Here is a 72,089-nt window from a genome sequence, read left to right as displayed (position 1 = left end):
TTTTTTTGACTAGCAACTCATAATTTTTTGTATACAAGTCTTTCACTTATTTTGTTAGGTTTATTCCTAGATATTTATTGATTTTGTTGCAATAGTAAAAGGGGTTGATTCCGGATTTCTTCTTCTAACTTAGTGTTTTCATAGAGGAATGCCACTGATTTTTGGTTGTTAATTTTGCAATCTGAAGAGAAACCAGACTATTTGGATGTTAATTTTGTAGCCTGACACCTTACTATATTGCCTGATAATATTCTTGGGTTTCCTGCTGTATTCTTTAGGTTTTTGTATGTATACTATCATATCTGCAAATAGGGAGAGTTTGACTTATTCTCCTCCAGTCTGTATCCCCTTACTTCCTTGCTCCTGCCTGATTGCTATGGCAAGAATGTCCAATACTATATTGAAGAGTATTGGTGATAGTGGGTAGCCCTGTGTACTCCCTGATCTGAGGGGGGATGCTTTAAGCTTCTCCCTATTGCAGAGGATGTTGGCTGTAAGTTTGTTGTACAAGGACTCCACAGTCTTAAGACATTTTTTTTTTTGTGTTCTTTGGCTAAATCCCTAAAAGAGGACTTCCTGATTCAGAGGACAAATAAAGAAAACAAAAACACAGGGTGAAACTTGGACTGGGTGAGGCATATCAGAGCAGAGCAAAATAATCCAAATTACATGGAGATGGGAGTAGAAGAAAGGGAGTCAGGTATCAGTGACGCAATGAAGAAGGACTTGAGTTGGTAGCAGGAGTAGTGTGAAGACACCTATGACAGAAAATAATAAACTGCGCTCATGTACTAATACAGGTATTAATTAATACCTGCCTTGTAAAAATGATTTGGAAGGGGAGTCGGGCGGTAGAGCAGCTGGTTAAGCGCACATGGATCGAAGTGCAAGGGCCGGCATAAGTATCCCACTGGAGCCCCTGGCTCCCCACCTGTAGGGGATTAGCTTCACAGGCAGTGAATCAGATCTACAGGTGTCTCTCTCCCCCTCTCTGTCTTCCCCTCCTCTCTCCATTTCTTTCTGTCCTATCTAGCAATGGCGACATCAACAACAACAATAATAACTGCAACAACAATACAAACAACAAGGGCAACAAAAGGGAAAATAAATAATTTTTTAAACAATTTAAAATTATTTGGAAGAAAACAGGTAAGGAGGAAATAAAGGAAAAAGAGAGAAAGGAAGGAAGGAAGGAAGGAAGGAAGGAAGGAAGGAAGGAAGGAAGGAAGTCATGATTGGTCAACAATTTGTTTGGCTTTGTATGTTAGCTCTCTTTTCAACCACCAGGTTCCAGATGCTAGTATGATGCTAACCAGACTTCCCTGGACAAACAACCCCACCATTGTGTCCTAGAGCTCCGCTTCTCTAGAGCCCTACCCCACTAGGGAAAGAGAGAGGCAGACTGGGAGTATGGATTGACCTGTCAATGTCCACGTTCGGCAAGGAAGCAATTACAGAAGCTAGACCTAGTCTAAGTAGACACTATTTAATTATGAACTTTATGGTGTCTTAGACTTAAGTCTAAGTAGACACTATTTCATTATGAACTTTATGGTGTCTTTTTAGGTCTTTCTACTTGCTTGCTGCATATACTGACTCACTGCAGACTATTGTGCACTTTTGCTTTCAGGTATATATTTTGGCCTAATTTGTGGATACATGTGAACATATGCCCTATCTCATGGGACTTGTTTTATATCTAGGTTTTGGGACTTTGTTAGGAATTCCACCTGGAATGGAATTAGAAAATCCTATGAAAGGAAAGGTCTCACCCGAGTAATGAGGCTGAAGGGTTGACCTGTGAGCTCAGATATACAGGGATGCAGAGGTCATATGGGCTCCTAAGCTGAATATGAGTCTCAGATCAGATCAGATCAATGGATTTTACAGTCAACAATATTTACACATCTTTTCCATATTTGGGAGTTACTCTCTTCCCTGATCCAGCTTTCTGGTCCTTTTTGCAGCCATGACATTATCTCCCCAGATAATAACTTGGATCTATCTGCATATCAGATGTCTAGTGTAATCATGGGCCCTTTGGAATATAACTAAAATAGGACTACTATCTACAAAATGGAGACCCCCCAACTCTTCATCTGAACTATTCCAGCCTTTAGGTTCATGATTAGTTAAAAATTTGTTTGGATTTATATGTTAACTCTTTTTTCAGCCACCAGGTTCCAGATGCTAATATGATGCCAACCGGACTTACCTGGGCAGACGACCCCACCAGTGTGTCTTGGAGCCCTGTTTCCCAGAGCCCCGCCCCACTAGAGAAAGAGAGAGACAGGCTGGAAGTATGGATTGACCTGTCAATGCCCATGTTCAGTAGGGAAGCAATTACGGAAGCCAGACCTTCCACCTTCTGCACCCCATAATGACCCTGGACCCATACTCCCAGAGGGACAAAGAATAAGGAAGCTATCAGGGGAGGGGATGGGATACAGAGTTCTGGTGGTGGGAACTGTGTGGAGTTCTACCCCTCTTACCCTATGGCTTTTGTCAGTGTTTCCTGTTCATAAGTAAAAATTTAAAAAGAGAAAGTAAGTAAGTAAGAAAGAAAGAAAGAGAGAGAAAAAGAAAGAAAGAAAGTTTTCTCCTCTAACACCTGGGAACTTAACCAGAAACATGGGTGAGTTTGGAAGAAACTCTTCCCCAGAGCCTCTGGATAGTAACAAAATCTACCACTAGGGACTGGGATGTTGTGCAACTGGTTGAGCACACACTTCACAATGCACAAGGACCAGGTTCAAGCCCCCAGTCCCATCTTCAGGGCAAAAGCTTCTCTAGTGGTGAAGCGGTGCTACAGGTATCTCTCTCTCTCTCTCTCATCTATCATTTCCCACTTCCTCTTGATTTCTGGCTGCCTCTATCCAATAAAGATGATAAAAATTAAAAGAGAGAGATAGAGACAGAGACAGGTAAGCTGGGAGTATGGATCAACCTGCCAACACCCATGTTCAGCAGAGAAGCAATTACAGAAGCCAGACCTTCCACCTTCTGCACCCCACAATGATCCTGGGTCCATACTTCCAGAAAGATAAATAGTAGGGAAGCTATCAAGGGAGGGGATTGGATAGGGAGCTCTGAGATTAGGCACTGTGTGGAAATGTACCCCTCCTATCCTATATTCTTGTCTATATTTTCATTTTATAAATAAGAAAAAAAAACAGAAAGAAAGAAAATCCACTACTATATCACAAGGTGAGTGTCTGAGCAGAAAAAAACAGATACAGGAGGCACATACATCTGACCTGTACAATACAAAAAATTGAATGTAGCTCACATTAACTAATAATAGGGATGGTTGGAAGATGTATAAGAGTGTATCAGTTATTTCTACACCAATGGAAAACTGATATAGATGTTTGTACCTGCTGTGCGATGCTTCCATTGCAAATACCTAAAAATGTGGATATAGCTTCAGTATGCTAACCCCTTTATACCATCCATTTCTCCTCATATTCCCTACCCCTGCCACCATATTAAAACTATAAAGTATAAAGCTATTGCTTTATGCTTGTTCTACTGTTGTCTGTTAGATGGAGATAGCTTGTTACTTTAATGTAAATGATCCACAGATTAACTGTGCTTCAGGAATTGTACTGAATAGATTGCACCCAGAAACCTCATGCATAACATTTCATGTTTAAAAAATGTATTAAAGTAATACTCATTTGGTCTTTTAGTCTAATTGTTTATTTTGTTTTATTTAGCTTTTATTTTGCTTCTTTATGTGCCACATATCCCTGAAATAACAGTATTTTTCTTTCTCTAACTTGCTTTATTTAGCATGATGACTTCTTAGTCTACCCATGTTTTTGCAACTGATGGCATCTCATCTTTCTGTGTAATAGTTGACTAGTAGTCCATTATGTATAGCAAATAATGGTTGTTTAGGATTCTTTTTCTTGAATAGAGACAGAGAGGCAGAGATATAGAGAATGAGTGAAAGAAAACAAAGCCCTTCCCCACCCCAAAGCTTTCTTCAATGTAGTGGGGGCCATGCTCAAACATGGGTCACACACATGGCAAATTAGCACACTGTCCAAGTGAGCTATTTTGATGGCTCTTTTTATACCTCTTAGATTCATGCTTGACTTTGATGATTGAGGTGGTGGATTTTTTTAAAACTTTTAGCTGATGCAGATTTAATAAGAATTCGGAATTAAGCTGATGCTGTACTAGTATGATAAATGAGAAACTGTGGACTGGAGTGGATGAATTTTGTATGTGGGCCAGTGGTAGTAGGTAGAACTCTAAGATGACTGCTTATAAACCTGGAACTTATAGAATCCTTTCCCATTGAATGTGAGAGAATTTTGTGTGATTGATGACATATCATTCCTGTGGTTGTGTGGGAAAATGGAGTTTGCAGATGTATTATGTTCCACAGTCTGCTCACTTAATGATGACCCTTCTGCTCATTGACAGGCAGAACACCCCATCATGTGGGTCCCTAGTCAAGGAAATCCTTAATTTCCCTATAGATACAGTGAGCCTAAACCTCTAATAGACCCCTTTCTCCACCCACACTGGTCATTGCCATCAAAAACATGATTATAAGTCCTCTTGTGGTCTTCTTCAGGACTATACCCTCACTATGAAATAGTAATGGTAAAGACTGCCCCACTCTCCAATGGGAGGCTGGGTCATACTACTCTGCAACTTGAGAAAGACTAGTCCTGAAATTATTTCAGCCTAGAATGTTCCTAGCTGTGACCATGGACTGCAAATACATATTAACAGGAACTTAGAGGTTATACAGATTCCTGTACTAAATATGAATATATGTATGCCCTGGATCAGATTGATTTTGTAAACAGTTAATTGCATTTATGTATTTTCTTCAAGTTTGGAAGTTACTTTCTGACCAAATTCAGCTTTATAGACCTATTCTCAAGTCTGAAATCATCTTCCCAGACAATATTTTTAGAACTCCTCCATGTTAGATTATCAAGTCAGGCAAAATTTATCAAAGTCATGGGCCCCTAGGAATATATTTAGAATACACTTCCTCACTTCTTTCCACACTAAAATCCCTATTCTAATATGTTATACTCCTACTTTTTGGCTCCTGTTTATTAAACATTTTGTCATGTATACATATTACTGCTTTTCAGCCACCAAGTTGCAGATCCTGACTCCCCAGGGCAGATGACCCACCAATGTGTCCCAGAACCTCACCTCTCCAGAGCCCTACACTACTAGGGAAAGTTAGGAACAGGCTGGGGGTATGGGTCAACCAACCAATGCCCATATCCAGAGGTGAAACAATCACAGAAGTCAGACCTTCCACCTTCTGACCTCCATAAAGATTTTGGTCCATATTCCCAGAGTGGTACATGTTAGGGGAAGATGACTAGAGTGCTCTGATCTGCAATTCCATCAGGGACCTGAGAGAGAAAGGGGAAGACAGAAGGAAAAGGAAGGTCACTTGGAAGTAGTAGTTGTGACTTAGAAAGGAGGAGAACGCAGGACCATAGGAAAAATGGGCAAATATCAAATATATATAGATAGATAGATAGTTAGTTATAGAAATAATAGTCAAACCATATTGTGATCTTGGGAGAGCTAATGTAGTTTCCAGTGGAGGAAATGGGGACACAGAATTCCAGTGGTGAGAAAGGTATAGAATTGTGCCCCCTCACTATTAGGGGAGTCCTGAGATTCCCATACAAACATGATGAGTCCAGACCTCGAATAGATCCCTCTCTCCATTATCACTGGTCATCTCCATCAGGAACAACATAATGGACCCCTTTGGGAGCCCCCAATGGACCTTGCCCTCAATGTGGATCAACAATGGTAGAGAATGTTCCATCCTCTGAAGGGGGGTTGGATAACATACTCTATCTACCACCTGAAGAAGATGGGTCCTGAAATCGGTGCAACTCAGAATGTTCCTACTGATGACCACAGAAGGCAAGTTTGAACCTACAGGGATGTAGAGGTTACATAGGCTCCTAAACATATGAGCATATGAGCCCCAGATCACATCAAATCTATGGGGTTTACAGTCAACATTATTTATACACTTTTCCCATACATGGGAGCGACTCTCTTCCCTGCTCCAGCTTTCTAGCCCTTTTTCTAGCCATGACATCATCTCCCCAGACAATAATTTAGATCCACCTGCATATCAGATGTCAGGCTCAGAAAAAAAAGAAACTAATATACTCATGGGCCCTTTGGAATATAACTAATATAGGCATACTATCTACAAAATGGAGACCCTCAACTCTTCATCTGAACTATTCCAGCCTTTAGGTTCATTGATTAGTCAACAATTTATTTGGCTTTATATGTTGATCCTTTTTTTCAACCACTAGTTCCCAGATGCTACAATGATGTCGACAGGCTGGAGGTCTATTTGAGTGACAAAATATCTGAACAATCAGAACAACTGTTGGCATAGCTATATACAAATAATGTCAAAGTACATAAAATGTGGTGATGGTGTGTATGAAACAGCAAATCCTAACAAAGGAATTTTTCAAAGTTAACCCAATTGCCAAACAATGTGATTATAGCAATAACTATCTATTGCCTTCTTAAAACCTACGACAACAGGAACCTCCTGCTTCCTCTATAGAGCCTAAATTTCCCCCAATCCTGGAACCTCTGGGTTGGGGCACACTTTCCTGCATGCTTCTCTCAAATCATACCAAATGATATTGCATCCGCTGATCCCAACCTAATCAATGCACAAGTACCACCTCAGCATGCTTCATGTCAGACTGTGTACAGAGACATCACGCATGAAATGCCAACCCTTCACCCTCATCACTTGTGTGAGACCTTTCCATTCATGGTATTCTCTAATTCCACTCCAGGAGGTTCACTTCCTAACAAAGTCCCCAAACCAAGATATAGACCAGATTCCGTGAGATTGAGCATATGTCCACACACATCCATAAATTAGGGCAAAATATATACCTGAAAGCAAAAATATACAATAGTCTGTAGTGAGTCAGTATCAGGTTCATAATGAAATAGTGTCTAGCTAGACTTAGATACCCTCCTCACCTACTTCCTATTACTGTTATCTCACTCACTCCAAAGCTAACCTCAACAAAGCAAGGACAGCAAAAGCTGAATAAGGGCAAGAGACTGGCATACTTTAACGATGACTCTTTAGTCACTCTCAGGCCATTCCATTAGATGGGGCCCTAATCAGGAAGTCCTGAGATTCCCAAACAGACTTGATGGGCTTAGAACTCAAATACATCCCTCTCTTCATTGATACCAGTCATTTCTATCAGGAACAACAAAATAGACCCTTTTGTGGGCCCCCATAGGACCTTGCCCTCAACTTGGATCAACAATGGTAGAGAACATTCCATCCTCCAATGAGAGGATTGACAACATACTCTATGCTGCACCTGAGGAAGATGGGTCAATACTAGGGCAGCATGGAATGTTCCTACTCATGACCACAGATGTGAGCTCAGATCTAGAGGGATGCAGATATCGCACAGGCTCCTAACGTAATTATGAGCCCCAGATCACATCAAATCAATGGGGTTTACAGTCAACAATATTTATACCGCTTTCCCATATTAGGGAGCTACTCTCTTTCCTGATCCAGCTTTCTCGTTCTTTTCCAGCCATGACATCATCTCCCCAGACAATAACTTGGATCCACTGGCATATCAGATTTCAGGAACAGGGGCAAAAAGAAAAAGGAAAAAGAAAAAAAAAAAAACTAGAATAGCCACAGGCCCTTTGGAATATAACTAAAATAGGCCTACTAGCTATCTATAAAATGGAGGACCCCCAACTCTTCATCTGCACTATTCTAGCCCTTAGGTCTATGATTGGCCAACAGTTTGTTTGGCTTTGTATGTTACTCTTGAGTTGACAACCACCAGGCTCCAGATGGTAGCGTGATGCCGACCAGACTTCCCTGGACAGACGACCCCACCAATATGTCCTGGAGTTCCGCTTCCCCACTAGGGAAAGAGAGAGACAGGCTGGGAGTATAGATCAACCTGTCAACGCCCATGTTCATCAGGGAAGCAATTATAGAAGCCAGACTTTCAACTCTCTGCATCCCACAATGACCTTGGGTCCATATTTCCAGAGGGTTAAAGAATAGGAAAGCTATCAGGGGAGGGGATGGGATATGTAGTTCTGGTGGTGGGAATTGTGTGAAGTTGTCCCCCTCTTATCCTATGATTTTGTCAGTTTCCTTTTTATAAATAAAAAAATTTAAAAAAATAGGAAAGCTTTCAAGGGAGGGAATGGGATATGAAATACCGGTGGTGGAAATTGTGTGAAGTTGTACCCCTCTTATCCTATGATTCTGTCAGTTTCCTTTTTATGAATAAAAAATTTTTTAAAAAATAGGAAAGCTTTCAAGGGAGGGAATGGGATATGAAATACCGGTGGTGGAAATTGTGTGGAATTGCACCCCTCTTACCCTATGATTTTTGTCTCTGTTTCCATTTTATAAATAAGTAAATTAAAAATATAAACATTTTTAAAAAATGATGTGCCCCTTGTTATCTTAAAATTTTGTAAATCAATATTAAATAATAAATAAATAAGATAAAAAATAAATTCCCCAGTTTGTGGGCTTTTTTTCTTTTTTTTATTTTTCCTCCTCCAGGGTTATTGCTGGGCTCGGTGCCTGCACCATGAATCCACCGCTCCTGGAGGCCATTTTTTTTCCCCTTTTGTTTCCCTTGTTGTAGCTTCGTTGTGGTTATTATTATTGCCCTTGTTGACGCAATTCGTTGTTAGATAGGACAGAGAGAAATGGAGAGAGGAGGGGAAGACAGAGAAGGGGAGAGAAAGATAGACACCTGCAGACCTGCTTCACCACCTGTGAAGCGACTCCCCTGCAGGTGGGGAGCCGGGGGCTCGAACCGGGATCCTTACACTGGTCCCTGCGCTTTGCGCCACATGCGCTTAACCCACTGCGCCACCGCCCGACCCCCAAGACAGACATCTGCAGACCTGCTTCACTGCCTGTGAAGCAACTCCCCTGCAGGTGGGGAGTCAGGGGCTCAAACAGGGATCCTTATGCTGGTCCTTGTGCTTTGCGCCACGTGCGCTTAACCCGCTGCGCTACGGCCCGACCCCGCTTTTTTTCTTAATTTATTTTTATCTTATTTTTTGTGGGCTTTCAAATAAGGAGATACCCTGTGTGAGTCAGCATTAATGAAGTGAACTCTTAAGATCACTTGTGCACTTCCTAATAGATTTAAATGTAACAGGGTGCATGGAAGAATAGATGTGGCAAGAAACTGTTGGAACTCTCTATTTACTAAATTAAACTAAATTCTGTCATAAATTCTGTCTCAGGGTCCCCAGAAAGATGGCCTGTCACAACTTGGGGTACAATATTAAATCCAAGACTTGTTGGCTTGGACAGCATTTTATTTCTCACAGTTCTAGAGTCTGAGAATTACAAGATCAAGGTATCAGCATATTCTGCGACAAGTGAAGTTCTCTTTCTTGGTTTGCAGATGTTTGTGTTCTCACATGACAGGAAAAAAAGCTCTGATATTTATTTATTTATTTATTTATTATAAAGACAAAGAGAAACAGAGAGGCAGAGAGATTATTAGAAAGAGACCTGAAACGTTCCAGGCAGTAGTGCAGCAGTTAAGCGCACAAGGCGCGGAGCGTGGAGACCAATGTATGGACCCCGGTTGGATCCCCTGGCTCCCCATGCGCATGGGGGTCACTTTTCAGGTAATGAAGCAGGTCTGCAGCTGTCTATCTTTCTCTCCCCCTGTCTTCACCTACTCTCTCAATTTCTCTCTGTCCTAGGCAACAAACAACAGCAGCAATGGCAACAAGGGCAGTAACAAGGGCAACCAAATGGGAAAAATAGCCTCCAGGAGCAGCAGATTCATAGTGCAGGCACCGAGCCCAGCAATAACCCTGGAGGTAAAAAAATATATATAGTGAGAAAACAAAGGAAAAAAATAAAATAGACCTGCAGCACTATTCCACCACTTGTGAAGCTTCCCTGGTCTCCTACTCTATTTTATAAAGGTTCCAATTCCATAATGATGAGCCCACCCAATGACCTCATTCTAACCCATCTATCTCCAAAAGACTCTACCTACAAATATCATTATATAAGCAGTTACATTCAGTCTATACCACTGACTGCTTGATATTTAGGTTGATTTTACTTTGTGAAATCATTGCCCTGAGAACTGGGCCATGCCATGCATAAACTTATTTTTTATTTTTGCCTCCAGGGTTATTGAAGGTACTCCAAGCTGAAGCTAGGAATCTAGTGCTTGTGGTGGCCATTTTGTCCTTCTTTCTTTCTTTCTTTCTTTCTTTCTTTCTTTCTTTCTTTCTTTCTTTCTTCTTTCCTTCCTTCCTTCCTTCCTTTCTTTAATAGGACAGAGAGAAATTGAGAGGAGAGGAGGGGGAGGTGGAGATAGGGAGAGAGAAAGACAACCTGCCTAAGTGCTTCATTGCTCATGAGGTGTCCTGTTGTAGGTGAGGTGCAGGGACTTGAACCCGGATACTTCCATATGGCACTATGTGTGCTTAATCGGGAGCACTACCACCAGCCTCTGCCCCCCCCCCCTTTTAGATAGAGAGACAGATAAATATAGAAAGAGACCAGAGCACCAAAGCTTGGTCCAAATCGGTGGAAGCTGGGCTCAAACCTGGGTCACATACTAGGCAAAGCAGTGCACCATTCAAGTGAGCTATTTTACTGGCCCTACCTGCATGACTTCTGAACCTACAAGCTATGCACTAGTAAATGGACATTGCTTTAATTCATGAACATTTTAATGTGGGAATAGAAAACTAAACAGACTGAATTATTAGGTTATAGAAAATGTGGGAGCTGGGGGTGGCGCACCCTGTTAAGCCACGTTACCATGTATAAGGACCCAGGTTCGAGCCCCAGCTCCCCACCAGTGAAGAAAGTCTGAAGGTGTCTATATTTCTCTCCTCTCTCAATTTCTCTGTCCTACCTAATAAAAGAAAAAGAAAATAAAAAATAAAAAGGTAATGTGGCCTCTGGGAGCAGTGAGTTTGTAGTTCCCCCACTAAGCCCCAGCAATATAACTCTGGTGGCAATAATTTTTTTTTAAAAAAAGAAAGATAGATAGAAGAAATGAGAAGAAGACAAAAGAAAAAGACATTGTGGGAGTCGGGTGGTAGCACAGTGGGTTAAGCGCACATGGCGCTAAGCGCAAGGACCAGTGTGATGATCCCGGTTCAAGCCCCTGGCTCCCCACCTGCAGGGGGGTTGCTTCACAGGTGGTGAAGCAGGTCTGCAGGTGTCTTTCTCTCCCCCTATTTGTCTTCCCCTCCTCTCTCCAATTCTCTCTGTCCTATCTAACTGACAACAACAATAGTAATAACTATAACAACAACAAAAAGACAACAAGGGCAACAAAAGGGAAAAAATAAATATAAAAAAAAGACATTGTATAATTCAGATTGCTTGTTTATTTACTGCCACCAGGGTTGTCTCAGATTTGGTGTCTGCATGATGAATATACCATTCCAAGTGCCTTTTTTATAGTAGAGAGAGAAATTGAGAGGCAAGGGGGATAGAGAGGAAGAGGGAAATAAGAGAGAGAGAGAGAGAGACCCACAGTACTGCTTCACCACTCGTTAAGCTTCACCCCAGTAGGTGGGGACCCAGGTTTGAACCCAAGTGCTTGCACATAATGGGTACACCACTGCTTGTTCCCATACATTTAGGTGGGCTTCTTTTTTTTTTTTTGCCTCTAGGCATTGGGGCTCAGTGCCTGCCCTATGAATCCACTGCTTCTAGTGGCTTGTTTTTCTTTCTTTTCATTTGATACAACAGAAAGAAGAGACATTGAGAGGGGAGGAGGAGATAGAGAGAGGGATAGAAAGATAGACATCTACAGACCTACTTCACAACTTAAGCATCCCCACTGCAGGTGGGGGGTGGGGGCTTGAACCCAGGTCTTTGCAAGTAGTATTTTGTGTGTGTAACAAGGTATGACACCCCCTCCCAGCTCCTACATTCAGGTTATTATTTATTTATTTATTTATTTATTTATTTATTTATTTTTGCCTCCAGGGTTATCACTGGGGCTCAGTACCTGCACTACAAACCTAGTGCTCTTGGTGGTCAATGTTTTCCATTGTTTTTTGTTGCTGCTGCTGTTACTATTGTTGGATAGGACAAAGAAAAATTGACAAGAGGGGAAGACAGAGAGGGGGAGAGAAAGATAGACACCTATAGACCTGCTTCACCGTTTGGTAAGTGACCCCCTGCAGGTGGGGAGCCAGGGGCTTGAACTGGGATCCTTGTGCACCTTCATTCAGTTTTTTTTTTTCCCTCCAAGGTTATTGCTGGGGCTCAGTGCCTGCACTATGAATCCACTGCTCCTTGGAGGCCATTTTTTTCTCCCTTTTTGTTGCCCTTGTTGTAGCCTTGTTGTGGTTATTGTTATTGTTGATGTCGTTCGTTGTTGGGTAGGACAGAGAGAAATGGAGAAAGAAGGGGAAGACAGAGAGGGGGAAAGACAGACACCTGCAGACCTGCTTCACCGCCTGTGAAGCGACTCACCTGCAGGTGGGGAGGCGGGGGCTCCAACCGGGATCCTTCCACAGGTCCTTGTGCTTAATCTGCTGTACTACCGCCCAACCCCCTTCATTCAGTTTTATAGATACTACCCAACTTTTTTCCAACTGTTAATGACAATTTGCATTCCCATTAGTAACTAAGAGATCAGTTCCTTTAAGTCTTCAACTTTGATATTACAGTCATTTGGGCAATACTGGTAGATGTTTACTGCTATCTCATCATAATTTTAATTTGTATATCCATAATGACTGTTTCAACAATATTTAGTTTATTATTCAGTTGAATGCACATTTTGTGAAGAAGCTGTATAATGTACTGATGTTTAATTAAATTCCCTTCTCATTTCTATATATAGACATTTGTTGAATATCTCTATTATTTCATCAACATTTTCTTTTAATGTTAGTGCTCTCCGTAATGTGTTTCAGATATCATAATTTACTCTAACATCATGAAGATATGTTTATATGTTACTTTCTAGCTTCCTATTCAGGGATTAATTTCTGTCATGTAAGTTAGAGATCAAAGTCATTTCTTCTCTATTAATGAATATTCCATTAGTCAAACTCCATTTACTAAAGCAACTGTACTTGTAATGAACAGCATTGGTACCTTTGTTGTAAAGTATCAATGTATGTCTTTAGACTTTTCTTTATTTCATTGATCTATTTGTATATTTTTGCACAAGTCACATTATATTTTCATTATTATTATTATTTAAGAAAGGAGACATTAAAAAAATCATAGGACAGGAGGGGTACAACTCCACACAATTCCCACCACCCAGTCTCCATATCCTATCCCCTCCCCTGATAGCTTTCCCACTCTCTATCTCTCTGGGAGTATGGACCCAGGGTTGTTGTGGGTTGCAGAGGATGGAAGGTCTGGCTTCTGTAATTGCTTCCCCGCTAAACATGGGCTTTGACTGGTCATCCATACTCCCAGTCTGCCTCTCTCTTTCCCTAGTAGGGTGGGTCTCTGGGGAATCAGGGCTCTAGGACACATTGGTGGGGACTTTTCAAAGTTAACCCAATTACCAAATAATGTGATAACAATAACTATCCATTGTCTTCTTGAACCCTAAGACAGCAGGACCCTCACATTTCCACAATAGAGCTTATTATTATTTTTTTAACCGGAGCACTGCTCAGCTCTGATTTATGGTGCTGTGGGGGACTGAACCTGGGACTTTGGAGCCTTAGGCAGGAGAGCCTCTTTGCGTAACTATTATGCTATCTACCCCCCCCATATTATCTTAATTTTTATAGTTGACCTGAAGTATAAAACTCCTTCATATTTCTTCTTATTTTTTTTTGTCTTTTCAGCTTTTCTCAGACCCTTTATAGGCACATATATCTTAGAATCAGTTTGCCAGGGCAGTCGGGCAGTAGCGCAGTGGGTTTAGCGCACATAGCGCAAAAGCAAGGACCGGCATCCCTGTTCGAGCCCCCAGCTCCTCACCTGCAGGGGAGTCCCTTCACATGTGGTGAAGCAGGTCTGCAGGTTTCTATTTTCCTCTCCCCCACTTTCTTCCCCTCCACTATCCATTTCTATCTGTCCTAACAACGACATTTTTGGATAGGGTCGGTCTTTGTTTGTTTGTTTTTGTATTTGTTGTTGTTGCTGTGGAGTCTGGTGAATAACTGAGATTTCAATTTCAATTTGATTGAATCTATGATATTTTTGATAAGGACTCTCCATTCATTTTGTCAGTAGCATGATGTACATCTGTTTTATCTTTTAAAATTTCTCTCAGAAATGTTATGTAAATGTCTCAGCAGAGGTTTTGTGAATCTTACTAGATTTGGTCCTAAATATTTGATGTTTTCTGATGGTATAGTATATAAAATTCAAAGGTATTTTCTTTGTGAATTTTGATAATACTATATGAAAATACAATGGATTTTTCTTTTCTGTCTCATTTTAATAGAGACAGAGAGGTAGAAATGCAGAAAGAGAGAGAGAGAGAGAGGGAGAGGGAGAGAGAGAGATGGAGAGAGATAGAGAGATGTCAGAGCACTGAAGATTCTTTCAATGAGGTGGAGGAATTTGAAGCTTGATGGTGCATGCACATGGCAAAGCAGCAAACTATCCAAGCTATTTCACCAGCTCCAACTATATTTTCTGATATTGACCTAATTGTAGCAATAGTGCTATATTAATTTATCAAATTTAATATTTGACATATACATCCTTTAGATTATTTGATGAAAACAATCTATTGTCTCCTTTATCTTTAAAAAGTGATAAACCTTTCACAAAAGACCCATTAACTTCATTTATATTTTATTAACTACAACTGAGAGGTAGGTGATCATTCACAACCAGGCACTGATATGGTAATGAGATTACTCTAACTTAGTCAATTATTCTTTCTATATCAGATGTACTGTATTATAATCATGATAAAAATTCTGTATTTCATTCCAAATTTGACTCTACTTAAGTATATTAACATTTGCAGTGCATATTCCATAATCTGTTTATTCCAAGCTATTGCATATTCTATTCCATCTTATAGTTGTTTCTACTTAAATTTTGACTTCATTTTTTACTATTTTTACACTATGCTTCATCTCATTCATACACCAGATTTTCCTCTGGTTCCATAGGTCATTTCATTTTTCTTCCCATTTTTCATACTATTCTTTCTTTATATTTAAATTTCCATCAGGATTTCAGCCCATATCTTGTTCAAGCCCACACTCCAGTATCCACTTTAGTCCACTTTCCACTACAATCTTCAACTTCATCAAATTCTGCATTCCATTTCAAATCCATTTTATACATAAAATATTTTATTCTATTTTTGAATTGTGTTTCAGTCTAAATGGAACATCCACTAACTATCCTATTTTATTTGGTGAAAAGCAGTACTAATTTCTTTCTTGACACTGCTAGGACTTTACTGTTACACGTCAACTTTTTCAGATAGAAAGATAGATATATGGAGAGAGGGAAAGATGTCACAACACTGAAGCTTCTTCCAGTTTATGTGAGGGTTGGGTAGAACCTAGGTTCGTGCATGATCAAAGTAGGCACATTATCCAGGTGAGATATCTAGTTGAACTAATAGAAACTTTCAAAAGAACCATTTGCTAATTATTTGTTTTCCTGCCAGCAGGGTTATAGCTGGGGTTCTGTGTTGGCACTATGAATCCACTGCTCCCAAGAAGCCATTCCCCCCCTTTTAAAATTTAATTGGATAGAACAGAGAGAAATTGAAAAAGAGGGAGAGAGACACCTGCAGGTGGGGAGCATGGACTTGAAGCTGAGTCCTTGCTCATGGTAGTATGCATGCTTAACCAGGTGCACCACTGCCCGTCCCCTGTTTTTAATCACAAAGGAATCACAAATAAACATGGTCTGTATCAAGAATTTCCACTTCTGGGAATTCACCCATAACAATGTCACATTTAAGGGTATGAATAATTTTTTAACTAAAATAATGCTATAGGGTAAAACGTCGGAGACAACAATAAGTATTAAGTAACATAGCAATGTCTGAAATGTAAACTTTATCTATCTTTACCATAAAAGTATTTTGGAAATTATACATAGGCCTTGTGGAAATCTGTTGATGTGGAGTGTGTTTTATGAACCCCAAAATTAGGCTACAAGATAATATGCAGCCATAACTAATTCAGTTTTCATAAAATAAATGTGAATTCTTTTAGATAGCCATTTCTTCAAACAAAGAAAAAGTATTTCTAGGATTTTCTTGGAGGAATTTAGGCTCCAGTTGCCCTGTATTTGCTTTATTTTTATTTTTTATTGTTGTTGTAGTTATTATTGTTGTTATTGATGTTGTCACTGTTGGATAGGACAGAGAGAAATGGAGAGAAGAGGGGAAGAGAAAGATAAGACACCTGCAGACCTGCTTCACTGCCTGTGAAGCGACGCCCCTGCAGGTGGGGGGCCAGGGGCTCGAACCGAGATCCTTATGCTGGTCCTTGTGCTTCACACCATGTGCGCTTAACTCACTGTGCTATCACCCGACTCCCCATTTTTTTTAAAGGTTGGAAAGCATTCTTGAATTTTTCACCCAACCCCTGAATTCTCTAGTTGTCTTCAAACTAATGTTTACTTTTTTTTTTTCCTCCTTTTGCCGCCAGGGTTATAGCTAGGGCTTGGTGCCTGCACTAGGAATACACTGCTCCTGGAGGTTATCCCCCACCCTTGTTGTCCTTGTTTAAATCGAGAGAGGAAGGGAACACAGGAGGAGAGGAAGACAGACACCTGCAGACCTGCTTCACTGCCAGTGCAGCGACCCCCATGCAGGTTGGAAGTCCCGGGTTCGAACCAGGGTCCTTATGCCGATCCTTGCGCTTTGTGCCTCATGTGCTTAACCCACAGTGCTACCACCTGACCCCCTCCCTCCCCCCGATTTGCTTTTCTATCCGAGGTGCTCAACATTCAGCCTTCTTGTAATAATGACTAAAAGCCAGTATAAAGCAGTTTAAGAACTAGTATGAAACTTCAAGACTTTGCACTGCAGCATATTTAGAGCAACATTAAATATAGAACTGTAGGCATGAATGGATATTAAGTCAAATTATTATTGTGAATTTATCAGCAACTTAGTATGAAACCTTTTCAAATGACGACGGGTATTTCTCAGCGGTGTTACTCTTAATTTCAAGCAGTTCTGAAATTAACCTTACGTGAACACATCTTAGAAGAAAATTCAAAATCTCACCTTCTCCGAACTTCCATGGTGACAACAGTGATAAATATCCCTGACCAGACAGCGTGGTCCTTATTGTTTTAGCCCTCTTCAAAACAATATAACTCTACAGCCCACCAGACATCAGTGTAGGGTCGCCCAGTTGTATAGTCGATGTTCTTCTGGAATCACAAGAGGCCCACTGTCCTACTAGATTGATTCCAGAAGGGACACCTGGCTCTGAGATAAACTTTTTGTTCACCATGGTGTTTTCAAGCCGCTATTTGTGGTGAAGCACCAGGTCAGTGCTGATTGGCTAAACTAAACTGGAGTGACTCCAAGTATTTACGAACAGGCTTCCAATTACCACCCTTCAATATCCCTCCCCCACAAGAACCCTGTTAACGCTGGAAAATTCACACGTAGGACCGGATCTACAAACGCCCAAAGGCGGAGTAAACCACACCCACCAGTTTGGCGCCATTTGGAACCGGGTTGGCTCACTCGAGGAAGACGGGAGTCACGTGATAGACTGTACACCAACCAGAAGCAAGGCTCTACTTGCTCCCGCCCCTACCCCACCCGCTAGCTCCCGCTCTACGGACGGACGGACGCGTTTTCAGTGCCTCTCTCTGGTCTCGGAGCAAGAACTTGGCGTTATGGCCACCCGGGAACATTGGGAACAACAAAAGGAGGAGGAACAGCAGCAGCAGGGTGAGATACCCCTAATATTGAGTACCGAAGTTTCAGTTGCCCCTAGCCAGGCTTTCGGGACCAACAGCCTTGATTCTAGGGCTTTGTTCCCCATAACCTCAAACCACCTATCTCTATCAAGTAGTAGCACCCTAGGGTGTATCACAGCTAGCTTGTTTTCCTCCCCAGTGGCTACAGGTGCCATTTCCACCACTGATGATGACCCAGGACTGCTTTCCATGGATTGTGAGCAGGGGGAGGAACGCTCCCACGGCCAGGTCGCCCAGCTTCCCCATACCAACCTGGAAAGCATGGAGCCCGAGGTGAGCCAAGGCGTCCAAACCATTTACGAGGGCAGTGTGGCTGCCTTGGGCCAAACCTCCAGTGACTCTGGCCCAGGGCGCAGGCGTGCTAGCTAGACCACAGGTCTGAGGAAGGGCGGCAGGAAGCAGCAGCTCAGCCGGCCTCAAAAGCCTGGGGGGCATTCCCTGCCCTCTGGGTCTCCCAAGGCTCAGCAGTGCTTGCCTTTGTTGCCATCTTCAAGCTTTCAGTCCCGTAGCCATAGCCGCAGCCATTTACTGGCTTCTCTTGGGAATCAAGTATCCCAGCCAGATTCTACCCACCCAAGTCAGGCCAGATCTCTGGGACCTGTTCTCCGCAGTCAGACATCCAGGCCAGGCCCTGCTCTCCGAAGTGGCACCACAAGGCTAGGGCCAGCTCTCCGCAGTCGTGCATCCAGGTCAGAAGCAGTTAACCACCGTGGTGCCACTCAGCCGGGTCCTGCAGGCAGCCGCCGCCACCGCCGCGGTGCCCCTGAGCCAGGCCCTGCAGGCAGCCGCCGTGGCCGCCATGGTGCCTCTGAGCTATGCCCTGCTGTCCGGGGCCTCAGAAAACCCCAGGGAGGCCCTGCTGGTCGTAATAGTAGTGCGCGCGAGCCAGGCTCTACTAGCCGTCGCAAACGTGCCCCCGAGTCAGGCTCTGCTGGCCACGGCCTCAGAAAACCCCAGCCAGGCCCTGCTGGTCATGGTAGAGGTGCCCGTGAGCCAGGCCCTGCTAGCCTTCACAGACGTGCCCCCAAGCCAGGCCCTGCTGGCCGCGGCCGCAGAGCAACCCAGCCAGGCCCTGCCAGCCATCATCGCAGACATGCACCAGAGCCAGGTCCTTCTGGCCGCCGCCAAGGTGCACCCTTGTCAGGCCCTGGCAGTCGCACACAGGGATCCAGACAGGTTCCTGCTCTCCTCTGCTGTACATCCGGCCCAGGGGAGGGGCGCAGCCGCTGCCCTCCATGCTCACCAGGCCTATCTACCATACTTCCCAGCCAGGACGTACTCTCCACAGCCATGGAGCTCAATCAGGCCAGGCCTCAAGCAGCCGATCATCTGGGTCAGGCCCTAACCTCCGCAGCCGAGCAACCAGGCCAGGCCCTATCCTCCGCAGCCAAGCAACCAGGCCAAGCCCTAACCTCCGCAGGCGCTCTACCCATCTGGACCCAGCCTTGCACAGCAGCCGCACGACTCCAGGCACCGTCACCAGGAGCCGTACCTCCCGAAGTCGAAGAAGATCAGCCCGTAGAAGCCTCCCCTCTCATCCTGGGCCAGTTGTCCAGATTCCTCCTCCTTCCCCACGTGTTGACTTAGGAAGGCTTGATTCCCAGAGCAACTCAAGCTCTTCTGAGCTGGATTCCCAGCCCAGATGGCATGCAGTTCGTATGCGTGCCTCCTCACCCTCACCTCCTGGTAGGTACTTTGTATTAAGTGAGCAGTATCCTAGGAAATCCGCTTCCAACTCCTCTTCTACTTCCTCCCCCCATGCCTCCTCCTCTCCTGCGCATCCCCCTGCTTCCCCCCCTTCTTCTCCCCCTGTTACTCCTTCCACACCTCACTCCACTGCTTCTTTCCTCCCTGAACTTTCCCCTGCATCTTCTCCCTCTTCTCCCCCTGCATCCCCCCCCGTTTCTCCCCTTGCTTCTCCCCTCACTTCTGGCTCTCAGCCTACCCCCACCTCTGCTGCTAGTTCTGACCAGGGCTCTTTTATTCCGGAGTCTCATGGGTTGGCCTCTATCTCCACTCCAAGCCCTAATAGCCTGAGACGTGCCTTGCTGCCTGATTTTTCTAACCTGAGCCCTGTTTCTTCAGAAGAGGTGCCAGAAATAGGAGGCACTCCTCCCCATACTCCGTGACCCGCTCTCCATGGGTGTTCTTTTAAAACCCTCCCAGGCAACATCACATTTCCCTGGATGGGTTACCCATTCAACTGTTGGGTATGAGGTTTCCTAGTGTTCAGGCCATGTTGACCAGTTTTGAAGCTATTGTTTGGAATGGCAGTTTTGAAACAGCTCTTTCACATAATTCCACCACCCTACACTTGTTGCAGTTGGCCTTTGATTTCAGGCCCAGTTCTCTCTGAAAATGTCCACCGTTGCCCCTGAGCTGAGATTTGTTCTTTCCAAGTTGCCATTATAATGAAATGTTCTAATAAATAAAAATGTTGCTTTCGTTTTAAAAATATAGCATCTTTTATTGTCTGAATAGCTGTTAATCTTACATTTTCAAGGATTAGAGAAAGTGGCTTACAGACTTAACAGACACTTTATAAGAGAGAAGAAATAAAATATTGTCTCAGCAAGCATGCATTCCCAATGACCAAAATGAAGAGTTCACTCTTGGAAATTCCCATTGGTTTTGTATTTTATCTCACAACTTAGGCAAGAAAAGGGGGCATGATTTAACACAATAGTGTTGAAGGAGATATCCAGGGCCAGGCAAGACATGATCAGCTCTGTGTGTGATAATTGGTCCCTCCCAAATGGAAGTAGAGAGCTTTGGAATACTGTAGAGCACCAGGAGTCTGGAGACTCAGGAGCACCAGGGGAAGATCTGTTTCTAGTGGAAGAAAAAAAAAAAAGACTACAAACAGGCACTCCTGAGGTCTTTGAGGAATGGGGGAAGAAGTGATGGGGTGATTCCAGGTTAGAGAGCAATATGAACATGGTCAGATATGTAATGGAACATGTTAATGGGTAGTACCATTTAAGAATGTGATTACCAGTTTTGTGCATAGGTGTGAGGGTTAAGGCAGCTGTGTATGTAGACATCAAAGAAAAGTAAAAGAATACTGTAAACAGGATACACATTTTTTTCTAATTAGCTATACAATTTTATCTCCTGCATTCTGCATTTTCTACCTTGATTATACTGCTGCTTCTGTAGTGAAACTAAAATAGGGTGTTTTTCATTAAGTGGTAGGAATATGGGTGGAGACCTTGTTAAAAGAATAGGGGTGTGTGTGTGTGGGGGGTGTGTACCCAGTAAAAAGAATCTTGGGTCTATACTCCCAGAGGGTTAAAGAATAGGAAAGCTATGTGGAGTTATACCCCTCTTATCCTATGGTTTTGTCGATGTTTCCTTTTTATAAATAAAGAAAGAAAAAAGAAAGAACTTTTAAAAAAAAGGAGTTCCCTTTGGTTTTCCAGTATAACTATATACATAGATGTGTCCACAAAGGATCTTGTTCCCGGGCCTCACATTTTAGAGATTTTTGCTCAGCTCCTATGGAATTCACAAGGGAAATGTCCACCTGTTCCCAATACCCTGGACCTTTTGTAGGAAATGTTTCATGATTCCTCACCCCCCACAGCTGCTTCCATGTCCTAAAAAGGTCCTGTTCTCAGGATGCTCCCTAAGGAAGGGAGCTGTGGACCTGTTGTATGCACACACTTGTGCTCAATAGGCGATTACTGTGCAGATTTACTTCTTAGAAGATCTCATCTAGTCTCATTACTTTTAGCTGTTGTATCAAAACCAGTGTATTCACTATTCCTTCCAGTCCTTTGTACTCTGTCTCCCAACTACTTAATGTACTTCTTCACTCAAATTTTTATAATAAGGATTTCTTTCCAGTAGATATATAATGATCTCCATACATGTAATATACCATTTCCTAATAGCCAAATTTAAAAATTATAAAGCACATTAACTACCTATCTAAACATTTATTTCACTAACACATCAGTGTAAAAATAATTGTGATGTTTATAGTTTTCCTACTAAGTCTTCAAAAGCTGGTGTCTGGTGTGCAGTTTGCACTTAAAGCATATGTCAGTTTTTCTTCTTTTTTTTTCCACCGGTGTTATTTCTGGGACTTGGTGCCAGCACAGTAAATCCACTGCTCCTAGCTGCCATATTTCTTCTTTTTTCTTTCCTTCCTTCCTTCCATCCTTCCTTCCGTCCTTTCTTTCTTCCTTATTTTTTTCTTTCTTTCTTTCTTTTTCTTTCTGTTTTTCTCTTTCTTTCTTTTGATATAGAGAGGAGAGAGGGAGACCTGTAGCACTTTTTCACTGCTGGTGAAGCTCCCTCCCATCAGGTGGGAACAAGACGCATGAACCCAGGTCCTTTTGCATGGTAAGATATGCTTTACCAAATATGTCACCATGTGGCTGCACATCTAGCCACGTTTCAAGTGCTTACTCAGATACCAGGATGCAAAGATGTGTGTATAGCACAGTTTTGGACTCTCATTTCCTGAATTTTTCTTGTTCATTTCCTGTTAAATTGTTCTTCCACCTCCAGAAAAATACGGGTGCACCTGTATCATTAGAAAGAAGGCTGGGAGGGGGTCGGGAGGGGGTCGGGCGGTGGCGCAGTGGGTTAAGCGCATGTGGCGCAAAGCGCAGGGACCGGCGTAAGAATCCCGGTTCGAGCCCCCGGCTCCCCACCTGCAGGGGAGTCGCTTCACAGGCGGTGAAGCAGGTCTGCAGGTGTCTATCTTTCTCTCCCCTTCTCTGTCTTCCCCTCCTCTCTCCATTTCTCTCTGTCCTATCCAACAACGAATTGTGTCAACAAGGGCAATAATAATAACCACAACGAAGCTACAACAAGGGCAGCAAAAGGGGGGGAAAATGACCTCCAGGAGCGGTGGATTCATGGTGCAGGCACCGAGCCCAGCAATAACCCTGGAGGAGGAGAAAAAAAAAAAAAAAGAAAGAAAGAAGGCTGGGAGTCGGGTGGTAGCGCCACAGGTTAAGTGCACATGACGCAAAGCGCAAGGACTGGGGTAAGGATCTGGGTTTGACCTCTGGGCTCCCCATCTGTAGGGAGCAGGTGTCTTATCTTTCTCTCCCCCTCTCGGTCTTCCCTACCTCTCTGTCCTATCTAACGACGACAACATCAACAAAAACAATAATAACTACAACAATAAAAAACCAAGGGCAACAAAAGGGAAAATAAATACAAAAAAATTTAGAAAAAGGGCTGATGTCAATTTGGGAGTTCACAGGAGCTATGATGTTTCTAGCACTTTTTAGTGCCTCATGAATTAAGTTTCTTGCACTCACCTGGCACTGACAAAGATATCTATCAGTTTCAGCTGTTCTTTCCAGTGAGATGGCTAGTTTGCGGTTCTCTTTAACAATTTGTATGATGTGCAATAACTTTTGCCTTGTGCAGATATTGGTGTCATGTAAGTAATTCAGATTTTAGTAATTTGTTCTCATCTACTTGAATTGGGGAGGTGTTAGAGATAATACCCTTGATTTTTTTAAAAGACCCAGATGTTTTGTGTTTCCTGTCTAGTTGCACTATTTTTTGTGTGGGTGTTTGCAGAGACTGAAAAGCTATACTTGCACTGCTTGCACCATCTTCCCGGAATCTCTACTATTAGGCATCCTTACTGAAAAAAAAAAGTGCCACCTTCTTCACAGGTGTTGCTTCCCTGTATGGTGATATCAACAATATGTATATGTAGCCTATTGGTGGACTTCAAACTGGGGATCATTATCTGAATTAAAGTGAAATTAATTAATAAAGAATTAAATTCAAGAATATGATTAAAAAACTGGACATGTCCACTAAAAATTTTTAGCACTGGGCTTTGATATCTCACCTGAAAATTGTGCCTCCTTTGCCATGTGGGTTGGCATATGCCCAGGTTCTCCCCTAACCCCCACTGCATGGGAGGAAGTTTTCGTGGTTTGATATCTTTCCCCTTCTCTGTGTCTGCCTTTATTTGAAAATTTCAACTCAGAGCAGTGAAGCCAAGGTGATAACAAAACTTTAAAACCAGTCGGGGCCAGGTGGTGGTGCATATGGTTAAGTGTACATGTTATAGTGCACAAGGACCCGAGTTTCAGCCCCTGGCCCCCACCTGCAGGGGGAAAGCTTTGCAAGTGGTGAAGCAGTGCTGTAGGTGTCTCTCTGTCTCTCTCCCTATCTCCCCCTTTCCTCTCAATTTCTGGCTGTCTCTATCCAACTAGTAAAAGAAATTTTTTTTTTAAATAAGGAAAACTAAAGGAAATATTTTTTAAATACATTTTCAAACTTTTCAGATAAGTCACCATTCTAAAGTAGCATTCCTTGATCTACTCATGTATTTGTAACACCATTTTTTGGTGAACCTTCAGGATCTGCTTAAGAATTTTCCATAAAAAATAGAAAATTCTGGGCAAAGGGAGCTAGCTCAGAGATAGAGAGCCTAGCTTGTGTTATGAAGCCCTGGATTCCATCCCTGGCACCACATGAGAGCAATGTGAACTCTCTCTAAAAATAAGTTTAAAGTTGGTCCAAAGGGGCTTGACAACAGTAGAGCAAATGTTCAAGACTCTTAAGTTCTATCTCTGGCACCGCATAAACAAATTAAAAAAAATTAAAAGCTTTGACTGTCGTATTACAATTCTTGAATAGTTCTACAGATGACTAAAGACTAGAACAGACCATTTTAGTGCAGTAAGTCTCACAACTACCCAATATATCAGGGTCTACACTTCCATTTTGTAGATGTGGGATTTAAAACTCAGAGCAGTGTTTTTTTGTGTGTTTGTTTTTTTTTTCTCACCAGGTTTATCACTGGAGCTCCGTCCCTGCATGACGAACCCACATCTCCCATTGCCAGTTTATTTTTCATTTTTAGAGACAGAGAGGAGAGAGAGGTAGATAGACACCTGCAACTCTGAAATTTCCTCCCTGAATGTAGGAAGCAGAGGCTTGAACATAGGGTTTTGTGCATGGTAACATGATCAACCCGGGACATGCCACCAGCCAGACTCTATAATTTTTGAATTTTCACTGCGTGTAGGACTTGGCTCTGGGGTCAAAATAAATCTCTGAATTCTGGTTTTCCTGTTAACCCACTATGAATTCTAAACAGATTAGCTAAACATAGAATCCTAAATTGCCTCACTTCTCAAGTATACATAATGAGCATGCATATCTCTTAGTGTGTAGATTAAAATGAATAGTACATATTTTTTTGCCTCCAGGATAATTACTGAGGTTCGGTGCCTACACCACGAATCCACTGCTTCTGGAGGCTTTTTATTTCTCCTTTTGTTGCCCTGTTTTTTTTTTTAATCGTTGTTGTGGTTATTATTGTTGTTGTTATTGATGCCATTGTTGGATAGGACAGAGAAATGGAGAGAGGAGGGGAAGCCAGAGAGGGAGAGAAAGACACCTGCAGACCAGCTTCACCACTTGTGACGTGACCCCCTGTAGGTGGGGAGCTGGGGGCTCGAACCAGGTTCCTTACGCCAGTCCTTGAGCTTCGAGCCACGTGCGCTTAACCTGCTGTGCTACCGCCCCACCCCCAATACATATTTCTTTTAACCGTATCTGGGCATATACTGAGTGCCCATTAAAACTGAACCTGGGGGGAAGGGTCAGGCGGTAGCAGTGGGTTAAGCGCACGTGGCGCAGAGCTCAAGGATCCGCATAAGGATCCCGGTTTAAGCCCCCGGCTCTGCACTTGCAGGGGAGTCGCTTCACAGGCGGTGAAGCAGGTCTGCAGGTGTCTATCTTTCTCTCCCTCTCTTTCTTCCCCTCCTCTCTCCATTTCTCTCTGTCCTATCCAACAACGAACGACATCAACAATAACAATAATAACTACAACAAGGGCAACATAAGGCGAAAAATGGCTTCCAGGAGCAGTGGATTCATGATGCAGGCACTGAGCCACAGTAATTAACACTGGAAGCAAAAAAAAAAAAAAAAAAAAAACTGAACCTTGGGAGTCTGGTGGTAATGCAGCGGGTTGCAAGGCTCAAGGACCAGCATAAGGATCCCGGTTCAAGCCCCCGGCTCCCCACCTGCAGGGGAGTCGCTTCACAGGCGGTGAAGCAGGTCTCCAGGTGTCTTATCTTTCTCTCCCCCTCTCTGTTTTCCTCTCATCTCTCGATTTCTCTCTGTCCCATCCAACGACAACAATAATAATAATAACCACAACAATGATGAAACAACAAGGGCAACAAAAGGGGAAAAATTGGTCTCCAGGAGCAGTGGATTTGTGGTGCAGGTGCCAAGCCCCCGCGATAACCCTGGGGGCAAAAAAAAAAAAACAACTGAACCTCTAACTAGAATTATGACTGTGCACCCAAATGTTTTCTGAACCTGACAGCTAGACGCTTGAAAACTTTATTGATCTTCTCCACGTAATGGTATTTTAAAATCAAATTTACCATTTTGGAAATTGAATGGGTAAAACTGAAAGGAAAAAAATAATTGATTTATTTTATGATATGAATGTATTTACACAGGCATCTAAATTATTTTATTAGTGATTTAATATTGGTTTACTAAATTATGATATAACAGATTCTATAACATTCCCACCTGACCAGAGTTCTATGTTCGTATTCCCTCCACTAGAAATTGCAGTAGTTCTCCCAAAGTCACATATATGGGTTGATTATTATTTCTATAACTATCTGTATAAATCTACTTTCCCCTATGACCTTGCCTTCTCTACCATTCTAAGTCACACCTACATCTATTACTATTTCTGGTTGTCCTTTGTTCCCCCCTGTTCTCTCTCCAGGGCCTGGTGCAATTCGAGTTCAGAGCCCTTGGGTCATCTTCCCCTTACTTTAACTCTGGGAGTATGGACCAAAATTATTTTGGGGGGTTCAGAAGGTGGGAGTTATGACTACAGTAATTGCTTCTCTGATGGACATGAACATTGGCAGGTCAATCCATACCCCCAACATATTTCTTTCTCTAGTGGGGTAGGGCTCTGGAGAGGTGAGGTTCTGGGACACATTGGTGAGGTCATCTGCCCAGGGAAGTCAGGATGAAATCCTAAGTCACATCTGCAACTTGTTGACTGTAATGCAGTAAGATATATAGCAGGGCAGGCTTTTTAATGAATTGGAACCAAAAAGTAGTAATAGAGCAGATTAGAAAAGGGATTTTAGGGTGAAAGAAGCAAGGAAGTCTATTTTAGATATATTTCAAAGGTCCCTTGACTTCAGTAATTTTTGCCTGATCTGATAGCTAACATGGAAGTAGATATAAAATACTGTCTGGCAAGACAGACAGTGAGTTGAGAATAGGGCTAGAAAGTTGGATTGGGAAAGAGAGTAGCTCCCAAACTTGAAAAAAAATATATAAATACCATTAACTGTTTACCCTTAGGGCCCATATACATATTTAACTCAGGAACCTGTGTAACCTGAGTCCCTGTCAGTCTGAGTCACTTCACAGGTATTTGTGTGATGTTTTTGCTAGCTCCCAAAACTGCTGCATTAAAATAATTTTAAAAAGCTTAGCTTTATTTTTATTTATTTATTTGCCACCAGGGTTATTGTTGGGGTTCGGTACCTTGCACGATGATTCCAGTGTGCTTGGTGGCCATTTTCTTTTCTCTTGATAGGAGAGAGCTAATTTTGAGGGGGAGGGGGAGGGGGAGGGAGAGAGGGGGAGGGAGAGGGAGAGAAAGAAAGAGCTGGAGCTGCAGCAGTACTTGCTTCAATCACTAGTGAAGCTTTCTCCTTCCAGGTGGGGAGCAGAGGCTTAAATACCTAGTTTTTGTACATGATAATGTGCGGCTTAACTAGTTGCACCCCTGTCAGGGCCTCAGGGTTTAACTTCTAAGGTTAACCTTTGGGAATTTGATAACTGGACTTTTTAGTCCTAAAGTACTTTCAAAAAGAGTGGTTTTCAGAGAGTATGCACTGGCACATGCACTTAGTTGTGTGCACACCTAGTTGCAAATGCGTCTGATTACACATGCACATTACCATGCCCGATTCAAGCCCCTAGTCTCCACCTGCAGCTTCAAAGTGAAGCAGTGCTGCTGCAGGTCTCCCTCTCTGTCACCCTCACCCTCACCCTCTCCCTCCCACTTCCCTCTCAGTTTTTCTCTGCCATATCACATAAACCTAAAAAAAAAAAAAAGGCCACAGGGAGAAGTGGATTCTGTGCATGCACTTCTTCTTCTTCTAGCGTTTGCCCTTCTTCTGTAGCCAGTCAACAGCGGCCCCAGAAATAGCTCTGATGACAAAAGAAGGAAGAAAGAGTGGCTTCCCTCCAGGTGTTCCTTGGAGTTAATACATTTTAATGGATGAATGGAGTACACCTGAAATTAATGTTATTGGCTGAAAATGGTGTTCACGTTTTATCTGGTATGCAGATATAATTGGGAACAAAGCGTTTTATGTGTTAAGTACTGTTTTGATGTTCATATATTATGCTGACTATTTTGACATGCCTTTAGAAATAGATGTTCATATTCATACAATTTTTTTAAAGATAATGAAATTCAGGAAAGGGTTACATAAGATATGAGGGAAACCCACATTAAATGTGGATTCTGTAATAGTCCTTTGCAAAGGTTGCACTTCCTTTGTGAACTAGCCTATAAAATGTGCCCCACACATAGAGTACTAGTGGTGTGTCAAGTGTGAAGTGTAAAATATATATCAGCAAATTATAAATGTCTAGATGTAATCTCTGTTACTCTTTAATATAAGGGGTGTTGGTGGTTTTGTATTGTGTAAAATTTCTCTATCCAGGCAAACTTTGAATGAAAAGTGGAAAAAAAAATCACCACTTCATGAACTCAAAGTTGGCGCACATAGTAGGAAGTGTAGGGACCCATGCAAGGATCCTAATTTGAGCCCCCTGCTCTCCACATGCTGGGGGGTCACTTTACAAGCTGTGAAGTACGTCTGCAGGTGTCTATCTTTATCTCTCCCTCTCTATCTTCCCCTTCCCTCAATTTCTCTCTGCCCTATCGAAAAAAAAAATCAAAAATGTGGCCTCCAAGGGCAGTGGATTCGTAGTGCAGGCACTAAGCCTCAGTGACAACCCTGGAGGCAAAAAATAAAATAAAAAATAGATTATACCTTGTTGTGCAGGAAGATTTATCTACTCTAAAGCAGGACAAGGACATTTAGAAAGTGACAACAGGATTGGTCTCTTCTTGGGGATTTCCATACCCTTTCTATTATGACTGAAAGATAAATGGTTTTCCTTTGTGTCCCTATGTCTAAGTGTCCAGCCCTTGGCAAACGCTAGAAGAAGAAGTGTCCAGCCCTTGAGCAACAGTTGTAAGCTGAAAGGGGGTGTGGAAATTTATCTCTGTCCTAGATCACTCATAAATGGATGAATTTTACACCAGGATTCCACTGCGGTGAGGAACTAGGGAATACAGCAGGTCTTTGAAAATAATAGTTTCTTTAAAACAACAATAATACCAACTTGTTGAAACAAATCTTGAGATCTTGTTTTCCTTTAATTTGCTTAAAATCAGTTTCCAAGGACCTATTGGTGATGTTAATTGAAGACTTACTGTCTTAGATATCTACGGTCTTTTTCCTGTAACAGCCTCTGTTGCTTTGATTTCAGGGGTAAAGGAATGAGGTAGTTGCAGACTGACATGTTGCAAAAACATACTGCCATTATCTCGAGATTCATTGTTTAAATGGGGTGCTGGAGAATGAACCTGGAGTCTTGTGCATGTGGAAATCACTGCTGAGCAATTTCCCTGGGCCGTTTTTTCCCCCCGTTGCTAGAGAGAGAAGAGAAATACCATGATACTGCTCCATCATTCATGGAGCTTCCCCAGTGTTGTTCATGATGTTCCCAGGACCTCATGTGTGGTAAGGCAAGTGCTCTACCAGATGAGCTATATCTAATCACATTATCTTGAAATTATTAATGACTTTTAGAACAAAGGGCCTCACATTAATGTTTTGTGTTAGATGCTGCAAATGATTATACTAAGTAGACATTTAGAAAGTTGAGGGGCTGAGCCCTGGTGTACCCAGCTGAGCACACATTATCATACACAAGAGCCTGGGTTCAAGCCCCGTCTCCCAGCTGCAAATGATAAGCTTCAAGAGTGGTGAAGTAGAAGGGAGTCCTGCAGTAGCTTGTTAAGTGTACCTGGTTAAGCGCACGTGGCGGGAAGCTCAAGGACCTGGCAAGAAGCTCAAGGACCTGGCAGGAAACGTAAGGACCTGGCGGGGAGCGCAAGGACCAGTGTAACAATCCTGGTTCGAGCTCCCAGGAATCACTTCACAAGCAGTGAAGCAGGTCTGCAGGTGTCTTTCTCTCCCCCTCTGTCTTCCCCTCCTCTTTCCATTTCTCTCTGTCTTATCCAAAAACAATGACATCAATAATAATTACAAAAATAAAACAAGGGCAACAAAAGGGAATAAATATTTTTAAAAAAAGAAACAAGAGTGGTGAAGTAGTTTTGCAGGTTTCTACCTCTGTTTTCACTTTCCTCTCAAATTCTACCTGTCTCTGCCAAAAAAAGAGTCTTCACTATGAATTTTTGGAAATTATGTTTCTATATAACCATATCCCCACTGGATTATAACAACTTTGATAACTTAAGTGAATTCTGCAGTGGAGACTGGGGGCTTGAACCTGGATCCTTGAACATGGCAATATGCATGTTCAACTAGATGAGCCACCACCTGGCCCCTATTCTGTTTTTTATTTTCCCTCCAGGGTTATCAATGGGCAGCACTATGAATCCACTACTCCTGGAGGCTATTTTTCCCATGTTGTTGCCCTTGTTGTGGTTGTTGTTATTATTGTTATAGTCGTTGTTGTTGTTGTTGGATAGGACAGAGAGAAATTGAGAGAGGAGGGGAAGACAGAGTAGAGTAGAGAAAGATTCCTGCAGACCTGCTTGACTGCTTGCGAAGCGACCCCCTGTAGATGGGAAGCTGGGGGCTTGAACCGGGATCCTTATGCTGGTTCTTGCTCTTTGCACCATGTGAGCTTAACCCACTGCACTACCATCCAGCCCTCCCATTCTATTTTTTCTGACTTTGATGCCTTACCTTACATACATGAATCTTGGACACACATTTATCTTTATCTGACTAATTTTTCTTTTTTTTGTTTAATTTTTTAAATATTTTATTTTATTTATTCCCTTTTGTTGCCCTTGTTTTTTTTATTGTTGTAGTTATTATTGTTGTTGTCGTCGCTGTTGGATAGGACAGAGAGAAATGGAGAGAGGAGGGGAAGACAGAGAGGAGGAGACCTGCAGACCTGCTTCACCGCCTGTGAAGCGACTCCCCTGCAGGTGGGGAGCCGGGGTTCGAACCGGGATCCTTATGCTGGTTCTTGTGCTTTGCGCCTCCTGCGCTTAACCTGCTGCGCTACAGCCCGACTCCCCTGACTAATTTTTCTTAACCCCCAAATACTCAAGGTCCATTCACATTGTCATAAGTGGCAGAATTTCCTTTCTTTTATGATTGAATTATATCATTTAGTAAATATGTATATAATAAATGTCATATTCTATTTTAGTACACATAGATTGTTTTCATTTCCTCTGATAATGTGAATGCTCAAAAATATGGGAGTGAGGATCTCTTCATGATACTGGTTTTACTGCAGATATATACCCAGGTATATATACCCAGGTATATACAAAAAGCGGTTATAGTTTTAATTGTTTGAGGAACTGCCATAGCTTTTCTATCTTAACTATAGTGCAACAGAGGTACCTTTTCTGCACATCCTTCCCAACATTTGCTGTCATTTTTCTTTTAAAAAATGTTTTATTAGTGATTTGACATTGTTTTACAAAATTAACAGATTTCAGGATTCTTTTTTTCCTTCAGGGTTATTGCTGGGCTCGGTGCCTGCACCATGAATCCACCGCTCCTGGAGGCCATTTTCCCCCCCTTTTTGTTGCCCTTGTTGTTGTAGCCTTGTTGTGGTTATTATTATTGCCATTGTTGATGTTGTTTGTTGTTGGATAGGACAGAGAGAAATGGAGAGAGGAGGGGAAGACAGAGAGGGGGAGAGAAAGATAGACACCTACAGACCTGCTTCACCACCTGTGAAGCGACTCCCCTGCAGGTGGGGGACCGCGGGCTCGACCGGGATCCTTACGCCAGTCCTTGCGCTTTGCACCACATGCGCTTAACCCACTGCGCCACCGCCTGACCCCCTTCAGGAGTATTTTCATACCCACACTTGGTGCGTGTAAATCACCATGCCCCTCACTAATGTTCAGTGTTTCCCCCTACACCAAAAACCCATAAAGATCTTAGCTCTCACACTGTACAAGAATTGGAGGTGAAATAATAAGTGAAGTATACCTACTAGTTGCTTTCATTCATATATAAAATATATAGATGGCTATAGTAAATGAACTTGCAAATAAAAAGGGGGAGTTGAGGGAGGATAACCAAGCTGCCTTATTTGAAAAAAAATGTTAGCTGGGGTTTTAGGAAGGTGAATTATAGCCCTGTGAGTGTTCTCCAGACTGCTCTGCACGGGGGTTGGATCAATGTATATTCCCACAGGCAGTACAGAAGTGTTCCTTTGCCCCCACAACCTCCCCAGCATTTGTTGTTGCTGTAGTTTCTGATGCATGACATTCTCACATGGGTTAAGTGGAATTTCATCATTTCTTTATTTTCATTTCTCTGACTTGAAGTCAGTGACATGGAGCATTTTTTTATATATGTCTATTGGCCTTTTGGATCTCTTCTTTGGTGAATATTCTATTAATATCCTCTCCTCATTTTTGGATGGGGTCATTTGTTTTCTAGTTGCTGAGTTTGGTGAGCATTTTATATATTTTTATTATAAGCCTTTTGTCTGTTGTGTGGCATGTACAGATCTTCTCCCATTCTGTAATGGGCCTCTTTCTTTGGGTGGTTTCTTTTGCTGTGCAGAAGCTGTAATTTGATGTAGTCCCATTTGTTTCCTTTTGTGTTCATCTTCCTTGTAATTGGGTTGGTATCATTGAAGGTGCCTATGAAATTTAGATGGAAAAGAGTTCCACCAATATTTTCCTCTAAGTATTGGATAGTTTCTGGTCTAACATTCAAGGCTTTCATCCACTTGGAACTTTTGTTTCTGGTGAAGTGTAGTTGTTCAATTTCATTCTTCTCCATATTTCAACTCAAGTTTCCCAATATCATTTATTTTTTAATTAATTTATTTATGAGAAAGATAGGAAGAGAGAGAGAAAGAACCAGAAATCACTCTGGTACATGTGCTGCTGGGGACTGAACTCGGGACCTCATGCTTGAGAGTCCAATGCTTCATCCACTGTGCCACCTCCCGGACCACCCAATATCATTTATTGAAGAAACTCTCCGTTCTCCATTTAATAGTATGCCCCCCCTTGTCAAAAATTCGATGTCTCTAGGTTTGAGGGTTTATTTCTGGGCTATCAGTTCTATTTCACTGGTCAATGTGTCTATTTTTCTTCCAATACCAGACAGTTGTGATTACATTGACCCACACAACCAACCTTGATGAGTTTGCATGTGTTTCCAAAAAGAGTGGCTTAACTGTGTTGTTAAACATAATGGATTTTTCTGACTTCAGTAGAACTGCACTTAAGCAGACAAGTTTGCTTTTTATTTTATTTTGCACCCAAATTTTGTAGTTTTTCACCATACCCCAGCCACCTTTCACAGAGAGATCATGTTTCTGGTATGGCATGGTCCCAGAGATGTGATGAGACAATTAACCTCCTAGAGCCATTTCTCTTGCACTGCTGAGAAGCCTCAATTCAGTCTGTCTTGTAGGGATGTTGTGATAATGAGGGAAGTTTTGGGTTTTTATTTTTACTGTCTCTTTAAGTTTTATTATTTTAATTTTTTATTATCTGTTGGATAGAGACAGTCAGAAATCGAGAGGGAAGTGGCGGGTGACAGGGAGGGAGAGAAACAGAGAGACCCCTGCAACACTGCTTCACCACTCACAAAGCTTTCCACCTGTAGGTGGGGACCAGGGACTCAAACACAGGTCCTTATACATTGTGACATGTGTGATGAGCCAGGTGCACCACCACCTGGCCCTTTTTTTTTTGGTTTTATTTTACCAGAGCACTGTTAAACTCTGACTTGTGGTGCTGGGGACTAACAGGGAAGATTAATGTTACTAAACCTTGGAGCTGTGCTTGAGATCTTGAAGAGTGGATGCCTGCAGTTCCGGTTATTTATTTTTTTTAATTTTTGTTTCCTCAAGATTGTTTTGGCTATTCTAGGTGTTCTCTGGTTCTAAATAAATATTTGTAGTTTTTGTTCTATTCTCTTAAAAAATGGTGGGAACTTGATGGGGATTGTATTAAATTTGTATATGTCTCTGGGTAGAACAGTCATTTTGATATGTTAATTTTCCAACCCATGAACATGGAGTATCTTTACACTTCTTTGTACCATTTTCTATTTCCTTGAATAGTGACTCATAGCTTTCAGTATACAAGTCTTTCACTGATTTTGCTAGGTTTATTCCTAGATATTTTATTGTTTGTGCTGCTATAGTGAATGGGACTGATATATGGATATCTTCTTCCTCTGACTTGGTGCTTGCATAAATGAATGCCACTTGCCTTTTGTATGTTAATATTGTATCCTGACATCTTACTACATATCCTGATAATTTCTAGGAGCTGTCTGCTGGATTCTTTCAGTTTTCCCATGTATACTATCATATAATCTGCAAATAGTGAGAGTTTGATGATTTCTCTTCCAATCTGTACCCCTTTAATTTCTTTCTCTTGCCTGATTGCTATGGCAAGAACTTCCAATACTATGTTGAAGAATAATGGTGATAGCAGACAGCCCTGTCTGGTACCTGATCTGAGTAGGAATGCTTTCAACTTCTCCCCACTGAGTATGTTGGTTGTAGGTTTGCTGCATATGGACTCCCCTATCATAAGGAATTTTCCTTCTATTTCTATTGGTACCTCACCACGGTATTGAGTTTGACCTTTCCTTTCATAGTATTCTCTAGTTCCATTCCAGGTGGTTCACTTCCTAACAAAGTTCCAAAACCTAGATATAGACTAGGTCCTGTGAAATAGAGTAAATGTTCACACGTATCCATAAACTAGGACAAAATACATTCCTGAAAGCAAAAGTACACAATAGTCTGCAGTGAGTACCCCCCAATACTTCATCTGCACTATTCTAGCCTTTAGGTCCATGATTGTTCAACAATTTGTTTGGCTTTGTATGTTAACTCTTAGTCCATTTTTTAATTGGGTCCTTCTATGCTACTGAGTTGTTAACTCCTTATTAGAAAGGTGGTTTTCAAACACTTCTTTTTATTCTGTAGTTTACCTTTTAATTTTGTTTGCTTTTATACCTGTGCAGAGTATTTTTATCTATTTGTAGTTCCACTTGCTGATGTTTGGTTTTATTGCTTATACTTTTTAGTGTCATATTTAAAAATCATTTCCAAGAACAATTCCTAGGAGGTTTTTGTTTATATTTATCTAATAGATTATAGTTGCAGGTCTTATGATTAATCCACTTCAGATAATTTTATGAATGATGTAAGATAAGGGTCCCATTTTATTCTTCTGCATATGATTAACCAGCTTTCCCAGATCTGATTGTTGAAGATTGTCTTCTCTCTCAAGTTTCCTGATTTCTTGCCACTAGATATGTGTGTGTTTATGTGTGTTTTCTTAATTCAATTTGAGTTGTCTCTGTGTTTTTTAAGCCAGTGCCATACAATTTTGATTATTTGTAGTGTAGTTTGAAACAAGAATTTTTTTGTTCATTTTAAGATAGTTTTAGCTATTCAGAAGCTGTTTGTTATTCAAGATACATTATTTTTCTATCTCTGTGAAAACTCCTAGAATTTTGATGGGTATTTGAATAGTTTGGTTTCATTCCACTGTGTTCTGAGAATATGTTTGGTCTGATCTATCCTGGAGAATGTTCAAGTGCACTGGAGTAAAATTTGTTTTCCACTTTGGGGGTGATGTTTCTATTTCCTCATTTTGACTTTTGTTACCTTACTGATTTTCTGTCTGGTTGCTCTGTCCATTGATAAGAGTAGGATATTCATTTTTTTAATTTTTAATCTTTTTATTTATTGGATAGAGACAGCCAGAAATCAAGAAGGAAGGGGGTGATAGAGAGACAGAGAGATACCTGCAGCATTGCTTCACCACTTGCAAAGCTTTCCCCCTGCAGTGGGGACCGGGAGATCGAACCCAGGTGCTTGGCACTGTAATTCACGCACTCAACTAGGTGCACCACCACCCAGTCCCTAGAGTACGATATTCAAAACCCCCACTATTACTGCCTTGCTATCACTGTCTTCAGTTTTTCTTTTAACTATCTTTATTTATTTACTGGGTAAAGACAACCAGAAACTGAGAGAAAGGCAGAGACAGAGAGACACCTGCAGCCCTGCTTCACCGCTTATGAAGCTTTCCCCCTGCAGGTGGGGACTGGGGTCTTGAATCTGGGTCCTTGTGCACTGTAACATGTGCGCTGAATCAGGTGAACCACCACACAGGCCCCCATATAACTTTTTAAATTTTTATTTATAAAAAGGAAACACAAAAACCATAGGATAAGGGGGGTACAACTCCATACAATTCCCACCACCAGAGCTCCCCTTCCCTGATAGCTTTCCTATTCTTTATCCCTCTGGGAGTATGGACCCAGGACCATTATGGGGTGCAGAAGGTGGAAGGTCTGGCTTATGTAATTGCTTCCTTGCTGACCATGGGCATTGACAGGTCGATCCATACTCCCAGCCTGTCTCTCTCTTTCCCTAGTGGGGCAGGGCTCTGGGAAACAGGGCTCCAGGACACATTTGTGGGGTCATCAGCCCAGAGAAGTCCGGTTGGCATCATGTTAGCATATGGAACCTGGTGGCTGAAATGAAATGCATCTCTCTCTCTCTGTCTCTCTCTTTCTCTTTTTCTCTCTCTCGGCTGAAATGAAATGCATCTCTCTCCGTCTCTCTCTCTCCCTCCCTCTCTCTCTCTCTCTCACACACACACACACACACACACACACAGTTTTGACTTTTTCTTTTTAAAATTTTTGTGATTATAGAGGGCTGTAAGATTGTAGGATTACAGGGTATAGTCCCATGCCATACCCACCACCAAAGTTCTCTGTGCCCACCCTCCAACCTCCCATAAGTAACCACCACAGTTCTTACCATAGTTCTCACAAGTTTTAGAAACAGCTTACTTTCTTCTGTACTTTTTTTTTAATTTTGCAGTTCATGTAAATCCGTTCTCTAGATTCCACATATGAGTGAAAACATCTGGTAGTGAAATCATCTTTCATCTCTTTACTTATTTCCCTAACCATAATAACATCCAGTTCCATGCATTTTGTCCCAAAGGACACAATATCATCATTCTGATTGCATAATAGTGCCCCATGGAGTACATGCCCCACAACTTCTTTAGCGAGTCATCTGTCAGTGGGTATTTAGGCTGTTTCCACTCTTTGACTATAGGGAATAATGCAGCTATGAATATGAGAGTACATATGTCCCTTTGGATAAATGTGTGTCTTTTTATTTAATTTTTTAATTTTTTTATTTAAGAAAGGATTAATGAACAAAAACATAAGGTAGGAGGGGTACAACTCCACACAATTCCCACCACCCAATCTCCATAACCCACCCCCTCCCATGATAGCTTTCCCATTCTCTAGCCCTCTGGGAGCATGGACCCAGGGTCATTGAGGGTTGCAGAAGGTAGAAGGTCTGGCTTCTGTAATTGCTTCCCCGCTGAACATGGGCGTTGACTGGTCGGTCCATACTCCCAGTCTGCCTCTATCTTTCCCTAGTAAGGTGTGTCTCTGGGGAAGCTGAGCTCCAGGACACATTGGTGGGGTCTTCAATCCAGGGAAGCCTGGCTAGCATCCTGGTGGCATCTGGAACCTGGTGATTGAAAAGAGAGTTAACATACGAAGCCAAACAATTTGTTGAGCAATCATGGATCCCAAGCTTGGAATAGTGGAGAGGAAGTGTTAGGGAGGTACTCACTGCAAACTCTAGTGTACTTCTGCTTTCAGGTATATATTTTGCAGTAGTTTATGGGTACGTGTGAACATAAGCTCTCTCTCACAGAAACTGGTGTATATCTAGGTTATGGGACTTTGTTAGAAAGTGAACTACCTGAGATGAAATTAGAGTGTACTATAAAAGGAAAGGTCTCACCCGAGTAATGAAGCTGAAGGGTTGTCATTCCACACGTGAAGTTTATGGACACAGTCTGAGGTGAAGCATGTAGATTAGAAGCATCCAGTAGCACAGCTATATACAAGATACTGGATACTGTACAGCAAACCATAACAAAAGGACTTTTCAAAGTTAACCCAATTAACAAATAATGTGATGATAACATTAACTATCGATTGTTTTTTTGAACCCTAAGACAGCAGGAGCCTCACATCTCCACTATAGAGCCCCTACTTCCCCAGTCCTGGAACCCTTGGATAGGGCCCACTTTCCCGTATGCATCTCCCAATCCAAACCAAATAATATTGCATCCGCCAATCACAACCTAACCAACGTAACCATTGCCACCTCAACATGCTTCACCTCAGAATGTGTGTCTTTTGTACAAATGCCTAAGAGTGGTGCTTTTTTGTTTGCTGTTGTTGTTTTTGGCTTTTTCTATATTATCCTGAAGCTCAGTGGTTCCGCCATCAGCTTCTGTCATTCTACTCTTAGGCCTTTCAATCATGTATTTTTACCTTAGTAACTGTGTTTTCTAGCTGTTTAATTTCTTTTTTTAAAAGATTTTATTTCTTTATGAAGAAGATAGGAGGAGAGAGAAAGAACCAGACATCATTCTGGTGCATGTGCTGTCAAGAATTGAACTCAGGAACTCATGCTTGAGAGTCCAAGGGTTTATCCACTCAGCCACCTCTTGGACCACAGCTGTTTAATTTCTATTTGGACTTGTTTCATACTTTCACTCTTCTTGTTGACACTTTCCTCTATATCTTCATTGCAGTGATCACCATGAAGACTATTGCTTTGAAGTCTGGTTCAGAAGGCTGGCCTCTCTGTTGTATTTGTGTCTTCTTCTAAGTCTTGGCCTTGGTTCCTTAGTGTGGGTGATAACCTCTGTTGTCATTATATCTGGTGCTCTTTGACATCCTCTGTGGAATGCCCTTGTTTGGCCAGGCCGGAGAGAGGCTAGGTGTCCCCAGCAGTTAGTGATCCTTTATGAGGCAGAGTAGAGGTTAGACTGGGTTTCCCTGCCCAGGTAGTAACTATCAGTAGCAACCAAAGGTCAGTTGGAGTTGTGGCTGAGTAGAGCTTAAAGATACCCTGCCTGAGAACAGAAGCAACTGGTGGCCTTACTTTATAAGATACAGCTATATGCAAATAGCATAAAAGGACATAAATTATGGTGAGGTCTTGTATGATACAGCAAATCCTAATGGGATTTTCTAGAACCTCTAGGGTGGGGCTCACTTTCCTGCATGCTTCTCTCAAGCCATACCAAATTATACTGCATCTGCTGATCCCAACCTAATCAATGCAGCCAGTACCACCTTGGCATATTTCACTTCGGACTGTGTCCAGAGACATTAGGCATGGAATGTCAGCCCTTCAGCTTCATTACTCTGGTGAGACCTTTCCTAGTACTAGACTCCTTAATTCCTTTTTGGATGGCAAATTTCTTAACAAAACCTCAAAACCTAGATATAGACCAGGGTCTATGAGAGAGGGCATATGTACATGTATCCATAAGTATGGGGAAATTATATACCTTAAAGCAGAAGTGCACAGTAGTTTGCAGTGAGTCAATAAATGGAACCAGCAAGTAGAAAGACCTAAAAAGACACCATAAAGTACCTAATCAAATAGTTTCTACTTAGAAATAGATACACCTGGGGGTCGGGTGGTGGCGCAGTGGGTTAAGCGCATGTGGCACAAAGCGCAGGGACAGGCGTAAGGATCCCGGTTCGAGCCCCCGGCTCCCCACCTGCAGGGGAGTCGCTTCACAGGCAGTGAAGGAGGTCTGCAGGTGTCTATCCTTCTCTTCCCCTCTCTGTCTTCCCCTCCTCTCTCCATTTCTCTCTGTCCTATCCAACAACAAACAACATCAACAATGGCAATAATAATAACCACAACGAGGCTACAACAACAGGGGCAACAAAAAGGGGGAAAATGGCCTCCAGGAGCGGTGGATTCATGGTGCAGGCACCGAGCCCAGCAATAACCCTGGAGGGAAAAAAAAGAAAGAAATAGATATACCTACCTATTATACTTCCCTCAATTACTCCAAAGCTAACCTTGTCAGACAAAGTAAGGGCTACAAAAGCTGAAAAAGGGCAAGAGACTGGAATACTTGATGACTCTTTAGTCACTACCAGGCCACCCCATCACCTGGGGCCCTAGTCAGGGAGTCCTGGGGTTCCCACACAAACATGATGGGCCTAGACCTCTAACAGATCCCTCTTGTCACTGTCACTGGTCATCTCCATCAGGAACAACATAATGGGCCTTGTGGGAACCCTACAGGACCTTGCCCTCAATGTAGATCAATAACGGTAGGGAATGTTCCATTCTCCAAAGGGAGGTTGGGTAACATACTCTACCTACTACCCGAGGAAAATGGGTCCTGAAATTAGTGCAGCCTGAGATTTTCCTAGCTGTGACCACAGAATGTGAAATTAGACTTATAGGGATACAGAGGTTACATAGATTCCTGTGCTGAATATGGGGCCCAGATCAGATCAGATTGATGGAGTTTACAGTTAACTATTTACTTTCCCCATATTTGGGAGATACTTTCTTCCCTGATCCAGCTTTCTAGTCCTTTATCCAACTATGACACCATCTCCCCAGACAATAACTTGGGTCCACCTGCATATTAGATGCCAGGCTCAGGCAAAAACTAATAAAGACATGGGCCCCTTTTAATATACCTAAAATAGACCTACTAGCTTTTTCCAAAATGGAGACCCCAGATATTTATCTGCAATCTTGCCTTTAGGTTCATGATTAGTTCTGCTATGTATCTTAATTCTTTTTCAGCCACCAAGTTCCAGATGCTACCATGATGCCAACCTGACTTCCCTGGGAAGATTACCCCACCAATGTCTCTTGGAGCCCCACCTCCCCAGATCCCTGCCCCACTAGGGAAAGAGACAGAGTGGGAGTATGGATCAAAATTACAGTGTGCACAGACACGGGTTCAAGCCCCTGGTCCCCACCTGTAGGGGGAAAGCTTTACAAGTGTGAAACAGGGTTTCAGATGTCTTTCTCTCAAGCTCCCTGACCTCTAAATTTCTATCTTATCAATAAAATATTTTTAAAAAACAATAACACTTCAGTTAATGTGAGGTGCATGCATCTGTTCGAATGAGTGGTTTTAGTTTTTTGGTAAAAACCCTATAGTTGAGTAGCTACATCATAACAGAGTATCAGGATTAAGGGGCCAGGTGGTGGTGCACCTAGTTAAGTGCACACATTACAGTGCCCAAGGACCCATGTTAAAGCCCTTGGTTCCCACCTGCAGTGGGGAAAGCTTCTCAAGTGGGGAACAGGGCTGCAAGTGTCTGTCTCTTTCCCTCTCTACCTTCCTTCGCCCCTCTCATTTTCTCCGTCTCTATTCAAGAAATAAAAAAAATACAGTGCAGAATTTCAGTATTAGACAAAATAACTATTAATGGACTTAGATGTATTTGTGGGGCATCAGAGATTTTGGAAGGGTTTCTATCCTTTAAATAGATTACAACCAGGAGTAATTTCTAAAATGTCCACTAGAGAGATGATGACACCAGCTGTAAAAACTACTTTGACATTCTCTTTATGACTTTTGTATTCTGAGTTTGGTGATGTAGTTGTTTTCTAGTTGAAAAACCTGTGTCTAGAATACCAGCCTCATGAGGGGCAGAGGCTACAGAAGGGTGATAATCCTATCGTTCTCTCTTCCCAGAGACTCCATGTCCACATGACTCCACCACTCCTGGAGAACTCATCTTTTTTTCTTCAGACAGTATGAAAGACAGAAACAGAGAGGAAACATCATAGCACCACTCTAGCACAAGTGATGCCAACCCCCCCCCCCCCCGCTTGCATGGTGCTCTCCTGTGGTGATATGCAATAAGAATCCAGAGAAAACAGAACTTTCTAGAAAACAAGGTGGTAGACCATCTTTTAGGTAATAGATCACGTGTGTGAAATTTATTTAAAGGCACCCCCCCAATGATATTCTATTTTAGTGCTTGGTGAGCAGAAAGTTTGTGTGAAAATTAGGAACAAGATTATTGTGTCCTGCATTAGGACTTGATTAGGAGAGACTGATCTGGATTTCAGGTCCAAGTTTTTGCTATACCTACTGTATTTGTGCAGCATAGTAGCAGGATGGTTTCCATAAGGCCCTGGGCATCAGCCTCAACTGTTCTGAGGTACAGTAAGGCACCTATGTGTGTTTGCACATAATAATAAAAAGGGTCATGGGCTTTTAGAACTCTTCTGGTGAAAAGGGCTCACCTACCTATTTGGGTTACATATATTTGGAAAGGAAAAGGGCTGGGAATGTATTGCATATATATGCTTTTCATTGTTGTCTATTGTAGGTTGAGGTGATGATATATGATTTTTATTCATTAATACTTGTTGATTTCTACATTTTCAGAAATTAAAATTAATTTTTGTGATCACTAAAAGCATTTGTTTTAAAAAATGAGGCATGCTGGGTCTAGGTGGCTGCATAGCTGGTTAAGTGCACACACTACAGTGCACAAAGATCAAGAAGGCTCAAGCTCCTGCTCCTCACCTGCAGGGGGAAAGCTTCACAAGTGGTGAAGTAGAACTGCAGGTGCCTCTGCCTGTCTCCCTCTCCTCTCAATTTCTGTCTATCTTTATCTAATAATAAACAAACAAATAAAATAAATAAATCATTCATCCTGACTTCCCTGGGCAGAAAACCTCACCAATGTGTCCTGGAACCACACCACCCTAGAGCCCTATCCCACTAGGGAAATATAGAAACAGGCTGGGGTTATGGATTAACTTGCTAAAATCCATGTTTGGTGGAGAAGCAATTACAGAAGCTAAACCTCCTATCTTCTACACCACATAAAGATCTTTCTTTGATCCATATTCCCAGAGGAATAAAGAATAGGGACCTTCCAATGGAGGGGGATGGGATATGAAACTTTGGTGGTGGGAATTGTACCCCTACAATCTTGTTAATAATTAAATCATTAATAAAAAATGAGGCATGTGGATTGTTGTCTCTTCTGGGATATAAGCTTATGGGGTTTCAAAGTTTTCTGACCATGTATGGCATACCAGTAAGACTCAAAGATATATTTGTACATCAAATTGGGTGATTTCCAATCAAAGATTTTTTTTTTTTGGTCACCAGGGTTATCACTGGGGCTTGGTGCAGGCCTCCTAACAGGTATTTTTACCTCCCCCCCTTTTATTTGGTATGACAGATAGAGAGGGGGGAAGGAGACAAATAGTAGAAGAGATACACCTGTAGCACTGCTTCACTGCTCATGAAATTCCCCACTGTAGATAAGCATTGGGGACTTGAACCCAGGTCCTTGGGTATGGTAACATGTGCATTCAACTGGGTGTACTACTGCCTGCCTTCCCTAGTCAAAGAATTTATACTACGGAAAGGTTAACTATATATATATAATCACCATTCTAACTTTTTTCATATAGAAAGGGAGAGATAGAGGGGGAGAAGTATCACCAGACTGAAGCTTCCCCTAGGTCACACACATGGTAAAGCAGGTACCTTCCAAGGTAAGCTATCTTGCTAAATAAACTATCTTGTCTATAAGTTTAGTTCAGGGATTAAAAACTGGGTTTCTGGAAAAGAAGAATGAGTCTGTGTATCTGGGCTATGGATTTGTTTTCTTTCCTAGTTTTAGAGAATTGTAAAGATCGTTTTTTAGTATTTATTATGGAAAGTTTCAAACATACAAAAGTATAGAGAATAGTAATAATTAATTCCCATGTTTCAATCACATAGTTTCAACAATTATGGATTTACTACTAATTGTTTCATCTATGCACTTATCTCTACCACCCTCAGATTTTTTTGAAACAAGTACCCGCATTATCATTTCACCTGTAAAAGTTTACAGTATTTTCCTGAGGTTGTTTTTTTTTTTTTTTTTAAATAATCACATACCATGCCCAAAGACAAACTGGGAGAATGTGTTTTTATTTCAAATTCTCTAAGTACTGGAATTATCAATACATGTCAAGTACCATAAGGAAGAGTATAACACTAAAGTAGATAGAGCCCATATTTTTTTAATGATGTTGTCTTTTTAAAAACCAAAAGAAAAAATTCCTACCTTAGTAAAGTCACTCTGGGGCCTTTGCAGAAAGCTGGGGGTGGGTAGTGGGGGTATCACACATATACACACACACCCATGGCAAAGTTACAAAAATTCACATTTTTGTGAAAGTTAGAAAAATTCACATTTCTGTTGTTTCCTTACAGTTGCTCTCTTACAGATAACTTGAACTAAGTCCTCATCTAAATATCCCCTACACACTTTTTCCCCCACCCCTCTGGTGTCTTTTCTAAGTGACAACAGTTTAGTTATCTTTCAGACCTCTGCATTCTCACATGCAGAAACCAGATGAAATGAAGACTATTGGAAAAAAGGATGAAAACTGAATCTTAAGAGATAAAAAAAAAAACTAGGCAAACTAAGTGGTGTGATTACCTTTGGAAAGTTAATTACATACACTATGGTTTTTGTTGACTGTGGCATCAACAGTACAGTATACTGGATTTGTAAAATGAGAAAAAAATCAGAAATATTAATATTACATGAAAGTGGTATGGACATTGCAAAAACATCAAATTTACTAGTTACACATTTTAAATTTTATTCTTATAAAAACACAATACTCTCTTGTGTTCATTATATTTATTTTTACAGTCACTTTTTGACATTTCTGAATAGAATTTAAGCAAATTAACAACAGTACAAAAATCACTGAAGTTGTTACACAAAGGACTGATTCTATAAAACACTGATCTTAAGTGATGGGATAACCTTTAGACTGTGCTAGCTGTTGTGTGATATGCCATAGAAAATGAATAATAGTCCTTGAACATCTTATAACTGCCTTGAAAGCTTCTGAAATGTTGATAAAGAAAAGCCACACATGGTGCCTAGACAGCATATACTCTACTAGCACCAGATTGAAAGAGGAAATGTTTTACCACACAGTTATACAAAATATGAATTGGATCAAAGAACCTTCTGTGATGCCAACCATAACTGAAGTAGTGTCTTAAATGTGGAATACACAAAGGGTCAGGAAACATGGTCCTTGCTCTTAAGGATATATCATAGTAAAATGGAAAAGGCAAATACGTCAATAAAGCACACCAAAAGGCTGTAGGTGTTGAATTAAGAGTCTGTTCACAATAGCAAGAGAAACAGGAGTTGGTGGAATAGACAGGGAAAGAGTGTCTGAAGAAGTAGGAGGAAAACCAGATGAACTGTCTCCTTGGAAACACGAAGTGCTTGCCTTTACTTGCTAATTCCAGTGATCAATGGTTTACACCAATGATTCTTTCAAAGGAATCCTGATCGCCTTTGTTGTTCATCTGGAAAAACAATCCAACATACAATTAGCAGGCTTATACTAATTTCACAGTACTCCCAATTGATTTATTTTTTTAAAAATTTTTTAAATATTTATTTTATTTATTTATTCCCTTTTGTTGCCCTTGTTGTTTTATTGTTGTAGTTATTATTGTTGTTGTCGTTGTTGGATAGGACAGAGAGAAATGGAGAGAGGAGGGGAAGACAGAGAGGAGGAGAGAAAGATAGACACCTGCAGACCTGCTTCACCGCCTGTGAAGCGACTCCCCTGCAGGTGGGGAGCCGGGGTTCAAACCGGGATCCTTATGCTGGTCCTTGTGCTTTGTGCCACCTGCGCTTAACCCGCTGCGCTACAACCTGATTCCCCCAATTGATTTAATTTATAAAGAGTCTATTATCAGCATTACTTACTTCACATTTGAAAAGCCTTCACAGAATTATTTAATGCAAATATGAGTCTGGATCAGCATTTGCAGGAGTTATGTATACATATTAACCAGACCATTGATTAGCTCTGGTTTATGGTGGTGCAAGGGATTGAACCTGGGACTTCAAAGCCTCGGGCAGGGGAGTCACTTTGCATAACCATTATGTTATCTACCCCCTCCCCCAACATATATTACTAACCTAAGTAAGTTGGGAAATTTTGCAAAGGGTAGGTGGCCATCTAAGGCATAAAAATTCCCTAATTTCTTATTCTGGATTCTAAGATTATAGAAATAATAAAAACTGGTTCCCACACAGTCATGCTGGTCCCATGCAAATGGATTCAAGTCAAATAAATTATAAGAACCATGACATACCCAGGAAGTGGTATCTTAGCATAGGCTGTCAGGAAATGCTTCTTGTAGAATGTTATGAGGTATCTATATTATTTCTAATTTTACACTTAAAAAAAAACGACAAGATAATCAAATAACTTGGCTCAGCTGTAAAGTAGGATAGAACCAGTTTTTAACACTATGCCTGATTTCAAAGTCCCACTGTAGTTTCTGATTAAACTCACAAAAATGTCATTTTTTCCCCATTTTAGTCACCATAGTGACCTTTCCACTTTTCATCATGCTGTGTGCCCCTAAACATTTACAATCTTCTAAGTGCAACAGACAACTACTATGGAAATAGTGATAAATTCTGGTGGTTCTTGGTGACTCAACGCATGAGACACTGGGAAATTGAAGTACTGCTCAGCTAAACATACACTATTTGTGTGTGTGTGTGTGTGTGTGTGTGTGTGTGTGTGTCTGTGCACACATATACACTTGTAATCTCTTTAAAAGTTCATAAATTATGAACATCTCACTTCTGATGTTTTGTCTCTATATATCAATGAGAATAAAATATTTGCCCAGCTGTAAATTTAAGCTGATATAAAACACGCAAAAATGTTTCCTATTTGTAAACTGAAACTGTCTGTGCAGAGTACATTCCATTTTATAGTAGGGAGAACTGAAAAGGTAAATAAATCATGTACAAGTGACTCATCAACATTCCTAGAAAGAAAACAATTCAATTGTACATCAACCTTGGGAGCAGAGGTAGTAAAAAGTTCCCATATACTACCTTTGTCACCTGTTATAGCATAAAATTTAACTTACACTTGAAAAGAAAAAAAAATCTCCTTGTAAATTTTAACTATTCTGGTTATGCCAGCTTTCAGAGAGCATTTCACAAAAACTACTTAAATGAACCTAAGAACAAACCTGAAAATTAGCATGACTTATTTTAAATGTTTCTAGCCAAAAAAAAAAGAGGAGGAGAAAAGATTAATAGGTTAATAATTCTTAATGGGTTTAAATTGAGTACTGTACATTGTTGCTATGTCATATATGTAAGAGCCAAATAAGACAAAGCATTATTATCTCTAAAAAACTGAAAGTTCCCAAATTAAATGTGACAACATCTCAGGTAGAAGACGATTAACTAAAAATTCTATAAAGTAATAATTCAATATAACTCCTGTGTTAATGTAACAGAATTTTAAGATCTTCCAGAATAATTAGTTTACTGAGAGAAAAAGATCTTGGTATTGCTTTGAGATAGTATAAACTGTTTTGAATCAAAATATGTTCTCATGTTATAGATCTTTTATTAGAGATGAATAGAAAACACTGAATAAATGTATTGATTCAAAATAAATAATTCAGATAATGAACCTTCCATTAGTATTAACAAACTAATCATTCATTATTTTTCTAGGACTAGAACATAAAATGTTCTTGAAATTTGTAATTATACTTACCTGTAGTTAAATGTACAAAATTTCTTTTCCAAACAGTGGCACCAAACTTTAGAACATTCAGTGTAACCTATTTAGCAGCAAACTAAATTATTAATTTGCACAATTTCAATATAAAACAACAGGGGAAAATGTTTTTGTACTTTGAAAACATAGATAAATGGGCAGCACAACACAGTATATACTTCAGTATTAAATACATAAAGATCAAAAAAGGAACTGTCCCTTAACGGACAGGAGTGAAGTGTTCAAATTAAGGTGAGGAATGTGATGGTCTTTTGAGTTGCAAGCAATGGTAATTTCTTGACTTGGATTCTGGTTACCTGCTATGTGAACATTATGTAAAAATTCATTATGTCTATGGGCCAGGCAGTGGCACACATGGTTAAGTGCACACATTACAGCACACAAGGACCCAGGTTCAAGCCCCTGATCCATACCTGCAGGGGGAAAGCTTCAGGACTGGCAAAGCATTGCTGCAGGTATCTCTCTGTCTCTCTCCCTCTTGATCTCATCCTCCTCTATCAATTTATCTGTTTCTAGCCAGTAATAAATAGAAATATTTTTAAAATAAATTTAAAATCATACGAACTAGTAGTCCTTAGGGATAAGATCAATACATTGTCTATATGTAGAGTGCAAAAGCAAAGTATTATTCTCTTAACAAAGGGTTACTATTAAGTACTTCTTTATTTTTTAAGTTTAGGTTACAGGCTGGGGAAGTAGCATAATGGTTATGTAAAAGACTTCCATGCCAGAGGCCCAGGTTCAATACTCAGCAACACAATAAGCCAGCACTGAACAGGTTTAATTGGGCACACAGAAAAGTGAGTGGTGTGAGAGAAAACATCTATCCCAAACATAAGGGAGGGAGTACAGGTGTCCTAAGAGTTTGAGAATTCTGCCATGGTCAAGGAGAATCAGTACCAGGACATGGAAACCCCTGGACTGAGATGTCATTACCATATCGCTTTCCATGTCTTCCTTTCCTGGTATGCAGAAAAGATTAACTGGGGCTTCAGGAACTACACTGTGGGGAAGAATTGTGTTTTAAAAAGGGACTCACACTGGGAGAACCAAGGCCCTTCTGATGTAGTAAGAAATAGGGGTGTGGTGGGGGTGGAGCTGGAGGTGGAGCCCACCAAACCATACTCTGGAGTGCAGACAAGATGTCTCCAAGGGGCCAGCTAGCCAGGAGGTGGCTCGCCAGGTAGAGTGCACAGGCCAGGCTCAAATGCTGGCACCACGTGGGAGGTGCCATGGTACATAAGGAAAACTGCAGGGCTTCCTTGTCCACCTGTCCCCATGAGGAATCAATCCAGGGGCAGGGGAGGTAGCATAATGGGAGTTATGCAAACAGACTCTCTCCCCTGAGGCTCTGAGGCCCCAGGTTCTATCTCCCTTCCATCAAAAACCAGAGTTGAGCAGTGCTATGCTGGAAAGAAGGGAGGAAGGGAGGGAGAGAGAGAGGAAGTGAGGGAAGGAAGGAAGGACAGAGAGAGGGAGGAAGGGAGGGACAGAGGGAGGGGGAAGGGAGGCAGGGAAGGACAGAGAAAGGGAAGGAGGGGGGCCAGTGAGCCACCTGGTGGAGTACACATATAACAATGTACAAGGACCTGGATTCAAGGCCCTGCTCCCCACCTGCTGGGAAAAGCTTCACAAGTGGTGTGGCAGGTCTGCAGGAGTCTCTCTGTCTCTCCCCTTCTCTGTCTCCCTATTCCTCTCAATTTCTGGCTATCTGTATCATATAAATAAATATTAAAAAAAAAAGGAAGGAGTCCAGGAGCAGGAGAATGCGGTGTGTGGTGGGGCCCCACTCCATAAATACATAAAGAAAATGGGTAGGCCAGGGTGTGTCTGGTGAAGCCATCCATCTATCATCCATCTATCATCCATCTATCTATCTATCTATCTATCTATCTATCTATCTATCTAATCTACCTACCTACCCATTCATACATACATCCATCCATTCACCCACCCACCCACCCACCTATCTATCCATCGATCTATCTATACCTTATCGAGCCACAGATGGCTCAACAACGCTTGGGCCTGATGTGCAAAAGTCATGTGATGTACGCGCAGGGTAAAGCTGGGAGTCGTGACAAGGGTTGGAAAACCCAAGACCTAGGTTTGCAGCAAGGCGTTTCTGAAAAGGGTGCATCAGATCGCACCGCAGCAGCCCCCACCCCCGCGAAGACAGGACAGCTGAGTGTGGCAAGAGCACAGGATGTGAACCACCAAGGACACCACAGAGGTGTGGCTTCTCACTCACTCACTCACTGGACAATGGTCGCTGGCTCACAGCAGTGCCCATCAGAGAAAGGCCCGAGGCTCAGGGCTCCTGAGGAAAGCAGTGGGGGAAGGCAGGACAGCTGCCCTCCCACCTGCAGCCCAGGCTTGAAAGCCCCTGGCAACAAAGCAAAGCACAGGCTGCCATCAAAATGCGCGTGTGCACACACACAGGCAAACACACGCAGACACACACAGGCGCAGACACACGCACACGGAGACACAAACACACATGCAGACACATGCGCACACAGACATGCACACACACAGGCACACGCCCCAAGCAGAGTGGCCCAGGCACAGACACGGGCGCAGGCGCCCCTAGCAGGGCAGACACCCCAGAGGAGAGGAGCCCCAGCAGGCTGTGGCTTCCCACAAGCCGCCCCACAACAGCGGCGGCGACAGGCAGAGGCTGCCCCCGTCAGAAAGGAGCAGAGCGCGCAGCCCGCACCAAAGCCGCGCCTGGCACAGCCCGAGGCAGCTCGCAAGCGCGAGCGAGGGAGCCAGCGGTCTGCCAAGGAGACAAAAGGAACCTCCCTCCTCCCGGTGAGCCCGCACAGCACATGGCACCGGCAGAAAAGCTGCGGGCACTGGCTGCTGAGCGAGGCGGCAGGCGGGGAGGCGGGGAGGCGGGGAGGCGAGGAGGAGGGGCGGGCGGCACCGGCACCGGCACCGGCACCGGCACCGACACCGGCACCGGCACCGACACCGGCACCAGCGGGCGCGCAGAGGAGCGGGACTTACTAGGGATGCTCGCCGGCGGGGAGGGTCGGGGCCACGGAGTTGCCATTGGTCGGGGAGCCGCCCAGCTTGAGTTTCTGCAGGTACTCGGCGTGCACGGGCTTGTGGCACTGGAGAACCTTGATGGCATCCTCGATCTTGAACCACTCGCGCTTCCTGCCGATGCTGGCCGCGTCCTCCCAGTCCTCCAGCATCTCCGTGACCGTCAGGACGTAGACGTAGGTCCTGTGCTTGCGGTCCTGGTTCTGCTCGAAGACGCCCAGCAGCCGGCCCAGCTCGCCCCGCACGCCCGCCTCCTCGTACACCTCGCGCACCGCCGCGCCGCCGGGCTCCTCCTCGGGCTCCATGCCGCCGCCGGGCACGATCCAGCGGTCGGGGTAGCGGCTGCTGCTCACGAGCAGCACCTCATCCTCGCGCTCGCTGCGGAAGCACAGGCACGCCGCCCGCTGCTTGAACCCCTCGGGGTCGTAGGTGCGCGTCTGGTTGGGCTTGCACTTCATGCCGCCGCCGGGCCGCCGGGGGCTGAGTAGAGGCGCCGCCTGCAGAGACAGAGAAGGGCGGGAGGGCGGACGGGCGGGAGACGGAGCGCCCGGCCCGCGAGAGCCAGCAGCCGGCGAGGGAGCGAGGGGGCGAGGCGGCGAGCGAGGGAGCGAGCGAGCCAGCTAGCAGCCCAGCACGCAGAGGAGGACGAAGCGCGCGCGCGGCGCGGCACGGCACGGCGCGGCGGGGCGGGGCGGGGTGCGGAGGGGCGGGGCGCGGGAGCCACACGTCAGCCGCCCGGGCCCCGGGCTCTGCTTGGCGGAGGGTCACAGCCCGCACACGCCCCCGCGGGCCGCCTCAGCCTCCTTGGCCGCCCGAAACCCGCGCTCGCCCTGCGCGCTCCCACGCGCATGTACGCGGTCTCCGCGCTACCCCCAGCTCGCCTGGCGGGGCTGAGCGAGGTGAAGCGCCTTCGCGTGCGCGCTCGCGGCCCCACGCACGTGCGCGTCCCCGGCGGAGGGCGAGGGGCGGAGGGGCAGAGGGGGGGTCTCTCGGCTCCCGCAGGGCCCCGCGCTCGAGGCCCACTGCGCACGCGCTGCACCTCCAGGCCCCAGTGGCTTCTGTGTGTGGAGCGAGTGCACTGCAGCACTGGGGACACGGACGGGCAGGGTTGGTCCACGTGAGCCCCTCGCACAACCCGGCTGCCGCGGCGCACGCGGACTTACCCCCCTCCGGCCGCCACCCCCTTCCCCGCGCGGACACACACACACACACACACAGAGGCACATACACACACATACACGCACACACACACACACATACACACCGCCCGGGTCCCAGGAAACCCACGTCCTGTCACGGACACGCACATGCACACTGAGTGCCAGCCAGTGGCATCTTCCCCGCGGGCTTATTTATAGGCCTGCCTGGTTTTTGTTCTGGGGCTCCTGCCTCTTCCCAGCCCAGAGGCACCTGCTCTGTGCTGAGTCACCTCATGCAGTTTGGTGTCTGCAACAGGTTCTTCCCTTGCCAGGCATCAGGCGGGCCCATGGCTGTGCGCCATTCTCCAGTGTGGTGGAGCCTGCTGACATCCTCCTGGCTCTGAGCTCCTGGCCTGTCCCTTGCAGCCCTTTGCTCTGGCTGTCAGCCAACAGCTGGAGACCCCCGCCCCTCATTGCCTTCTGTGGCATCCCAAGACTCCACTGTCCACACAGCCCACCCTTCTCTTTCTCACAGCTGAGCACTGCAAGGAGGCAGGGAAGGGTCTGCACAACATGCCTGTAGAAATCCCTTCCTAGGCTGTGTTCATTTCCAGTTGTCTCCCTTTGAGGCCCTGGCAGCAGGGCCAGTCAAGCAGTGTGGGCCTGGGCTTCTCTGGGCCACACAGAGGGACCCCACTGCCAACATGCTACCTCAGGGAAGCCTTCCCTACACTCAGCCTTATGGAGTTTTTGTTTATTTGTTTTTGCTGTCCGTCCCCCCCCCCCCCCCCCCGCACCAGGGCTACTGCTGGGGCCCAGGGGTTGCAGATCTCCAACACTGCTGTCTGCCATTTCATTAGGGGTGAGAGAAAGAGATTTTTTTTTAAAAAACGAGGAGGGAGCAGGAGAGGGGGGTTAGCAAGAGGGAGAGGATGGGGATAGGAGGAGACAGGCAGAGGGAGGAAGGGAGAGGGAATGGGAGAGATAGGAAGAGAGGGGGAGAAAGAAATGGATGTAGAGGGAATTAGAGAAGGATTGGGCAGGAGAAGGAGTAGGGGGGAGAGGGAGAAGGAAAGCTGAGGAAGGGGAGAGGGAATAAGAAAAGGGGAGGAAGGGTGGGCAGGAGGGAGAGTGGGGAGAAGGAGAGGCGGGGGGGGGGGGGGGGGGAAGGGAATGAGTTAGAGAGAGTAGGCCAGAGAGGGAGGGAGAGGGTTAGGAAGAGCAGGGAGACAGAAGGATAGAGGGGGAGAGACAGAAGGACAAAGAAGGAATGAAAGAGAGGGTGGGAGGGGAGAGAGGGAATTAGAGAGAGGAAGAGAGGGGAAGGACCAAATGGAGGCAGAAGGAAGGAGAGAGGAACAAAGAGAAAGGGGGGGAGTGGGCAGGAGGAGAGAGGGAGAAAGAAGGGCAAAGGGAGAGGGAATAAGAAAGACAAGGAGAGAGGGAGGGAGGGAGAGGGCAAGGGAATGACACAGAGAGAGGGGGAGGGAGAGGGAGAGGACTGTAGCACTGTTCCACCACTGGTGAAGAAGCTTCCCTCTGGACCTGAGGAGCAGGGATTGAACCAGGGTCTTGTGTGGTTACCTGTGTGCTCTGGGAGACTGCACCACCAACAGGCTGGTCCCATTCTGCTTTTGCTCTAACATTAGACTCTGGAGAGAATCTCTGACATCCCTGTACTTTGGCTATACTGCAAACCCCAGCCACAATCTTGGTCTCCCTGCCACCACCCCACCCCACCCTCCACAGGCACACTTTCTCTCACCAAAAACTGCTGGCAGCTGGCAGGCAAGCTCATAGAAGCTCACTTGACCAAAGAAGCCATCCACTCCGGGAAGGAAAATGGAATCAGCACTGTGAGTAGAACTAGCCATCTGAGACCAACACTGCACCTTACTATCTCATTACCACATAATATCCCAAATACTGCACCTTACTATCTCATTACCACATAATATCCCAAATACTGCACCTTGCTATCTCATTACCACATAATATCCCAAATACTGCACCTTGCTATCTCATTACCACATAATATCCCAAATACTGCACCTTGCTATCTCATTACCACATAATATCCCAAATACTGCACCTTGCTATCTCATTACCACATAATATCCCAAATACTGCACCTTGCTATCTCATTACCACATAATATCCCAAATACTGCACCTTGCTATCTCATTACCACATAATATCCCAAATACTGCACCTTGCTATCTCATTACCACATAATATCCCAAATACTGCACCTTGCTATCTCATTACCACATAATATCCCAAATACTGCACCTTGCTATCTCATTACCACATAATATCCCAAATACTGCACCTTGCTATCTCATTACCACATAATATCCCAAATACTGCACCTTGCTATCTCATTACCACATAATATCCCAAATACTGCACCTTGCTATCTCATTACCACATAATATCCCAAATACTGCACCTTGCTATCTCATTACCACATAATATCCCAAATACTGCACCTTGCTATCTCATTACCACATAATATCCCAAATACTGCACCTTGCTATCTCATTACCACATAATATCCCAAATACTGCACCTTGCTATCTCATTACCACATAATATCCCAAATACTGCACCTTGCTATCTCATTACCACATAATATCCCAAATACTGCACCTTACTATCTCATTACCACATAATATCCCAAATACTGCACCTTACTATCTCATTACCACATAATATCCCAAATAGCTCCCATCCTCATCCTCACCCTTATCCTCCTCCTCCTCCTCATCATCATCATCACCTCATTCTGACTGGCAAATGCAGGGTTTAGCACACAATAATGTGTCGGTCATATGGGAGAAATTCATAAAATTCTCTGCTCAATAAGCAGAGAGACAACTTCTACAGATGCTATTTTATTTATTTGTTTGTTTATAAAATGGAAAAACTGACAAGACCATAGGATAAGAGGGGTACAGTTCCCACCACCAGAGCTCCGTATCCAATTCCCTCCCCTGATAGCTTTTTACATGCATGCTGGCTATCAGAGAACATTTGAAAAGGTGCAACAGCCCACCAGTGAAAGCAATCTCAGGAGATGGACTGGAGCAGGCTGGGCTCCTCTGGGTGGCCATACAGACAGCTTACACACAAGGTGTTCGATAACTTGGAAGGGAAAAAATAACATTGTAGTCAGGATCTGAGGGGGAAAATTCGTGTTTTATCCCTGGAATTGTTATATGTAGTGCCAGGAGCTCTTTCCAGTGGGCGGAGAGTGTGCAGAGAGTAAAGCCTCTGTCAGGTCAAGAATTGACAGTGTAAGTAGAGAGGGTGGGTGTGTCCTTGGGCCACAGGCAGTACAGATGCAAACAATGACCTATTTCCCTAGTAGAGAGAAGCCTTACAATAGGGAAATCAATAGGTTTGGTGTCTGCAGCAATGACTGTGTAGAAAACAGAGGTGGGGGCCGGGTGGTGGCACACCTGGTTGAGCGAGCGCATATGTTTGTAACATTGTAATGTTCAAGGACTCAGGCTCAAAGCCCCAGTCCCCACCTGCAGGGGTAAGCCTCACAAGTGATGCAGCAGGGCTGCAGGTGTCTCCCTGTCTCCCTGCCTTTCTCCCTCTCTATCACCTCCTTCCCTCTCAATTTCTGGCTGTCTCCATCCAAAAAATAAAGATATTTAAAAAAGAAAAAGAAAACAGAAGTGTGATTGAGCCCAGTCAGCAGGCTCACAGTACCTGTTTGCCCTTGCCCTCCACAGACAGCAACTGCAAAGCCACAGCATACCTGGACCATCTATCCAGGATAGGGATGGACTGGGAACTAAGATAAACTCGCACAAGGAAGAACAAAGGTTCAGCATCAAGGCAGGGGTACTGGAGAGAGAGAGGGAGAGAGAGAGAGAGACAGAGAGTCAGAGAGACAGAGAAATAGAGATAAAGAGACTCCTACCCAAAGGCAAAGAAAGACCTCCTCTGCTGGGCGCCACCTTATTACCACCCACAAGAGACAGACCCCAAAGACACAGATCTTCAATCAGGTGATCACGGTACACAGGCTACACAGAGAGACCGGCACCCCAACCCTGTCTCTGTGCTTACAGCTTTACAACAGTGGGAAATGGAAACCCAAGCCTAGACATCCTGGGATTCACAACCTCAGCTCAGCAGCCTCAGAGGCAGAAACAACCTTTCCTTGACCTGACCCGGGGTGGACTCGGCCATATTGGGCTGTGGGGTTCCACAGGCACACAAGGGAGGAGACGGGTGCTAGAGCAGAGTACTGTGTGCATGGGTGACGCCCAGTCTGCTATAGCTGTTCTCCCACCAGCCTGTCTGTGGCTGCAGACTCAAACTTTTGAACAGGCACACCTCCATAGCCTAGGGTCCACCCAGCACCTGAGACTCTGATGCCCCTGTCACCACTCAGACCTGCTCCACTGCAGGCAGGCCCATGGCCGTGGTCCTGGCAGAGTGTCACATCAATTTAGCAGTGAGGGAAAATCCCCCCCACACACACACACACACAAACAATGATGAGCCAAGACTGCACCTGAAGAAACCCCCACATTCAATGGCACTACAGAGAATTCCTAAGGTGGTTGACAAGGCTATGGTCCTATACATGTTCACAAACATGTTAAAAAGGCTACCAGAAGAAGAATTCAACTCTAGAGTCAGGAAAATGGTGACATATGACAGAGATCAGAGATATAAAGTGACAGGAATGAAAGAAAAAAAACAGGCATAAAGGGCCCATAGCTACAGAGACACAAGCCATGAAATTAAAGCTGGGAGTGGAGGGACGAGGTCCAGGTCACTCAAATAATCCCAAAAATACCAGGAGAAAAAACTGAAGCAAAGGAAGATAACTCAGGATTTTCAGGGTCAACACCAAGAGGAATGATACTCTCACCTGAGTGGCGCCAGGAGGAGAAGAGAGAGAAAACTGAATTCTTCTTCCAAGATGTAACCCTTGGGCGGGGTGTGGCACACCTGGTCGAATGCCCATATTACTAGTGCTCGGGGACCAAGGTTCAAGGCCCCTGGACCCACCTTTGTGCAGGGGAACGCTTCGCAAGTGATGAAGCAGTGAAGCAGGTGTCTTTCTTTCTCTCACATAGTCTTTACCACCCCCTCTATCTCTAGCCAAAAATAAGCAAATATATAAATAACTAAAATATTGATAAAAAATATGGAATTCTTAGCTAAGTGGTACCTCCAAATGGAGGACAAAGATTGACCCTCTCACCCTGAAAGCTCAAAGATGTCAAACAATAAAGACATGCAAGCCTAAGCATTTAGGGACACATCTCAATTCAAGTGGCAACAGAAAACAACAAGGAGAGAACCTTAAATGCTGTGGGGAAAAAAGCTAAGTGTCTCCTATAAGGGAAATCCCATGAGACTGCCACCTGACAGTGTCCACAGAAACTCTAAAGGCCAGGATAGACTGGCAGGGCACCTGCAGTGTTTGCAAGGGGATGAGTTACACCCAGGAATACACTACTCTGCTATGTTATCAATCCGGTGAGCAAGAGTAATGAAGACATGCAGCCCTTCCAGCGGCCCAGGGACCGCTGTCCAAGAAATACTAAATCCTGCTCTCCAATACTAATCCTGCTCTCCAAGAAATACTAAAGGTGCTGAGTGCTCACTCTCATCTGGAGGAAAGGAAGAGACAAAGGAAGGGGACAAGCAAAGTCAACTAGAGACTTTGGCCTCTGCCTGCAGATGAAGAGATCCAGGGGTTTGGGTTGAGGAGAGGGTTCCAATGGTCCCAGGCTTCAGTGAAAAAAGTTTCCAGTGGAGGAACTCTGGTGGTGGGAAATGTGTGGAATTTTGCCCCTCTTATCCAATGGTTTTGTCGATATTTTATATTTTTTCTTTTGTAAATAAATTAAATTTCAAAAAGAAAGTGGTTCCTAGCAAAAAACACTTCGAGAGAACAAAAAAAATTGACACACAACTTAAATGTTGAATTCTGGAAAGAAGACTCTTAGCCTTAAGTAAAATCACAGTTGAGACTATGATCTGAATTACAGACTGGTACAAGCCTAAGCATACAAGGGTTATATCAGCCATGAATTTTTTTCCACGGGAGTCCTAAAGTAATAAATTTCTGTTTTTTAACTACCAATATATATATATATTTCTTCCGGTCCTGGAAACTCTGGTTTGTAGCTCATTTTCCTTCATGCTTCTCTCGATCCACACCATTTGATACTGCATCTGCTGAGCTCAGCAACCACTACCACCTCAGTATGTTTCACTGCAGGCCGGTGTCCATAGACTCCAGGTCTATACTCTGGTGAGACCTTACCTAAGGTCTCAGGGGACTCCTTAATTCCATTTTGGGTGGCAGTGCACTTCCTAACAAAGACAAAGAACTTAGATATAGACCAGGGCCCATGAGATAGAGCACATGTGCACATGCATCCATAAGTTAGGGGGAAATACAGACTTTAAAATAAAAGTGCACAGTAGTTTCAGTGACTCAATAATAAATGCAGCAAGCATGTAGGAAGGCCTAAAAATGACGCTATAAAACACCTAATGAAATTGTGTCTACTAAGACCTAGATACCCTCCTCATCTACTTCCTATTACACTTCCTTCGGTCACTCTAAGGCTACCCTTATCAGACAAAGTAAGGACTACAGAAGCTGGATAAAGACAAGAGATTGGTATACTTTCATGATGGCTCATTTGGGCACTTCCAGGCCACTCCATCATCTGGGGCCCTAGTCAGGGAATCCTGTGAATCCCAGATAGATTTGATAAGTCTACACCTCTAACAGATGTCTCTCTCCACCATCTCTGGTCATCTGCAACAGGAACAGCATCGTGACCCAACCCCTGGCCTCAACAGGACCTTGTGCTCAATGTGAAACAACAATGGTAGGGACTGGCCCAGTCTCCAAAGGGAGACTGGGTGAACATATTCTTCTGAATGAGGAAGATGGGTCTGGAGATGAATGCAAGCCTAGAATGTTCCTAGCAATGACCAAGGAAGGCAAGCACGGACCTATAGGGATGCAGAGGTTACACTGGCTACTATGCTTGAATATGGGCCCCAGATCAGCTCTATGGTGTTTACATTCATCAGAATTTATATTTTTTTCCCGCATTGGGAACTACTCTTCTCCCTAATCCACATTTCTAGTTCTCTTCCCAGTTCTGGCATCATCTCTAGAGACAATACCTCTTGTCCAACTGCACGTTAGCTATCGTGGTCAAACACAAATTAATAGTCATGGCCCCCTTGAGAATATACCTAAAATAGATTTCCTAGCTTTTCCAAAAGGAAGACCCCAAGTTTGATCTGCTCAAGTCTTACCTGATAATTAAACAGTTTTTTCTGCTTTATATCTTAATGATTTTTCAGGCACCAAGTGACAGATGCTACCATGATGCCAACCTGACTTATCTGTGTCCTGGAACCCCACCTCCCCAGAGCCCTGTCCCACTAGGGAAAGATAGAAACAAACTATAAAGTGAGCCACTATAAGTGAAGCCAAAGCCAGATACAAATGAAGTTATACTGGAAGTAACTGGGGCAAAATAGTCCTTCCTAAACTAATCTGTGAATAATGAGTTGCTTTTGGTTTTTTTTTTTATTATTATTCTGTTCTAGTAACTATGATGTAGATGACGTGGCATCAAATAAAAGCTGTGTTTGCTTCTCTGGAGAAAATGTTTTAAAAACACATTCCTACCACCAGAACTCCGTATCCCATCCCCTTCCCTGATAGCTTTCATAATCTTTATCCCTCTGAGAGTATGGATCAAGGAACATTATGGGGTGCAGAAGGTTGTACCCCTCTTATCCTATGATTTCTGTCAGTGTTTCTTTTTGATAAATAAAGATTTTTTAAAAATAGGTAAGTTATCAGGGAAGGGAGTGGAATACGGAGTTCTGGTGGTGGAAATTGTGTGGAGTTTTACCCCTCTTATCCTGTGGTTTCTGTAAGTGTTTCCTTTTCATAAATAAAAATTTAAAAAATAAAAAAAAGATATAAACAGACTGGAAGTATGGACTGACCTGCCAATGCCCATGATCAGTGGAGAAGCAAATACAGAATTCAGACCTTCCACCTTCTACACTCCATAAGGATCCTGGGTCCATACTCCCAGAGGGATAAAGAACAGAAAAGTTTCCAATGTAGAGGATGGGACTCGAAACTCTGGTGATGGCAATGGTGTGCAATTGGTACACTTATTATCCGATATTCTCCTCTATCATTATTAAATCAATAATAAAAAATAAGAGTGACACCATGCAGAAGGTGTGCTTCAGGAAAACGCAGGTTATTTCATAACAGATATACACTATCACAATGAGAGCAATTGAACACACACACAGACACACACACACACACACACACACACACAGGATAAAAATGATTGGCTTTACCTCTTGCCGCTGCCTACAGTTTTTATTTTTATGATTTTATTGGAGGTTAATTGTTTATAGAATAGTGGTTGACACATGGGTAAAAATTCTCATCTTTCCATGATAGTTGTCTGAAAAACTACTCTCACCAATAACTTAGGTCCTTTCCCAACATAATGCACCAAGACCCCAAAGCCACCCACCCACACTTGTGCAGTCCTGTCACTGCCCTCCTTCCCCAGAGACCTTTGCTTTGTTGCAATACACCATACCCAATCCAATTTTAACTTTCTGTTTCCCCTTTCTGTTTCCTACATTCCACTTATGAGTGAGATCTTCCTGCATTTATCCTTCTATTTTTGGCTTATCTCACTGAACAGTATTTCTTAAAGGGTCATCCAAAATCAGTCAAAGGAGAGATGACTTCATTCTCAACAGCTGAGTAGTCTTCCTTTGTCTATATATACCACAATTTTCTTAGCCACTCATCTGTCCCTGGACATGTGGGTTGCTTCCAAGTTTGGCCTCTTACAAGTTGTGCTGCTATCTGCATAGATCTGCCTGTGTGTGTGTGTGTGTGTGTGTGTGTTTCTGTTTTTTTTTTTTTTTGAGATTAAGCCAAATCTTATTGAAGATATTTATTATCTTTTTATTTATTTATTTAAAAAAGAGACATCAACAAAACCGTAGGATAAGAGGGGTACAACTCCACACAATTCCTACCACCAGATCTCTTTATCCCATCCCCTCTCTTGATAGCTATCCCATTCTTTATCCCTCTGGGAGTATGGACCCAAGGTCATTGTGGGTTGCAAAAGGTGGAAGGTCTGGCTTCTGTAATTGCTTCCCTGATAAACATGGGTGTTGATTGGTCAATCCATACTGCCAGGCTGCCTCTCTCTTTCCCTAGTTGGGTGGGTCTCTGGGGAAGTGGAGTTCCAGGACACATTGGTGGGGTCGTCTGTCCAGAGAAGTCTGGATGGCATCACGCTGGCATCTGGAACCTGAAGGCTGAAAAGAGAGTTAACATACAAAGCCAAACAAATTGCTGAACACTCATGGACCTAAAGGCTGCAATAGTGCAGATGAAGTGTTGGGGGGTACTCTCTGCAGACTATTGTGTACTTTTGCTTTCAGATATATATCTCTGTGTGTATTTCTTTAGGATATACAGGCGTCCATCACCACTTTGAGTTTCACACTTCTACTTTTGTGGCTTCAGTCTATTGCAGTTGTTTCAAATATATTCATTGAAAAGTTGATTGAGATAGTGAAAATAATACAGCATGTGTGTTAAATCGACTGAGTCAATTATACATTATACACCATTGCATTACAATTGTAATTTAAATTACTGTATGTATGGACTGTATGCCTATGCATCTGAGCGCCCTCACAAATCCTTCAATGTCAGGTGCAGCTGCAGAACGCTTCTAGTTTGTGTCTGAAAACTGGTGCGTTGAAACCAAGCCAATCAGAGCGTATTTCTCTCATACGCACTTCTACATCACTAAGCATTGGGAGCATCTTTGCCCTACTAAGTGTTTGCAATTTATGAGCACCTTTATCTAAGCCCCACAATAGCTCCTAATCGTGCTGCTACTTCTAATCCTTCTGATGATGAAACTAAGTGCCAGAGGAAGATGCTTACCATCCAGGAGAAGGTGAAACTCTTGGATATGATCAAAGATGGCAAGAAAATTGTGGAGGTTACCCGCCATTTTAATTTGAACAAGTCTCCCATTTGCTCCATCTGTAAAGATGAAAAGAACATCTGTGCAATGGCTACTGTCTCTTACAACAAGGAAGCAAAGCTAAATGGGTATTGTTTCATGACTACTGGGCTCTAATAATATTAAAAACTGTTTTCAGGAGGTCTTAAACAGGGTCTCTAACTCTGAAAATATTTGATTCATAAATAATGAATCCTATTTCACAGAGATTCACTTATCTCGTAGAGTCTGGAACTGACTAACAGCAGTGAAGGAGGGGCGACTGTGTCCCCGGGAGAGGAATTGCTGGGTCATAATAGGTCCATTCCTAGCATTCTGGGAGTTCTCATACAAGAAGAGACATGGTCTCCCATTCAAATACTAAACAGGCCTGACCCTGTCTAGCTGCTGAGACCAGAGGAGTTGGAGCGTGTTCTGGATGCTATGGCCTTAGACAAGAAAAGACACGAAAGCTACAGAAAGAAAAAGCTAGCTATCTGGAGGTGTTTGTTCTTTAAAAAGATGGGCTAAACAAGAACTGGCACTGGAAGAACATTGTAAAGAAATACAAAAAAGCATAAAATGATTCCATAAAGAATTGCCTAATTAAAAAATTATAGATATTATATGAGGATAATAAGAAAGAGAAATATAAGAAAGGCTAAAAAGTCATAAAGAATGGAAAGTCATGGAACCACCTGCATATCAGACGTCAGGCTCAGAAAAAAGGAAAAAAAGAAAACTAGTTTAGTCATGGGTCCTTTGGAATATAACTAAAATAGGCCTATTAATTATTTACAGAATGGAGACCCCCAACTCTTCATCTGCACTATTCCAGCCTTTAGGTTCATTGATTAGTTAACAATTTGTTCTGCTTTTTATGTTAACTCTTTTTTTCAGGCACCAAGTTCCAGATGCTACCATGATGCCAAATGGACTTGCCTGGGCAGATGACCCCACCAGTGTGTTCCAGAGCCCAGCTTACCCAGAGCCCAGCCTGACTAGGGAAAGAGAGAGAGGCTGGGAGTATGGCAACCTGTCAGTGCCCTTATTCAGCTGGGAAGCAATTACAGAAGCCATACCTTCCACCTTCTGCACCCCGTAATTATCCTGGGTCCATACTTCCAGAGGGATAAAAAATAGGAAAGCTATTGATGGAGGGGATGGGATATGGACTTCTGGTAGTGGAAATTGTGTGGAGTTGTACTCCTCCTATCTTATGTTTTTTTTTTCAGTGTTTCCTTTTTATAAATAAAAATGAAAATGAATGAAAAAATATTATATCATTTACAAAGACATAGAGTACAGTTATGTATAAGTATATAGTATTTAAAAGACATATGACATTTACACATAAGTGTATTATATAAAAATGCTTCTAAGAGAGTCTTTTTAAAAATGTTTTTTGCTCATCATTCCTTGTTTTAACACCATTTCTTTCTCCCCTTTCAAATTTCAATGTTTTCTCATATTTCTTTGGCTAGAGTTTTGGGTCTGTTTTGGCTGTGTATCACCTTACTGAGAATTAAATGTTCCTTGTTTCTGTTCCTATCACACTTGGTTCAGTAACTCTTCAAGACAGGTCTGGTAATGATTAACTCCTCCAATCTTGTTCTCTCTGCTACTGTATTAATTAATCTTTCCTATTTGAGTGATAGTCTTGTGGGGTGAAGTACTTGTGGCTGGGAGCTGTTGTCTTTTGAGGCCTTGGATATGCCATCCTCCTCTTTCCTGGCTTCCATGGTTCCTGCTCAAAAGCCTAATTATGGCTCTGCTTATGCTGCCTTTAAAAGTCACTTTCCGGGGCTCGGTTATAGTGCACCTGGTTGAGTGTGCACATTGTACCATGCACAAGGATGCGGGTTCAAACCCCTATTCCCCACCTGCAGGGGGAAAGCTTCACGAGTGGTGAAGCAGGTCTGCAGGTGTTTCTTTGTCTCTTTCCCTTTCTATCTCCCCCTGCCTCTGAGTTTCTGGCTGCATCTATCCAATGAATATAAAAAATTTTTCAACCTTCTGCATCCCACAATGACCTTGGGTCCATACTCCCAGAGGATTAAATAATAAGAAAGCTATCAGAGGGGGATGGGATACAGAGTTCTGGTGGTGGGAACTGTGTGACGTTGTACCCCCTTATCCTATGGTTTAGTCAATGTTTCCTTTTTATAAATAAAAAATTTAAAAAAGAGAGAGAGACGGACAAAAATAATTTTTTTCAAAGTCACATTCTTGTTTTTTCTGGCTGTTTACATATTTTTCCTTTGTGCTTGATTTTTAATAGTTTCAGAATGCTGTGGTTTTGTGTAAGTCTAATTGTGTTTAGGAATGCGTGCATTCTCTCTGCTTCTTGAGCATCTACATCCTGACCATATCTCAAATTTGGAAACTTGTTGCTATTATTTTCCTAAATTTTGCTTCAAAGGCCTTCTGCCCCTTCTTTCCTCCTCAACGCCCCCAGAACTCTTCTATTTGCTTTTGTGATGCAATCTTCAGTCTCTCCAAGAGTTGCTGCATTTTCCTAAGTCTCTATTTCCCTCTCTCTCTTTTATTGGTGTAAAAATGAAATTTAATTGACATTATTTTAAAATAAGAAGTCTATGTTTACATTTTGTGTTTTTAATTTTATTAGTGACTTAATATTGATTTACAAAATCATAAGATAACAGGGTTTAAGCTTTTTTTTCACCTTCTACTCTCAAGGCAACAACTGTGTTTTCTTTGTCTTCTATTCATGATATTCTTTTTTCTACATAGTTTAGCCTACTTCCTTGACTTACTTTGGGATATTGAAATGAATTCATGGTGTTTGCCATATCATGTAGATCTCTTTTTACTTTTTCCATTTTCCTATTGAGAGACTCTTAGAGGGCATGGATTTCTTTTTTCCCTGCAGAGTTATTGCTGGGGCTCGCTGCCTAAACTACAAATCCACTACTCCTGGAGGTTATTTTTTTCCCTTTTGTTGCCCTTGTTGTTTACTCTTCTTGTTGTTATTATTGTTGATGTTGTTATTGCTGTAGTTGTTGTTGGATAGGACAGAGAGAAATGGAGAGAGGACGGCAGGAAGACAGAGAGGGGAGAGGAAGATAGACATCTGCAGACCTGCATCACTACCTGTAAAGCGACCCCCTGCAGGTGGGGAGCCTGGGCTAAAACCAGGATCCTTACACCAGTCCTTGAGTTGATGCCAGGTGTACTTAACCCGCTGTGCTATCACCTGACCCCATGGATTTATTTTCTAACTCATGAATAAAAACCACTGTAGGAGCAGTCTGTTAACACTAACAACTACAGTTTGCCTCTGTTGATCCACCTGTATCTCCTCTCCCCTGTGTCTCCTTCCCCAGCCTTCTTGACAGTGGTATTTGCTTTGTCCAAAGGGACAATGACAATGAGCACACAAAACTCAAAAACTGCTTGCATACTAGGGTTTGCCCTTCCTTTAGAGACTGAAACACATTGACAACAACGTGAAGAAGTCAGGGCTAGGTGAGCAATGAGAGACTCCTGACCCATTCAACCTTCCCACCCCGACTGGCAGTGATTCAATTACCAGAGCTGTAGCTGAGATCTTCCCAGACCATGCAGCCCCCAGCAGAACCACTTGGCTGACAGGCCAGTGACCACAGCTGCAGAAAAACATCTCATGAAAGCAGCAGAAAAACCTCTCAGATAAGCCCAGCTTAAGTGTTGATCGCAGACTGCAAGCGAAAGAACTGGTGCTAGCTTGTGACTTCTAATTTGAGAGACGGTTTGCTAGGCATCAAAAGAGAGCAGATATCACTATCTGCCATGGGTCAAATTTCAACCAGAAATAGAGAAACATTTTACATAATATATAAATACATATATTTGCTTGATTAGGGAACCCTTGAGCTTTCACTGCAGTCACATGGAAAGTAATGACACTAAGAAACGTTTATTAACTTTATTTACTGGATAGAGACAGCCGGAAATCAAGAGGGAAGGGGTGAAAGACAGGAGGAGAGACAGAGAGACACCTGCAGCACTGCTTCACCACTTGCAAAGCTTCCCCCCTGCAGGTGGGGACCGGGGGCTGAATCCCCTTCGTCTTTGTGCATTGTAGTATGTGTGCTCAACCAGGTGCACCACCACCCGGCTCCAAAACGGTTTTTTGTTTGTTTGTTTGTTCAGTTTTGTTTTTGCCAGTGGAGTGTGTGCTGTGACCTGCACCCAGTCCTGTGACTGCTGACAGTTAAACAGATCCCTAAGGTGTCCACTCAAATCAGTTTCCCGGTTAAGTTTACATTTGAATTCAAGTCTATCTGTCTCCATAGTCCATGTTCTCACATCATCCCTATGCCCTGTCAAAAAGATGTTGTTGTTCTAATTTAGAGCTGCAGTTTGTTCTGTCAGACCTTGGTGATGTTCAGAATTGATGCTTCAGCAATTTGTTCATTTGCTGACGGTCACTTGAGTTCAAAGACTGGTGCTGTCCATGTCGTTGTTCCTTTTTGCTCTATGTAGTGAAAAGGTCACCTGAGCTATTACCTCCCTCTGACCAATAAAGTCTGTGAAATACACATATTACCTTTTTGGATATTTAATATTCCTTGCCAACATACAAGGGTATGAAGAGACACAGAAAATGAGCTGTTCTCTTTTGCCGTCACTCTAGGCAATGATATGCTGCTGGGTTGCTCTATTTGAGGAGCTACCTAGAGAAAAGAAAACCTTAAAGCCCCCCCCCTTGAAAAGGATGTGAGTTGGGCCAAGATAGCCTTAAGTTAAGCAGTACATGCTGGAGCAAAGACACAGACCTTGGCCTGTCTGACTTCAAAGGTAACCATATGCCTTTCTATCCTTTTAAAAATAATTTTATTGAATTTTCATTTATTTACTTTGGATAGAGACAGAACAAACTTGAGAAGAAAAGGAAATTATGGAGAGAGGGAGTAGGGAGAGAGAGAGAGAGAGAGAGTGGTGAGATAGACACCAACAGCAGCATTTCACTGCTATGAAGCTTCCTCCCTATAGTTGAGGGCTGCGGTAACTTGAACCCAGGTCCTTTCCTCCTCTAGTGTGTGCACTCCAACGTGCAGCACCAGCTGGGACTCATCCTCCTATCTCTATGACAGATTTCACATTAATAACAAGTGCTAAGATGCAAGCACATACTCTCACTTGTGGTCCTATCTTTGTACTTTTTTTACTCTCTTAAAATTCACTATCTGTCAGGAAAGCACAGCTTCCATGTGAAATTCTAAAGCAACAATGGTCCACATTGAAATACAAATCTACCATGTGCAAAAATTTCATTTGTTTTTCTAATCTAGGAAGGAAGTCTCAGATTGTAAAGTGACTGCCCCATTGATAGAGAATTGTGGTGGGAATTTGGATGCCTTCCTTAGTGAGATGGCAATAAACCACACCTGCCATGTCTTTAAGTGGAGGACAATTTTAAGAGAGATGTCCTGAACAATCTGCCTGGAAAGAATATATACTGGAGTCTTACTGTGTACACAGCTGTACACTGTGTTTAGGAAGTGCCCTTAACACACCTTAGAAACTTTCTGGATATGTGAAAGGAGACACAGTTGGGGGGGGGGAGGTTGTGTCATAGCTGATGAAGATTAACTGGTTTTCTGTAGCCCAAATGGTTAGACCCTAAATCTGACTCCTTCAGTAGCTATGCAGCCTTCAGCAAGTGATTATCTCTAACCTAGATATATCCCATTTCTAATATGTGATTTTAACAAGTAACTACCCCATGAACCTTGCCTCTGCTGAGAAGTTTTTTTTTTTCTGCTTCTTAATGCTTATCCATAGTTACATAGGAGTGAAATAACTTTCTGTCTTCAGAAAAGCCGCTTGGGCTTTATTTCTGTCATCACTATAATCAAGAGTCTGTATAAAGTTCTGTCTTGATGTAATAAATTTTAAGGCGTGGAGTGTTGGTGAAATACTTAGGCTTCCCTTGAGTCAGCACAGTACCTACCATTGGAAGTCCATCAGGTATTCAAAACACAGTGATTGCAGAAGACTTAGAGAAGCTATTGGTTCACAAAGCATTCTTATTAGTATACCTGCTACATGTCCAGTAGAAATGCGAAGGATGAGTGAGCATAGCCTTCCACTAGGCAAAGCACAATGGTTTCTGGTTCCAGATCACTCTACATGCAGTTTTCCACAGTTTTAAAGTAGAGTATCCCAGTGGAACCCCTTAATAAATCAAAATGGCTAAAAGTTAGAACCAGTTACCATTATTTTATTTTGGTAAAATTTATGATCGGGGAAGGGTGGTGGCGTATCTGGTTGAGCACACATTACAATGAGCAAGGACCCAGGTTTGAACCCCCCATCTTCATCTGGAGGGGGAAGGCTTTGAATGGCTGCACAGGGCTGCAGGTGTCTCTCTGTCTCTCTTACCCTCTATCTCCTCCTGACTTCTAGATTTCTGCTTGTCTCTATCCAATAAATAAAGATAATAAAAAAGAAAATTTATGAGCAATTCAAGATCTTGTACATAATCAATCAAATTGTATCGCATAACATGTAAAACCTAAAATAACACTAATACGTAGTCAAGTCAGAAATTAGATGATAAATGCAGAAGACAAAGTTCTTTCTAGGGATGGAGCTCGGCAATACCACTCTGAGTGATGTGTGTAGGTGTTCCATGCTGTATAGGTAATGTAGGGGTCCGGAAGAAAGGGATTCCTGTATCCCCATATGTTCTGCTTCTTCATGTGCAGTAGATATCTTTTAAAGAAGTCAAGGACATGGTTCATAGTTGGCCTGTGTAGATGACTCAAGAAAAAAATTCTTAAGTACAAAGTGACTGGAGACTGGGTGATAGTACAACATTAGGTTAAGTGCACATGGAGCAAAGCACAAAGACCAGCATAAGGATCCAGGCTTGTGCCCTCGGCTCCCCACTTGCTGGCGTGTCGCTTCACAAGCAGTAAAGCAGGTTTGCAGGTGTCTACATTTCTCTCCTCACACTCTGTCTTCCCATCCTCTCTAGATTTCTCTCTGTCCTATCCAACAACGACAGCAATAACCACAACAATAACAATGATAAACAACAAGGGCAACAAAAGGGAAAAAATAGCCTCCAGGAGCAGTGGATTTGTAGTGCAGACACCAAACCCCAGCAATAACCCTGGAGGCAAAAAATAAGTACAAAGTGACTGGAACCTAAAATGTAGCCCTACTTCTCTGATGAATGACTGATCACTGGCACCAACATTAGAATGCTAATGACGTTGTTTTGTGAACAAAAGCACAGATGTGCAGCATCTATCATGAGAACACAACTGCTGAATGGACTTCAAGTCCAAGTAAGTTGCTTCCAGTCTCACAGAGATAACACTCTATTTGTCCCTGTTTTTTTTATCAGTATATTTAGTTCTCTGACCATTTTGCCCACCATATTCAGTGATACTATCTCCTATGTAAACATTTAATTTAGCCCCTAAACCTTTCTCTCCTTCCATCCTTCTTTGGTTCATCCTCTTCCTTCTTTATTAGGTTTCTCTCTCTCTCTCTTTCTCTCTCTCTCTCTCTCTCTCTCTCTCTCTCTTTCTTTCTTTCTTAGAGTGAGAGATAGAGAGACAGAGAGAGAGAACTGCCTGTCACCACCTCTTGACTGGATTTTTCATCAACTTTATTTTTTCCTTTCAGAGAACCAACTCTTGGATTCATTCATATTTTGAGTTTCTGTTTAGAAATTTCTGCTCTGAGTTGCATTATTCCTCCTCTACTTCCTGTTGGATTTCTTTGTTGCTCCTATTCTACTTTACTCACTCACAATGTTACATTTTTTGAGATCTATCTCCCTTGTTAATGTACCCTTTATATCTAAGAACTTCTCTCTTATTACTGTCTTTGTGAGTCCTAGAGTATCTATTAGCTTGTTTCAATTTTGCTGTTCTTTGGATTCTTTTAAATTCTTCTTTTGATTTTGTCAATGGCCTTGGTGATATTTAGAAGCATGTTGCTTATTCTCCAGACTCTTGTAGCATTTATTATTATTTTCATTTCTATGGGTAATGTCTAGTCTCATACCAGCATGCTCTGAAAATATGCCTTTTGTGATTTCAATCTTCACATGTTTATTAAGGCTTTATTTGTGTCCCAACAGATGGAAAACCCTTGAGAATTTTCTATGTGCACTTGAGAAGAATATATTTTCATTGCTTTAGTAATAGAATGTTGTACATAATCCTGTTAAGTTCATCTTATCTGTACCTTTATTGAATACTGCTATTTCCTTCATCACTTTTTGTCCTGCTGATCAGTTTCTTGTTATGAGTGGTGTGTAAAAATCTACAATTGTTGTGTTGATGTCAGTGTTTCCCTTGGTGTCAGTTACAGCTTCTTTTTTTTAAATTATTTATAAAAAGGAAACATTGACAAAACCATAGGATAAGAGGGGTACAACTTCACACAGTTCCCACCACCAGACCTCCCTATCCCATCCCATCCCCTAATAGCTTTCCTATTCTTTAACCCTCTGGGAGTATGGACCCAAGATCATTGTGGGGTGCAGAAGGTGGAAGGTCTGGCTTCTGTAATTGCTTCCCCATTGAACACGGGCATTGACAGGTCGATCAATATTTCCAGCCTGTCTCTCTCTTTCCCTAGTGGGGAAGGGCTCTGGGGAAGTGGAGCTCCAAGGCACATTGGTGGGGTTGTTGCAGCTTCTTTTGCGTATGTGGATCACTCTGGTTGGGAGTATATACATTGATGATATTGAAAATTTCTTGTTAGATTGAACCTTTTGTCCTTATTACCTTCTATAGGTCTCTTTTATTGGACTGTAAAATAACTGTTCCTACCCAGTCTCCTGTATTGTTTCCTTTAAAAACTTTGCCCCGGTTCTTCCAATTTTGAGCTTCTATTTGCTTTTCCATTGTGTGTTTCCTACAGTGTGAGAATAAACAGATCTTGTATCTTAATCCATCCAGAGACCCTCCATATTTTGATTGCTCATTCAGAGTTAAGGTGATTATTGATATATGCAGTGTACTTACAACCACTCCGTTTTTTTCTTCTCCACTTATATTTTAGTTGTTTCTTTTTTTATTTGCTTCTTTCTATAATTTTGTATGGATGACTTCCATAATGATGTTCACAATGTCTATGTTTGTTCTTTCTTGGGGTCTCTGCTCCATACTTTGTTTTGTGTTTACCATGAGTGTGTCTAATTCAAGGTGTCAACGATAGTCTGATTAAAGCTGTTCTTGTCTCATCATTTGATTGAATTGCTCTATCCATTTCTTCTCCCCCTTTCCAGTTTCACTTTCTGACCTGTTTCTGCTCCATGTGTTTCTGATTGTGCCTTACTGTTCTTAAAGTTGCTCAGAGTCTCAATTTCTTTCTTCAGCTGTTTTGTGATTATTTCAGTAATGTTTGCAATGGAGATCTGGTAGTAGGAAATTTCTTGAAATTTTATATCTCCATGAAGGCCTTTATTTCTCCCTCATATGTAAATGAAATTTATCAGGGTAGAGTATTCATGGCTGGAAATTATTTGTGTTCTTTAAATATGGCATTCTTTTCTCTCCTTCGCTTTATATATTATGAAGAAAATATAAGTCTGACACCTTTAGTATCACTTTATTCTTTTTATATCATACTGAATTTTCCTTTTCCTTTCTATTCTTTTTTTCCCTTTTTATTGCCAACAGGGTTATCACTGTGGCTTGGTGCCAGCATTATGAATCCACAGGACCCAGTGAAATGTTTTTCTTCATTTATTTCTTTCTATATTATTTAATAGGACAGAGACAAATTTAGGGAGGAATATATATATATATATATATATATATATATATATATATATATATATATATACAGAAAGTGAATGGTAGATGAGAGACAGAGACATAGATATAGCTGCAATACTTGCTTCATCACTCTTTAAGTGTCCCCTCTGTATGTGGAGAGTAGGGGCTTAAACCTGGTCCTTGCACAAGGTGATATGTGAGCTTAACTGGGTGCTACACGTCCTGGCCCTCTAAATTTTAGTCTTTATATTTAATTTTTGATAAATTTAGGGTGATG

General features: G+C 42.7%; 2 protein-coding genes across 2 annotated transcripts; one reads left to right on the top strand and one right to left on the bottom strand.

Annotated features, from left to right (window-relative positions):
- Window positions 1–17,887: 17,887 nt before the first annotated feature.
- EZHIP (EZH inhibitory protein) lies at window positions 17,888–20,370 on the top strand. Its single transcript, XM_060182669.1, has 3 exons — window positions 17,888–17,942; window positions 18,111–18,244; window positions 19,240–20,370. Exons 1-3 carry the CDS (start codon window positions 17,888–17,890, stop codon window positions 20,098–20,100), a joined length of 1,050 nt encoding a protein of 349 aa, XP_060038652.1. The 3' UTR covers window positions 20,101–20,370.
- A 23,716-nt stretch (window positions 20,371–44,086) lies between these two features.
- Window positions 44,087–51,321, bottom strand: NUDT11 (nudix hydrolase 11). The gene is made up of 2 exons (XM_016194188.2): window positions 50,789–51,321; window positions 44,087–45,512 (listed from the first exon to the last, which is right to left on the bottom strand). Coding segments are annotated over exons 1-2 (498 nt in total). The 5' UTR covers window positions 51,286–51,321; the 3' UTR covers window positions 44,087–45,511.
- Between the last annotated feature and the right edge of the window lie 20,768 nt (window positions 51,322–72,089).

This window comes from Erinaceus europaeus, chromosome X (assembly GCF_950295315.1).
Source record: "Erinaceus europaeus chromosome X, mEriEur2.1, whole genome shotgun sequence".
Classification (NCBI taxonomy): Eukaryota; Metazoa; Chordata; class Mammalia; order Eulipotyphla; family Erinaceidae; genus Erinaceus; species Erinaceus europaeus.
This window is presented reverse-complemented; position numbering and strand designations above follow the sequence as displayed.

Coding starts and splice junctions, on each gene's coding strand:
- EZHIP (XM_060182669.1), top strand. CDS start 17,888: ATGGCCACCCGGGAACATTGGGAACAACAAAAGGAGGAGGAACAGCAG. Junction 17,943..18,110: donor GGAGGAACAGCAGCAGCAGG/GTGAGATACCCC, acceptor TTTCCTCCCCAG/TGGCTACAGGTGCCATTTCC. Junction 18,245..19,239: donor TGGAAAGCATGGAGCCCGAG/GTGAGCCAAGGC, acceptor CATACTTCCCAG/CCAGGACGTACTCTCCACAG.
- NUDT11 (XM_016194188.2), bottom strand. CDS start 51,285: ATGAAGTGCAAGCCCAACCAGACGCGCACCTACGACCCCGAGGGGTTC.